This window comes from Microtus pennsylvanicus, chromosome 1 (assembly GCF_037038515.1).
Source record: "Microtus pennsylvanicus isolate mMicPen1 chromosome 1, mMicPen1.hap1, whole genome shotgun sequence".
In the NCBI taxonomy this organism is placed as follows: domain Eukaryota; kingdom Metazoa; phylum Chordata; class Mammalia; order Rodentia; family Cricetidae; genus Microtus; species Microtus pennsylvanicus.
The window spans coordinates 83765258-83834976 of record NC_134579.1 but is presented as its reverse complement, the minus strand read 5'-3'; the positions used below and the strand labels follow the sequence as shown (position 1 = coordinate 83834976).

Here is a 69719-nt window from a genome sequence, read left to right as displayed (position 1 = left end):
TCATTCATTCATTCATAAATTCATTCAAATTTATGCCACAGAAATTTATCTTTATTTGTAAAATTGCTTTTCTCTTAATTTTTTTCAATGCCAAGGAGCATTTGCCTACAGATATCTAAAACTATGTGTTCTTGGTGCACTTAGAGGTCAGAAAAGGACCTCAGATCCCCTGCCACTAAGGTTACAGATGGGTGTGAACTGCCATGGGAGTGCTGGGAACTGAACCCAGGTCCTCTACAAGAGCAGCCAGTGCTCTTACCCACTGAGCCATCTCTGCTGCTCTAGAAATGTGTTCTTGTCAACTGCAGTTAATCCATCTCTAGGTTCTCTCACAGGCAGGAGCCCAGTAGAGATTATTGAATAAATAGTGGAGGGAAGAAAGATTTTTAACTTTATTTTACTTTATTTTTTATTTCCATTACACAAAATTCTTAATGGATTAGAATAAAATAAAATTAAAGTACCATGAAAGACGACAGAAAACCTGTAGGGAAGAACACATGGGGTTAACATGCTATTTTGTTCAGAGCACATTTGAAAATCTTCTAGGTAAAAGACAAAGTGTGAAACACTTGGGAAAATATTCTGTATATCATGGCCACACAATCATGGCGCCACTTAGATGCACATCTTAAAATGTGTTTTCTAGTGTCAGTGAGTTCTTTCCAACTATTCCACATCCCTGAAACCCTGTGCCATTTTCTCAGTGATTTCTTCAGGAATTTTAATTATTATCATTTGTCAGGAGCCAATTTCCTCCTAAAATCATTGCAGGAACCATCACCCTGGGGAGTCTGCAGAGAACCCCACACCCCTAATTGTGTTAGGAATCCTTCTATTGACAGAACCTACCCCACACCCAAATTGGCTGTTAATGGAGAGCTGTTAGCGGAACCCACCCCACATTCCAAACTATCTAGAGAACTAGGTGTGTCATCTCCTAGTTGTGACCTCCTGGCTACATAACCAACGTGAACCACGTGGCAAGAGCCCAGGCCCCTGTGCCCACCCCCAACTCTTTACCCTATATGAGCTGTACCGCATCTCTAATAAACGGAGGCTCTGACAAACTTAGCATAGCCTCATTCCTCTCTCTCAGCTCATATCTTCCAGATAGTGCCTCTCCAGGACCCTGGAATAACTGAACTGCCAGGCAGGTTACAAACCCCTAGACTAAGTAACCCGCCAAGGCAATCAACAATCATTCTCTCATACAGGACATTTTGACCACAATTTCCCCTCCCTCCACTCTGCCCAGTCCTCACCTCCTCTCCCCCAGACCCACTCCTCCTCCATTTCCCTTCAGTAAAAGAGCTAGTTTGCCATGGATATCAACCTAACATGTAAGACTTGGTACAAAGGGCCTCAGGAGCCAGGAGAGGCTCCACTTTGACCAGGTTTTGTTTGGGGATAGATCACCTTCTCTAGGACTGAAAGGACTAATGCACAAGTTGAAAGCTGGCCCAGGGAAGCTGCCAGTGCCCTCCAGCCCACTACTCTTACCATTACCACTAGTACAAAGGATGTCACTTTTCTTCTTCCTTTACGATCGCCATATATTTGGTTTAAAAGTATTCATGAGTTAATTACACAGATTGAGTTCTGACCCTTGCAGGCGCTTGGCTTGGCACCAGAGTCTCAAAGGCAAAGAACAAATAAACACAAAAATTTGGATTTGGGGTTTGGAGGCCCCATTCAAGAACCTGGTATTGAGTAGACCATCAAGTGACTTTCTGGGCTTGTAGCTTCTGACAGGTTGACTGACTGTAAACTGAGGCTGAAGGATAAGAGAAACCATCAGAACTGAAAGAGAAGTTCGGCTCACACTGTCCCAAACCTTAGCATCCATGTTTCCACCTCCAGATTCATTCCTGTAAGGTCATGTGTTCTAGGAGGCTAAACCTACCGGATTTCTTTGTTTCCAACTTATGTCTCTCAGTGCTTCCCAGAGCAAAATCTGATGCCTGGGCAGGAGGGAGATAGGTACTCATACAATTGTACTATCTCCAGTTGAAATCCTGAGCCTGTGCCAGAGTCACAAAACTCAGGGATTGAGGCATTCGTATGTGAGCTCCCAGGATGTATTTGAACAGCCCCTGAGAAGTGTTTGTTTATGTGAGATGCTGGCTACTGTGAGTTGGTGGTGATTCTTTGCACTTGCCTGGCAAATGATTGCATGTTAAAATCCCCTGGTAGCGCATGCTTTTCCCTGGGCCAAATGGAACAGCATAGTTTCTGCTGCAACACCAGGGACTCCCCATGGCTCTTCTTGGTTCTGTCTGAGATACTAACACTTTTTGCATTTCTTCAGGATCCCTTTGATCTCTCTGTCCCTACCTCTATGTTCCCAGCGAATCTTTTTGCCACATTTGAAGGACAAAGAGGAAAACTTTCATGATGTAAGAAGCCTGAAGTAAATTACTGTTGTGATCCAGCTGCCCTCACTCCCCCTGACTGACAGCAGACTTCCTTGTGGTCTGTAATTGACAAGGATGTTTGTGTTCTTTCTGGTTGGTGGGTCTCCACAGAAGCAGTAGAGGTATAAAAGGTGGCTGGGAAAAATAAAGGTTGTTGTTCTTCCAACTTGAAAAGAAGCCTCCTTGCCCCCCCCCTCCCGCCAGTCTTGGCATCCAGGTTGCGTGGGCTGCAGCAAATTACTATTAACTAAATATAAAGCAGTATAGGAACAAACATCTCTGACTAAAGTGAAGAATGAGCACATTGAAGGGACTGTAGAGAGGAAAGCAAAGCTGTGTTTGCTCATTTAAACATGAAATTGAAAATAAAAGCACAAAAATCAACAACAAGATGATCATAACTAACATAATTATTATGTTCGGTTTTCTTTTTATTTATTTTTCTATCACACAAGACATTTTGACTACAGCCTCCCATTCCACCATTCTTAGTCTTTCCCCATCTCCCTTCACCCAGATATATGTTTCTCCATTTCTGTTTACATAGGAACAGACTTCCCAAGGATAGGACCAAACACAGCATATCAAGATGCAATAAGATAAGGCGCAAACTATCATGTTAAGCATGGAAGAGACAAGTTGGAGCAAGAGAGTCCCAAGAGCAGGCAAAAAAAGTCAGCAATACAGCCACTGCCACTTCTAGGAGTCCTACAAATACCCAATCTAAACAACCATGACATATATGTATGCCAAAAACTTAGTGCCAATCCATGGCAGGATTAATGATTGCCACTTTATTCTCTGTGAGTCCTGATGGACCCTGCTCATTTGGTTCTATGTGTAATGTTCTTCTGGTGCCATTGACCCATCCAGATCCTACAATATGATAATAATGCCTTTAAATATCAATAAGCTCAATTCTCTGATCAAAAGAATCTTCCTGAATGAATCAAGTAATATCAGTCACTTTTCTAAAAGCAACATATGTTGACTTTAATGGTAGCCATTATCTTTGAGCAAAATGATGGATAAAATAATCCAACAAGAACAACAGAAACATGACAGAAGTTCCTATGTAATAACTCCAAAGCTAGGCCTGGTGTAGCCTAGCAGGGATTGGTACCAAGCCAGTGGGAATTCTTCCACATTTGTTAATATCTGACTTGTTACATTCACAGTCTATATTATTTTCACTTAAACCTTTAAGTATCAGTGAAAAAGATGCAGCTGGTCCTGAGGATGTGAAGGAGGAGAGGGACCTGTACAAAGCAAGGGTTCTGTTGTCTGCACCCTCTGTAGTACTGCAGACATGGGTTCACAGATGCACCTTTATACACAAATGAAATATACTACTTTTTAATACACTTTAGAATAGAGTAGGATGATGTGGGAGTGTCATATATCAATCTGTTGATTTCATTGGCTAAGCAATAAAGAAACTGCTAGGCCCATTGGATAGGCCCACCCTTAGGTGGGTGGAGTAAACAGAACAGAATGCCGGAAGGAAGAGGAAGTGAGGTCAGACTCCACAGCTCTGCTCTCCGGAGCAGACACTTCAGAGAGAGACGCCATGCTACCTGCTCCAGGGAAGACGCATGCTATGAAGCTCCGACCCAGGATGGACTTAGGCTAGAATCTTCCCGGTAAGACCGGTGCTACACAGATGATAAGAAATGGGCTAGTCCAGGTGCGAGAATTAGCCTAGAAGAGGCTAGATAGGAATGGGCCAGAGCAGTGTTTAAATGAATACAGTGTCTGTGTAATTATTTCGGGTAAAGCTAGCCGGGCAGGGCAGGCGGCTTGGGGTGTTGGGGACGCAGCCCCGCCGCCGCTCTCATATTAGAACAGTAGGAGAAAAACATCAACCAACATACTTAACTTAGTGTTGATTACAATAAACATAATTTAGTTGTCATATCTTCCAGCAAATTATTACATGACTTTTAACATCACAAAAAGTGCCATGTATAAAAGATATTACTTTTCCTTACCTAAAAGAGTTGCATTCCCAATAGACCTTTCTCTGTTTGTCAGTAAATAGCTAGTAGGCAAGTCTACGTTATTGAGAATCCAAATCACTAAGCATCATCAAAAAACAAAACTAAATTCTCAATTTTACTTTATATTATATTCTGCTTAGTTTATAGATAGATTTTATAATGTATGGTGCACATTAACAAATAATTAATTATAAAAATTAGAAATGAATCTGCTTCCTCTGAGAGGAAAAACAAACAATAGTAAATGTTTGGGGAACTGATTGTGACAAAAGGTCATAGAGAGCTACTACACAGAAAGCTGTGAGACAATTAGATAACCATGGTGACAGAAATGAAAAGAAAAAAACCTATGGTAAAGTTCAGTGTAGGAGCAAATCACTCATAAAATGTTAAAGACGGAAGAGAAAGAAATAAGACCAGCCTGCTTAGGGACACCAGCTGGCAAGAAAAACAAAGTCCAAACTGTACTTCAGATTATACAGTGTGAGAGGGTGCTGCATACAAGGGGACTGACTATCTGCATTAAGTACCTCTCTAACATGGTCTAATGTCCACATGAGATAATGAACAACGTATCTGATTACCTTTACCAGATTCCCCCCATACAATAAAATAAGTAAAATGCTACTGTGAGAATACAAACATCATTAAATGAGCCTGTTTTCTACAGAAGAAGACACGTGGTAAAAACAGAATTTGGTGACTGGTGGGGCTTTGTAAGTGCATTGGATTCCACGTCTCCCCTATGTCATTATTTCAGTACATTTTACCAGCTCCTATTTACTAGAATAGAAGAAACAGCAGACAGAGCAATGGTCCATCAAGATCCAGGGAATGCTGAAATATGTTTTCAGATGATAATATGAAATTTAGGCGCAAAGAGACCTCAGAGGAAACAGAAACATGGAGAACTATAGACGAAGTAGCCTGAGAAAAAAGCATATAGATAGAAGAAGATAAATATCAGAACATAATGAAGCCCAGCCTGCTGCTACAAAGAGAGGACCAAGAAGTGAGTGACCAGCCAGACAGCAGGACATTCCCTCTGTAGGCAGTCCATACTAGGGCGAAACCCTGGGCCCCTCCCACACCTGCCTCTGCTTCATTAGCCAGTAGACAGGAGAAGTTCCTGCAAGTAGGCTTCTCCATTATCCCCACCCCGATCATCAGACCCTGTAAGCTACAAATCCCACCCTGCCCCCAAACTGCCATATCCCCCATGCAACCTCAGTGGAAAGGTGAAACACAGCCTGCTACTATACAGAAGCAATCAGGTGAGTGACAGCCACCCAGAAGGACACCAAACTATTTAGGCTCTCCAAACCAGGGCAAATCCCTGGAAGCCTCTGCCACCTACCTCAGTTTTTCTTGCCAGCCAGCAGGACAGTTTTCTACAGGTAGGCTGCACAAATACCCCTGCCACACAGACAGTGACAGTACAGAACAGACAAAGAACAGTTTCCAAGACACAAACAGCCACGGTAAGAATTAGACCAATATGTAAAGTCAATAACGGCATCAACTGAAGGAAGAGATGGGTAGGTGCCAATGCAAGAATTCATCCAACAGCCTAGAAATCAACATGGTAACACCAGAACCCAGTAGCCATACATCAGAAAGACTAAGATCAACCTACCCCAGAAGAAGCAAAATAAAATAATTTTAAACATATCTAAACACAATAAAAGCAATAGACAACAAGCAGATAGTCACATCAAATTAATGGAGAGAATCTCAAAGAGATTCCACTAAAATCAGAAAAAAGACAAAGCTGTCCACTCTTTTTGTTTGTTTGTTTTTTGTTTTTTTTTATTGAGAAAAGGAGAGAAAAAAAACAAGTTTCCACCTCCTCCCAGCCTCCCATTTCCCTCCCCCTCCTCCCACCCTTCTCCCCCTCCCCCCACTCCTTTCCCCCTCCCTCTCCAGTCCAAAGAGCAGTCAGGGTTCCCTGCCCTGTGGTAAGTCCTAGGTCCTCCCCCCTCCGTCCATATCTAGGAAGGTGAACATCCAAACTGGCTAGGCTCCCACAAAGCCAGCACATTAAGTAGGATCAAAACCTCGTGCCATTGTCCTTGGCTTCTCATCAGCCCTCATTGTCCGCCATGTTCAGAGAGTCCAGTTTTATCCCATGCTTTTTCAGTCACAGTCCAGCTGGCCTTGGTGAGCTCCCAATAGATCAGCTCCACTGTCTCAGTGGGTGGGAGCACCCCTCGTGATCCCGACTTCTTTGCTCATGTTCTCCCTCCTTCTGCTCCTCATTGGGACCTTGGGAGCTCAGTCCAGTGCTCCAGTGTGGGTCTCTGTCTCTATCTCCATCCATCACCAGATGAAGGTTCTATGATGATATGCAAGATATTCGTCAGTATTGCTCTAGGATAGGGTCATTTCAGGTTCCCTATCCTCAGCTGCCCAAGGAACTAACTGGGGACCTCGGCTTGGGCACCTGGGAGTCCCACTAGGGTCAGGTCTCTTGCCAAATCTAAACTGGCTCCCTTATCTAAGAATTGTGGTTCCGTGCTCCCCTGTCCAACCTGCCTTTATCCCAATCCTCCTGTTTCCCCAAGGAACCACCTCCTTCCCTTCTAACTTTTCTCTCCCCATCTCCCCTTACCCCCATCCCACCCCACCCCCAAGATCCCAACTATTCAACATAGTTCTTTAAGTTCTGGCTAGAGAAATAATTCAACAATAACAAAAAAAAGAACAAGTGGTTTCAAATTGGAAAGAAAGAAGTCAAACTTTTGTTATTTGCAGATGATATGCTAGTTTACATAAGTGACCCCCAAAACACTACTAGGGAACTTCTACAGCTGATAGATACCTTCAGAAATGTTGCAGGATACAAGATCAACTCAGAAAAATCAGTAGCCCTCCTATATACAAATGATAAAGAAGCTGAGAAAGAAACCAGAGAAACATTACCCTTCATAATAGCCACAAATAACATAAAATATCTTGGGGGTATCACTAAACAAAGAAGTGAAAGACCTATTTGAGTAAGTCTTTGAAGAAATTGAAGAAGATACCAGAAAATGGGAAGATTTCCCATGCTCTTGGATAGTTATGATCAACATAATAAAAATGGCAATCCTACCAAACGCCATCTAGAGATTCAATGCAATCCCCATCAAAATCCCAACACAGTTCAAGTGCTCTGCAATTCAGTTTCCCTGCTACAGTAACCAGTGAGATGACATTTCAGATACAGAGATGACTTCTAGCTCTAATAATACTCAAGGTTTTACATTTTGTATATTACCTACCCAAAAAGACAGAAAATATGTTGTGGGATTCTGTATAAGGGCCAAATTGGGGAAGTTCTCAATGATACATATGTCTTCAAGTCTTGCAGCAGAAGAAGAAAACAGCTCATGAGAAGCCTCTCCTATCTCCACTCAGGAGTGGTGACTGAGCATCATGGAGAAGGGGACAAAGAACAATTTAAACTTTGAAAAGACTACAAAATAACACACTGACCTTTCTATTTTTAACTTGGATACCTACCATTCTGCCAAAAGACAGTTTCTAATGCAGTTTTAAATTGGATACCCATCCGCTCACCCACCAAACTCTAAGAGAATGCTTAGTTTATTGCAAGAAAAAAGTGTACAGAATATTTAAGATGCTGAGTATTTCATAGGAAAGCTGGACGGTGCTGTAAAGAGTCTTTTTAATTGTTTAACACCACCAAATAAATGAAATTAGGAGGATTTCCGGGGACAGAGTTGGGACTGTGATATGATAAACCACATGTCATCTACTCTCTCTGTGGAAAGGCAGGGGTTACGCATTTTAAAATGTCTGGGTAAACTATTTCTTCTCATGACAATTTGTCATAATTCAGTAGCATGTCCTTCCCCTAGAGATAGCGAAATACTTTGAAATGCTACAGCATTACCGAAGTTCTGATGACTCAGATCTGTACTACATAATTCGCACTGAAAAATAGCATTGAAACTACTCTACAAACTAACGTTGAATAAAAAGATGAAGCATTTACAATATCTGTACCATTTTTCTTTTTTATTGTTTTCATTGAGCTATACATTTTTCTCCCTTCCTTTCTTGTACTTTTTTTTATACTTTTTATTCTGTTGGATATTTATAATCAAGCTTTTACTCTAGGGTCTTATTAGAAAAAATAAAAACAGCAACCTTGGTATTTGATGTAAATGTAGTATGCTAAATTCTGAGATAGCCTGAGAAAAAGCTGGAGATATTATTTAATAATAAAAGTAGACAAGGTTTCTCATCTGCCTTGTAGCATTAAGTTAGTTTGTAACACTCAGATTTATTTTTACATGTATGCCTGTGTGTGAATGTTTTCACACATGTATATGCTCTACATGCATGCTTGGTGCTGAGGTCAGAAGGTATTGGGTCCCCTGGAATTTTAGATTCAAAAGGATGTGAGCCCCCTTATTAAGCTGGGAACCAAACCCAAGTGCCCTTAACTACCGAACAATCTCTCTAAACCATAAACTTACACTTCTTAAATTTAGCAGATGAAATGATGTTTTGAGTAACCTATATGAAACAGCCTTATGGAATTTTATCAACTGTTTTGTGACATAAAACAATGGGTGGGACCATTTCAGAGCTTTGAATGAATCCTTCTGACTCTGTTCCCAATATTCCTACTGTAAGTAGATGACAGTGTTGGAGCAGGCCCTTACTCTACAGCTTCCCCTTGTGACATACATGGTTTAGGAGTGAGAGGTTGGAAGGCATCTCCAGAATACAAACTTGCAGCTCAGCAGTTCCCCTCTGCTGTGGGCACCCTTTGCTCATGCATTTCAAAGGCAACTTTCAGTGGTTTGCTATCCCAGGATCACAATGTGCAATTGTGATTGGACACCAGGATAGAACTAATGTAGTGCAGAACGAGGAGTTCCTTTCTTTCCAGATCCCTTCTTCATGACATTCTCTTAAATAGACTGTAACAGAAAGTCTTGGTAGTAAAGACAGGAGTAGGTCAGGCCATCCACATCCAAGGTACTACCCTCCTGTGTAGACGTGTGCAGACCTGCCTGGATGCGAAACCGCTGTGTAACCAAGGCTCCTGGAATGTGCAGAAATCCATCTCTGCCCATGAGTTCTGTAGTCACAGGAGAGCAACCCCACATCTGACTCAAGAAAGGCTGTAAAACCGAGTAGTCGAAAATTGTATTTATTCATAAAAATACTCATTATACTCAATAGGAACTTTAGAAAGGGTAGTCAGTATATACAGGGTAGAGCCTTAGCCAACTATTAAAACAACAAGAATAAATTATTTAAAAACCAACAACAAAATTTAAACCAAAGCACAGAAAAAAATATCCAAACAAATGAAAACCAAACCCAAACCAGAACCCTTGCTCCAATTAAGCTAAAAATAGTCTCTAGCTCTAGATCCAAAAAATCAATCGAGAGCATCTGGCTCCCTAAAGACACCAAAGGTGACCAAACCTCCTCTATAGACCCTTTCTCAGGACTGACGTGCCAGTCCAGGATGTGAAACTGGAGAATCCCCTGACATTTTCTTTATGGACGATCAGTGACTAACACAGGTGGGGGATGCTGTAGTCTCTGTACTGCGTTATCTTCACCAACACTTTCCTGTGACATGGAGTCTCCCTCAGCACTCACAGGAGAGGGAATCCTGTTCTTTTCCCTGTGGTGTGCACAGACTACAGCACGGCATCAGTACAGTCTTTCTCGTGAGAGTCCTCACCACATATGGAGGGCGCAGCCGGCTTACTAAAGACATGGAGAGTAAACTGACAGAGGAAGCCTTGCTCAGCAGCATATCCTCCCCATGCTGCTGTGCGCCACTCAGGGTCCACCTGCTGACCAATGTCGGGATCTGGAGTCATTCTTGGTGGGTCCTCTGAATGTCAGGCTTCTTTCTGATGATTTCCTTTCTCCAGGAATAGTGGGTCGACAGAACATGAATCAGATTGGCGATGGATCCCCTGCAGTAGGTGGAGATTTTCCTCACTGGTTATTTCACAGCTACAAGGAGGGGTCTGCTTCTCAGTAGGTGTTGCTGCTCGAGTGGAGAATGTGTGAAGCTTCCTTCAGCCTCCTCAGTTCTCCAAAGCGGAGCTGTCAGAGAAGGAAAGGCAATCAGATGCATAGGAAGCCTCATTGGACCACAGCCTAGACAAAACCAGGGACTGTCCACACATGGGAAACAAACATCAAGGAAGAAAACCCACCCCATGAATGCCAAGGTTGCAGGGGACAGGAGTCAATGGTGGCTCATTGGCCTGGCACACTAGGGCTCCTGCTGCAGCAGGTCTGTCTGCAGGAGACTCTCATCCTGGACTGTGGCCAGATCATGCTGGAGGTTTTCATTTTAGGGGAGGAAAACGGCTGAAACACAGGTCTGTTAAGGACCTGCCCTGTCAGCTTTTGAGCTCCCAGCAGCTCTACTCAACTGGGAAATCCAGCATTACATTTGAGCTGGGCTCATTCACTCCTTGCTTCTTCAAGGATAAGACAGCACCTGAGTTTCTTTTTTTCTCCACCTTTAAAACTGCTAGAAAGTGAGCTGAGAAATACACACTGTGGTGAACTAGAAAAACAGCCCATTACTCCAATAGTTTAGATACATTCTTTTGAAAAAAACAGCAGTATAGCAATGTCTGGGTCACAGGCCTTGAACAGATGCCAGGAAACTGTGAGCAACCTGGGAAATTAACTGTATGAGGCCCTGAAGAGGAGCAAACACAACACTGCAGTGAAGGCTGGGCTTATTCCTTCAGCACAGAAACTTCCTTGGATTCAACATGTCAAACTCTAAATGTGATTTTAATTCCAGAGAAACCTTCCAGGAAACAGATGCAAACTGCAGAGAACCCATAATCAATAAGAAGGTGCTGTATGCTAATCTGCCCAAGTGTAGGATTTTATCTCTAAAGCTGATACTCCTGGAGGAAAATAAAGTGGCAGGAGGAGACACCGTCTTCCAAAATTAACACTGCCTCTATTAGGTCTGGGACTACCATAGGAAGGATCAATGCACTCAGAACACACGAGAGCACTCAGAATTGAAGAAGTGCACACAATTGAGAAAGATTAAGGATAACACATATTGCTTCCTGTGCAGACATTTCTGTTGACTGAGCCAGCCCAATACTCTCAGATGTTCTTTCCCTGGCTGTGACTGAAAAGTCATGCAAATGTCCAGCAACCCAAATAGGACAGAGATTCAGATACTGGGGAACTACTTGATATAACTCCCTCTTCGTGGCCTGGGATCCTACCTCATCTGGGAGACAGCGAATGGATTCTGCAGCTTTTCTGCCATTTCTATATGTTTGGTGACCAGATCCCTCAGCTTCAGCAGGAATTGTCGTCTTTCCACCAATATATCCTGTTTCTGTTCATTAGAAGATTATGTTCTTAGTGGAGGGTTGAACACTCACATGCACGCACACACACACACACACACACACACACACACACACACTCACTCCTCAACGCACACTTCTGGATATACATGTACAAGAACATACACATTCAGCAAAATAACAAGAATTAATCATTTGATATTTCTCTGTATCAATGGTCTCATTTCCTTAATAAAAATACACAGAATGACAGAATGGATGCAGAAACAGGATCCATTTTTCTTCTGCATACAAGAAACAAACTTCAACATCAATTATAGACATTACCTCTGGGTAAGGAATTGGAAAAAAAAATTTCCAAGCAAATGTACCTAAAAGACAAGCTGGTGTAGCTATTTTAATACCTAACAAAATCGACCTCAAACCAAAATTAATCAAAAGACATGGGGAAGGACACACCACAAAGATAACATTTTAATTTTTTTAAAAAATTTTTTGAGACAGGGTTTTTCCATAGCTTTGGAGCTTGTCCTGGAACTAGCTCTTGTAGGCTAGGCTGGCCTTGAGCACAAGGAGATCTGCCTCCCTCTGTTTTTCAAGAGCTGGATTAAAAGTCTGCACCACCACCACCTGGCCATCATTTCAATTCTTAACATCTATGCCCTAAGTAAATTTTTAAGATAAACATTACTATAGCTTAAAACACATATTGATTTCCACATGCTAATATGGAAATTATTACCAATAATAATCTCAGTCTCACCAATGTGCATGTCATCAGTGTGCAGGTCATGCAGACAAAAATTAATAAACTCTAGATTAACTGAAGTTTTAAACCAAATACACTTAACAGATATTTATCAGACAATTAGAGAATACAACTGTATATCAACAACTAAAGAAAGGAAAGCATATATAAGTTCAGGCAAATTGAAGATCTCTATATTGAATGAAAAGTGGAACAACAAATAAAGAAAGAAAGAAATTAAAGACTTTCTAGAATTCAATGGAAATGAATACATAACCTACGCAAACTTATGGGACACAATGAAAGTAGTGCTAAGAGCACTAAGTGCCTACATTAAAAATGGGAAGATATCATACTTAATAGTAACACCTCAAAGCTATTGAACAAAAGGAAATATGTCCAAAAGGATTAGACCAGAAGAAATAATCAAACTGACAGCTAAACCAATAAAATAGAAATAAAGATAATTGTATAAAAATCAGTGAAAGAAAGAATTGGTTCTTTGAGAAAATCAACAAGATAGATAAACCCTCATCCAAGCTAAATAAAGACAGGCAAAGAATATCCCAATTTATAAAATCAGAAACCGTATGGGGACATAACAACGGATGCCGAGGAAATCCAGAGAATCACAAGGACATACTTTAAATCATATACTTCATCAAACTGGATTATCTATAAGAAACAAATAATTTTCTCAATAGGAATCATTTATCAAAGTTAAATTAAAATCAGATAAGTAAATAAACCTACATTCCTCAGTGAAATAGAAGCCATTGTTAAAAGCCTCCCTCCTCCCCACAAAAAAAAAACCCAGGGTCAAATGGCTATCGCACAGAATTCTACCATACTTTAAAAGAATAGTTAATGGCAATACTCCTCAAATTAGTTTGCAAAATAAAAACAGAAAAAACAGTGCCCAAATCATTTTATGAGGTCGCAGTTACCTTGATACCCAAACCACAGAAAGACTCAACAAAGATACTTACAGGCCAATTTCCCTAATGGACATAGATGAAAAAGTACTCAATAAAATACTTGCAAATAAATCCAAGAATATTTCAAAAAGATCATCTATTATGATCAAGCAGTCTTTAACCTAGAGATGTAGGGATAGTTCAGCATATGAAAATTAGTCAATGTAATCTACCATATAAAATGAAGAAAAAACATATGGTGATCATCTTACTAGATACCAAAAAATCTATGACCCTTTCATGAAGAAAGACCTCAACACACAAACAGACAAGAGAGAATATAAGGAATAGCTGGAACATGCCAGCAAAGGAGATGATTTCTGAAGAGAACACTGGCACTAAGATCAACAATTAATAAAGGACCTCAGGGAACTTAAAGGCAAGGAACACCATGAGTAGGAGAAAATAGAGGTTTAAAGAATGGGAAATGATTTTCATCAACTCGCATCTGACAGAGGGCTAATACCCAAAATATACAAAACATTCAATAGACTAGACATCAACCATCCAATGGCACCCACGTGATGGACTAAACCCACTTAAAAAACCTGAGAAGGCTTAAAAATAATGGAGATAGAGAGTTTAACATAGATTTTTGCTGTTTGTTGGTGGCGTGCTGTAGAGAGATTTCCTGATTCAGCAACAGCAGCAGAAAAAACACTGTGTCATTTCAAAGCGTGGCTTCCTGGGGTTGTGCCGCCAGTGCAAACTCTGGCTTTATGTTAGTGTTCCCGCTTGGGATCGGAAGGAGAGTGCTCTGAGACCTTGACGATGACTCAGAGCTCCCCGCCTGCTCCTGGGCAGAAGGCAGAATCAGGCTTAGGCAGGCGGAAGAGCATGGCGGATTCCTGCCGCCATACAGGGACGTGCTTTCAGACTGCGCAGTGCTCTGCGTGTCAGATTTGGATGTTACTTGGATGAAAAGAATTTCTGTGCTGCACGCTCAGTCTCAGAATTAAAGTGCTGAGTGCCGCTCCTACCTGGTAGCCCCAAGAGGCTTCCTGACTCAGCTTTTGCTGCAAAACCCTGCGGCTCATTAAGAGGTCCTGCCACAAAACACTTAAACAGTGTTAATGAAAAGCTGAACACATGCTTTTCGGTTTTCAGCCGTAGCAGGAAAAAAACTGCGCCATTTAATAATGCCGGCTTTCTGGGCCATCCTGCCAGGGCAAACTCTGACTGTTTGAGACAGGAGGGCCAGCTACCGAGAGAGGACTTGAGTGTTGTCTGTTGTAGCTAGCTGGCTGGCAGGGACCTTGCAGCCAGTACCTCAGCCATGAGGCTGGAAAGCTAAGGAATGGGCTACATCTAGCCCGCAAAGCCACACCTTTAGTCCTACTGAGATTGCTTGGTAAATTAAAGACTCGTGTGGTCAGAAAAAGAGAGATATACAGTAAAGAGAGATTCAAAGACAGAGAAAATTTCTGAATGGTTTAAAGTGTGTTAAAAATACATGCAGACTAAAAGTTAAAATTCTTAAAGTAAACCTCTGTGACTTCAAGGTGTGGTAGCACACGCCTTTAATCCCAGTGCCTAGAAGGCAGAGACAAACAAATCTCTGTGAGTTCAAGGTGTAGTAGCAAACACCTTTAATCCCAATGCCTGGGAGGCAGAGACAGGCGGATCTCTGAGAGTTCAAAGACAGCCTGGTCTACAGATATACGCTCAAAAAGCAAAAAGTTAACCTAGGAATGTCACAGCTTAGATTCTTAAGCGCCTAGTGATTTAAAGGTGCAAATCAAAAGTGCTCCTGGATAGTAAAAAATTGCAGATTCACAATAGGACAGATTCAGACCACTAAATGAGTCACACTGTTGGATGAATGTACGTAGGCTTGAGAGAGAGAGAAGAAAAGGAATATAGAAAATAAAGTTAATGGTTAAAAAAAAAAGGTAAAGTCTTTAAAGAGACAGAGTACAGATAGTTAAGAGATTAAAAGAAATAAAGAAACATAAGCCACGTAAAAAAATGGAAAATTCACAGAGAGTCTGGATTATGTACATTGTGTTTTCTTTAAAATTTTTGACTGTGAAGGAGCTAAATACAGAGAGACATTTCATTATATGGGCTGCCCAGTGGAACCAGAACGGATATCATGAGGGTATGATTTCAGAATTTGGATCTAAGGATATGATACTTTGGAAAAGAGATTCTTCTTTTGTTTTCACAGAGGATGAGACTCTATGGATTTCTTCTATTCCGATTTGGTATGATGGACCACGTCCTCCTGAAGGGTTGCTGTGAACATCTTCAGAAAATTGCTTTGCTCAACTGCCAACTGAGATGACCCTGGCACACAGGTTATACCATGAAAGACCTAATTAACGACGCCCCCATTCATCAGGAAGCAGTTTGGAGAGAAAAAACTGCGCCCATGTTCCCAAATATGGTTTATAAATGTTCTTTTACATTTAAAGGGGGATATGATATAGATATGAATAATTTGCATTAGTATAGATTTTGCTTTATTGATAGAGATTTAAGGTCAATTTTGTTATATGTATAAGTGTTTCTGATTTTGATTAAGGTATTGTGATTGTGTAGTTCATTTAAATATGTACTGTATATTAAGAAATATAGGTTGTTAATGGATAATCATCGATAATAGTAAAGCTTGTAGTCATGTTCATTAGATTTTCTAGATATATAGAGATATATTTTAGATAGACATTCTTCATGTCTTTCAAAGATTACAGAATAGGACATTTAATGTTTTAATAACTGAGGACTTTTCATGACAATGAGACACTCTGCTCCTGGCAGCACCAATCTACTTCAAGAGGAAGATGGACATCGAAGAGGATCCTTATGGAGTTTGATAGCCATTTGGGCAAGAAACTACTCTTGCCTGGACTGTTGCATAAACTGGACACAAAGAACCCGCAGAGAGAGGACTGCTGAACTTGCCTAAAGGTGAGACGGTCTTTTGGGGTTCATGACTCATGAGAGAGTCTGCGAGACATTCTGCAGGACACAGCAGATAGTAACTGAACTGTCCTTGAATTTTCCTGCTTTATGGAAATGTCTGCTGAATACCATGGGCCTGAAGGCTGAAGATGGATGCCCCAACGGTACAGAGGAACTTTGGGTGACTGTCCAGGCAGCGAGATGTCTCTGTCATTTCTAGAGTTTTCTTATTTCTTGTTTACTTAGGTAGTATTATATCCTTCTGGAGTCTTTGATGGAGTTGAAGAATGAATAGATAGTTATAGTTTTCCTTAGTTATGATAAAAGATAAAATAGATATAAATATTGTAACTGTAATTCTTTTTTTTTTTTTTTTTTTTTGGTTTTTCGAGACAGGGTTTCTCTGTAGCTTTGGTGCCCGTCCTGGAACTAGCTCTTGTAGACCAGGCTGACCTCGAACTCCCAGAGATCCGCCTGCCTCTGCCTCCCGAGTGCTGGGATTAAAGGCGTGCGCCACCACTGCCCGGCTGTAACTGTAATTCTTGCTTGATAACTGTTTTGCTATATGTAATTTTACTATGTTAAAGTTAAAGCCTTTCTTTTTTTTGTTTAAACAGAAAAAGGGGAAGTGATGTGGGAGTGTCATATATTAATCTGTTGATTTCATTGGTTAAGCAATAAAGAAACTGCTAGGCCCATTTGATAGGCCCACCCTTAGGTGGGTGGAGTAAACAGAACAGAATGCCGGGAGGAAAGGAAGTGAGGTCAGACTCCACAGCTCTGCTCTCCGGAGCAGACGCCTCAGGAGAGACGCCATGCTACCTGCTCCAGGGAAGACGCACACCATGCCCCAGCTCCGACCCAGGATGGACTTAGGCTAGAATCTTCCCGGTAAGCGCACCTAGGGGCGCTACACAGATGATTAGAAATGGGCTAAATTAATATGTGAGAATTAGCCTAGAAGAGGCTAGATAGGAAGGGGCCAAAGCAGTTTTTAAAAGAATACAGTGTCCGTGTAATTATTTCGGGGCATAAGCTAGCCGGGCAGGCGGCTGGGGTTTTGGGGACACAGTCCTGCGCCGCCGCCCTTATTACTACAGAACACCATGAGTAGGAGAAAATAGAGGTTTAAAGAATGGGAAATGATTTTCATCAACTCGCATCTGACAGAGGGCTAATACCCAAAATATACAAAACATTCAATAGACTAGACATCAACCATCCAAATCGTTCAATTATGAAACGTGGTACAGATAGAAACAGAAAAAAAAAGAAGAATCACAAATAGCTGAGAAACATTTAAAGAAATGATCAACATTCTTACCCTTCAGGGGAATTTGAACCAAAAACTCCTTTGAGATTCCACCTTACACCTGTCAGAATGGCTAAGATCAATGGCACGAATGACAGCTTATGGTGGTGTGGATTTGTAGCAAAGGAAACACTGCTCCATTTCTAGTGGGAGTCCAGAGTTGTCCAGCCTCTATGGCATCAACATGGCGATTCCTCAGAAAAATTGGGAACTGATTTACCTCAAAATCTAGGTACACCGTTCTTGGACATATATCTAAAGGATGCTCTATCCTATCACAAGAACACTTGCTCAAATATCTTCACTCTGGCTTTATTCATAATAACCAGAAACGGGAAACAACATTGATGTCCCTCAATGGAAGAAAGGATAAAGAACGGGCAGTACATTTACATAAGAGAATATTACTTGGCTGTTTGAAAAGTGATATCCAATTGCTATTATAAGCAAATGGGTGGAGCTAGAAAAAAATCATGCTGACAGAGATATCTGAGATCCTGAAAAACACATATTATATATATTTACTTAGAAGTGGGCATCAGTTGTTAAGTAATTGATAATCAAGCCACTTTCTACAACCCAGAAAAGTTAGGTAAAGAGAAGGTCACTAGAGGAAACAGAAGTATTTCCCTGGGAAAAGAAAATAGATTAGATTTTGCCAGTAAACTTTGGTTAGGTGGGGAGGGAATTGAAAGGGATCCTGTAGCGGGGAGGGATGGAGGGAGAGAGTGTGGAGAGTGTTGGAGTTGGGGGGCTCCCAGAGGCTGCTATGGAAAGCTAGTACAGATAAAGCTTCCTGCAATCTATATGGGGGATCCTAGGGAGGAATCCTAGTAGTGGAACATACAGAGTCTGAACTGACCATCTTCTGTAGCCAAGAAAGTCTTCCAGTGCTGAGACTGGATTGCATTCAGTTGAATATTTGGCTGGAGGGGATTCTGTGGAGATCCCTATACAGCTCCGGCTCATGCTAGGACAGAGTGTTGCTCTCTGAAAACTAACAGTGGGGTCCCACTGTTGTGGACAACATCTACACATCATTGAACCTAGAGAGAGCAAGCTGTTGCCTGCATGGAGCCTTCACCCATATGCTCTAGTCTCTTTGGCATGGGAAGGTACTCTGCAGGTCACAGAAAGAGAAACATGACATCAACTGAGCCACAAAAACCTTGACTTACAGTCTGTCCTCCCTGCAAGTTATGCTGGGGTACTGTTGGTGCAGAACTCGAGAGAGTGGCCATACAATGTCTGGCTTAACTTGAGGCTCATGCAAGGTGAGGCATCCATGCCCTATAATCCCTGGATGGCTAAAATCTGGAGAAAAAATCGCTCAGAGATGTAGCACAGACGGAAACATAACTAAAAAAATAAATGCCGGGTGATGGTGGCGCACGCCTTTAATACCAGCACTTGGGAGGCAGAGGTAGGCGGATCTCTGTGAGTTCGAGACCAGCCTGGTGTAGAAGAGCTAGTTCCAAGACAGGTTCCAAAACCACAGAGAAACCCTGTCTCGAAAAACAAACAAAAAAAAAAAAACCAATGAACTGATTACTAATATTCCTATCAATGTTCTGCTATACTCATAGATTGGTGCCTTGCTGGTCCTCATCAGAGAGCTTTTCTCTAGCAGTAGTTGTGTGGAAGTGAGTATCTAAATTCGAACTTTCTATCAGTCCTACCCATTGGAGCTCAGGAAAACTTTCAGAAGAAATGGGGGGGAGTGCGGATTTTAGGCGTAAGCGGGAATGATGGGCTGGAGGGCACTAGGAGAACATGGCCCACTGAATCAAGTAAACAGGGCTCACATAGGCTCACAGAGTTCTGTATGGGGCCTGCATGGGTCTGCACCATGTTCTCTGCATAGATGTTGGTGTTTTGGTGGGACTCTTAATAGTGGGAGTGGGTGTGGGGTGTCTCTGACTCTTTTGTCTGCTCTTGGGATGCCTTTCCTTCTATTGGAAAGCTTTGTCCAGCCTCGGTATGAAGGCCTTTTTCTTGTTTTGTCATGCTTGCCTGTTCTTTTCTGGAAAGAAAACAAAGGGTAGCAGATCTGGAAAAAGAGAGGTTTATAGGAGCTGAGAGAAGTGGCGGTAGAGAAAACTATGGTATGTGAGAATAATTTATTGTCAATAAAAGGAAATGTTCACTCAATACAAAAATGTGAATCGTTGAAGAGTCACAACACTTTAAAACAGAGTTATTAACTGTGTAATCTCTACCCAAAAGGAGAGCTTAAAATTTTCTTCCTCTAAAATATTAACAAGGAGCAGGAATCCCTATGATTCGATGGCATATAATATTTTTCACTTATAGCTGGGATTCATAGGCCATGGCTAGTGGGAAGGAGGTAAAATTGCTTTTCTGTGAAGAGTAAAATTTATGGACAGATCCTTAGTAAGGGTTAGATTCTGCCTCCTGCAGGAAAATCCTCTGCTCCTGGAGGTCTCAAACGCAATGAGAGCTGGAGGGTTGCACCGAGCAGACACCAGCTATAATGGAAGAGATGAATTAAAGGTAATAACTTCATCAGTTCTTTCAGGACAGACATCTTCTCTGTTTGCTGCAGGTATAGCTTACTGTGTGGCATTTATGGGACTCCCAACATAGACTCTTGAATGTTTAAATGAATGAAAGCTATCTTTATGTTGTTATTCGTCTTAAAGCTACCTGTCTACTAATGACAAAGCATCTTAAATTATATTTTCACCGATGCTTTTGAGATGACTATAATTTAGCACCTATGTCTTAAAAACACAAATGTAAGCCGGATGGTGGTGGCGCACGCCACTAATCACAGCACTCGGGAGGCAGAGGGAGGCAGATCTTTGTGAGTTCGAGACCAGCCTAATCTACAAGAGCTAGTTCCAGGACAGGCTCCAAAACTACAGAGAAACCATGTCTCGAAAAAACCAAAAAAAAAAAAAAAAAAAAAAAACCAACAACAAAAAGAAAGCACAAACGTATAATCTACTGACCTTGGACATTTGGGTCAAGCATCAAGTCTTTAAGTATTTAGACTAAGTTTGAGCTTGTGATGCAAACCCTTAATCCTACCTACTCAGAGACTGAGACAGATGGACTGAACATTAAAGTCTGGACTGAACTCCACTGTGAGTTCAAAGCTAATCTTTGGAATGTAGTGTGATCATATCTCAAGACTTTAAAAGGATTTGGTGATATATCTCATTGTTAGAATGTGTAACAAACATGAGCAAAGCCCAGGTTTAATGTTATTTTAATAATTAGATTAGATAACCATGGGAGAACTGCTATTTTCTGAAGGGAAATTAAGGAGGAGTGGACCCGGGGTCCGGGAAACAGGGAGTGAATGACTGGGAGGAGGGAAGGAGGTTGAACTGATGAAACATGAAAAAAGATTAAAAATGTAGACGAGAACCACCCCTTTGACATTTACAAAGGATTTTTTCCTTCAAAGATGTTTCCAGCCATTGATCTCACAGGATGCTAAATCCTGAGAAAGTCTTGGATTAATCACAGAAATCAACAATTGGACAGGATGTTAGTGAGCTACTGGAAAAGTGGGATGATCACCTGTGAGTGTGTGTGTGTGTGTGTGTTTGTGTGTGTGTGTGTGTATTACTACTGATGGTGGAAAGCCTGCCCACATTGCTGCAGCCTACCTTATCCAACTCGTCACATAGCTCACAGAACTTCTCATCGGTCTTTTCATAGAGATTCTTCACCTTCTCACAGGCCACTTGCATTGAAATCTGCTCCCTCCATAGCTTTCGGTTCTCCTCTCTCAACATGCTCACTTTTTTCTTCAACTGAGTTCGCTCACTCAGGAGCTGGTTGTGGAGGATGCTGAAACATCACAAAAACACCATGAGACCTACCTAGCCTCCATCTCCCACATCACCCATGCAAACTTTCATGTCCCCAGACAGCCCTAGACCAGAGCCCACAGTCACCATGCCAGGATACCCTAGTGGCTGTCAAATGTCAGAGAATGGCCAAATTACAGAAAGACTCAGACTGCTTTTGAAAACTGTTACAATAAAAGAAATGCATGTACTTCTGACAGTAGGGTTTGCCTCCTACCACATGTACTTAACTGTCCATGGTATTGGGAAAGCATCAGCAGGTTGAGAGGTAGAAGACAAACATTCTCTGAGGGAGGACAGCAGACCCAATTGAAATATATTCTATCAATGGGTAGAATGGGATCACCTCTGTAAACCCCTACCAGAGCCCCCAAGACCAACAAATGCCTGACACCTTTATCATAGTACAAATAGATTTTCTATCGAGAGGCTCCTGAGCCTGGCAGGACAATGTTGTGATGGGCTCACAGATACTTCAGTCTTAGCAAAACTAGTCCAGTAGGTCCAAGTCAAGAGCATAAGACAGACTGCTTTTTATAGGGAGACAGGCCAAAAGGAAAGTCCTCACTCTGGTTCAAAGACAAAAACATGGCAAAAGCAGTCACTGCCAAGGAATAGAGTCCCAGTGAAGTCAGTCACTCACCTGTCAGAGACAGTTTCCTCAGTCAGCTCCTTGCACTTGTACAAGGCCTCTCTCATCTCCATGGGGAATTTCTGTAGATCCAACATCACTTTCTTATGCTCCATATTCACCATCTCCAACTCAAAATTTAGCCTGTATTAGGGCATAGCCCCAGAGCAAAGAACCCCGTGAATTCTGGACTTAATGATCCTATGATTTCAGGCTGTGCCCTAAACACCCCAGCACAGTCAATGTCACTGATAGCTATGAACGAGGACAACCTGGTGCTGTTTAAACTTGCTGATGTGGCCCCAGACCAGCAATCAGGGGTGCAAAGGGAGTGATCCAGAGCTGCATGAGTTCCATTAATGGGCCTGGAGGAATAGAATAGTTAAGTCCTGGGGAGCCTGTGTCACAAGTCTGATCCCACCAGAAATCTATGATAATGTTGTTCCCGTCTTCAGAACGGGGATTTTTGATCCCAGATTCGTATTGCTACATGGATGTCTAAAGCTCAAAATCAGTGTTAACAGCGAGCAGACCTGACTGAAGGATAGTTATATAAGTTTCCAGTGGATTCCAATGGGCTGCCAAGGTGAGCACACAGGCCAGGAGCACCATCACTGGTCATAGTGGAGTTCCCTGACCCTAAGGGAACTTAGTGGGATCACCTGGAAACTGTGGCACAGAAAGAACCACATGCCACAGACCCCCCAACTGCTAGGACACACACACACACACACAAATACACGGAGGATGCCAAATAAATGTAGGCAGGCAGAATTGTCTCAGAATATAAGAAACCAGACTAGAGAGGAGCAGTGAGGAAGTTCAGACCTCAAGTCACACACTGAGCTGCACCAAGACGACTAGGCCCCTGCAGCTGCTCCCAGGAGCAGCCAGTATTCAAGCACCTGCTGGTTAAGCACAAAGACTCACCATAAACTCACAGCACCGAGCAGCGTCCACAAGCTAACACCTGTCAAGGCCTCATGAAATGTGTGCTGAGAGCTCACAAGTATTGCGCCATCCCCAGATTGATCCAGGCCACAGGCTCTGCTTTTTATTTGGAGGAATCACACAGCCTGTGTCCTGATATCACTCCTTCCCAGGGTTCAGCTTTGCCTCTCAGATGCCCTCAGGATATTTAGTTTAGGCAGAACACTCTGGAGGTGCAGCCTCCAGTGACCTGAGGAATGCTGGGGTTGACTCGGTAGGGTCAAGACAGTTACCCAGGAACTAGACAAAATGGCTACCTGTTGTTCAAATCCTTGTTGGTATAATTAGCCAGAATTCCACGAAGTTCATTCCTTTCTTGGGTCATCATCTGAAGCTGCAGGGTCAGTGTATCCACCTTGTTCATCCGCTGCTCCTGCCCAGTAACAGAGTTTGGGGTTGATGTTTTTCCAGCACTCCCTGCAGGTAGATAAATATTAGTGAATTTATGCAGTAGTATGGCACAGGACCAGGAGAGATCATGTTGAGTTCGAAGAAGAGGCCAAGGAAGAGTGAATGCATGGAACACAGTGAAGGATCAGGACAACTCCTCAAACTGGGAGCCCATAAGCCATGCCTCTGTCTCCACTCACTGTGGCTAGCTATGTGTATCAGCCCCTCCTGCTGCCCCACTGGCCCTGAAAGGCATATGTCACCCAGCCATGCTGCTTTGGAAATTTCAACTCATTTCTGATGTGATACAGAAAATTCCTGGAGTCTCCAGTGCTTAGAGACTCTCAGTCTCTTAGTGTGGCCTGGAATAGAAGTAACTGAATGTCTGAGACCCTGGTGCATAGATAGGGAATTTCCCATGGGATTCTCACAGAACCTAAAGAAATCACTGATGATGAGTTGTAGCAACAACCTACTCTCACACCCCATTAGTCTGTGCCTCCTGCTGGTCTTTGCCACTCAAAATAAAATTAAGGAACTCACAGAACAGCAGCTGTAACCTTGACAACTCCTGGATCTCTGCCAAACTAACTAGCAGCAATCCTTCACTATGGGTCTGCACTTTAGTGATGGGGGAGTGTCATATATCAATCTGTTGATTTCCTTGGTTAAGCAATAAAGAAACTGCTAGGCCCATTGGATAGGCCCACCCTTAGGTGGGTGGAGTAAACAGAACAGAATGCCGGGAGGAAGAGGAAGTGAGGTCAGACTCCGCAGCTCCGCTCTCCGGAGCAGACGCAGGAGAGACGCCATGCTACCTGTTCCAGGGAAGACGCACACCATGCCCCAGCTCCGACCCAGGATGGACTTAGGCTAGAATCTTCCCGGTAAGACCGGTGCTCACAGATTGTTAGAGATGGGTTGATAGGGATATCAGAATTAGCCAGTAAGGGCTAGAGCTAAGGGCCAAGCAGTGTTTAAAAGAATACAGCGTCTGTGTAATTATTTCGGGCCATAAGCTAGCCGGAGCCGGGTGGCTGGGGTTTTGGGGACATAGCCCCGCCGCCGTTCATATTACTACACTTTAGTAACCCAGAGAAGCAATATAGAACCATCTCTTCCAAGATCCCAGCTACTAAACCCCATTTCTGTAAGGTCCAACTCAACCCCCAACCTCCTCCTTCGAAAGTCAGATTCTCTGCCAACCAGTGTGCTCAATCTTGCCATTGTGTCTTCTGGTGAACCCTATATGCACATAATTGATGTGGGAGTGATTTCTTATTAATAAAGAAACTGCCTAGACCCATTTGATAGGCCAACCCTTAGGAAGGCGGAGAAAACAGAACAGAATGCTGGGAGAAAGAAGCTGAATCAGGAGTCGCCATGATTCTCCCACTGCAGGCAGACACAGGTTAAGATCATTCCTGGTAAGCCAGTTCATGGGCTGCACAGATTAATAGAAATGGGTTAGATCGATGTGTAAGAGCTAGCCAATAAGAAACTGACTAAAGGATCAGGCAGTGTTTAAAAGAATACAGTTTCCGTGTAATTATTTCGGGTAAAGCTAGCCATGTGGGCGGCCGGGTGCCGAGGACGCAGACCTGCTGCTCCTATTTCAACACATAATGAGTGCCCCAAGAATGCAACCCTGTAGATTTCAAATAAAGATTCCAACGACTCTTTAGGATACAGCAGAATGTCCAGAGAACGGACTGTTAGGGTCACTGCCAACTGCCATCACTTATCTCATAACCGTCTCTTCCCCAGTTCACCAAAAGACAAGCTGGCTTTTTCAGGTGCCTTCCCTGAGACACAGGGGAAACTCGTCAGCAGCTCTCTGATAGATAGACTCCAATTAATTATAATTTAATACTTCATCATTTATGGAGGTCAAGACTCATTTTCTAAACATTCCCAAGGAATGGCTCTTCACCTCCGAATCAAAAAGATGGGAAGTGAAGGATACTAAGAAATTAGCTCATGTTGATGTGGAATGAAGTTCAGTTTCATGAAGTGAATGAGTACCTCAGGAAATATCCACAAGGCTGTTACAATGTGTGGGGGTGATGGGGATTGTGGGTGACCCGTCAGACCAAAGATGAGTCACATGGGTAATGATGAAAATTTTCGCCAAACTTCAGCAGAGTACATTCCATCCATCATGATGTTAGCAAAGGTGAGATCACCTAGTGACAGGACAGGCTGGAGACACCTAAGGGCATCCACAGGTGAGCCCTCACTCACCAAGAACAGACACTTGCAGGGAGAGTGATGGCTCATTCCTGCACTCAAGTTAAAGTTAAAGTCAAGTTAAAGATGACTGGCTATTGAGATTCAGGAACTCAGAAACCTTAGGGGTCACTGACATGCAGCAATACCCAATGGTTCCTACCCTGCAAGTGGATGTGAGGTAAAATTTGAGATCGTCCAGTTTTGGCTCGAGGATTTTACTCTCCTGTTATTAGTGACCCACAACCAAAAGAAAACCAGTGTGGGTGAAGCTCAGTGCTGTAACTGAAACCTCATTCATCCCTCTCTCCTTCCTTCCCACTCAGAGTCAAAACAGAGGGCCCCTAGCACAGCAGCTGCAGGGTTGACCATTACTGGCTCTCTGCCAATCTAAGCATCAGAAACCCTAAACTCCAGGACTACTCTTTAGTAACAGAGAGAAGCAGGATAGATTCATTACCTCCACGAAGCTCTAAGATCCTCTGAATCACTATGAAAAACCAAGCTGAGGCCCTCCACCATCAAGAAACTCCCCACTCCCTCCCCAGGACTCACTGCGTTTTCCCCAGAACCATTTATGTCTTGATGAGCGACACTGAGGTTGAAGGCCAGCTTCCTTCTGCCTCCCTCTAGTCTCGTTATGTTCTCCCTTCTGTCTCCCAAGGAGCCTGCTCAGTCTTGCCAACATGGCTACGTCCAAAACCAGTAGGCAATGAACAGATGCCCCACAGGCAGTTGGTGTTGCCACAACACTGATGACATCACAGAGAATCAGGGCTCCAGGATACAACAGAATGTCCAGGGAGGGGTCTGCTGCTGTCCATGGTACAGCCATTACCTCTGACTCATCTCCTCACTCCAAAATGACCTTAAACCAAGCACCCATATCAGGAGCCTCTCTGGGGTCAAAAAGGGAAAAGGAAGCTCTTATACAGGTAGTAATAAAAAATTTCCCCTGGAGAATCAGCAGAGCTCACTCAGGCTATAAGGTAGTGAGTGAAGATGTAATTCACTCTTGACGTGTCTGGTTGGAGTCACATGAGGCCAGATGATCCCTCAGATATTTAGAAAAAACAGTCCTAGAAACAATATGATGGTCCAGACCTTGAATCAATATACTGAGGCATGAGCAGTGACAAGTCAGAGGTCTGTCGGGGCTGTGAAGAGGCACCCTAAGTTGGAAACACACAAGCACATGCACACGCATACAGATAGAAGAGGCACACAATCATGGGATAGAATATGATGTACATCACTGCTATGGTCCTTCTATCAGCAAACAAACCCAAATTCCTTGGCCTAGAGCCAGGTGTTATGATATATGTGCTTGTTAATGGCTTTGGGTACAATACCCATGGGGAGATCATGAAAAGGACAGGCATTTGGAGAGGCTTGGGGTTATTAAATCAAAGAGTTTGGTTATAGCCTAACCTCAATTTTCTATTTCTGACAGTTCTTGTAAAGAGGATCCAGCCCATCGTTAGGCTGAAATTCATTTTCTCCAGATCTCTGGACTTTCTCAACAGAAGCACGTTCCTTAGAACTTAGGGCTGATGAGGTCTGTCAGGTGATCTGTGCCATTTCAGATATGGAAGCCCTAAGCAGGTAAATGTGATTAGCAACTTTTTTTCTAAATAGGGTCTTGTAGAAACCAACAAGTTGAGAACCAAACACTTGGCAAAACTGGTATGAAAAAGTTTTATGAACATACAGAGTGGTGCTGTGGTAAAGAAGCAGAAGTGAGAAGTGAGATACAGAGAGAGAGAGAGAGAGAGAGAGAGAGAGAATATGGTTTGCAAATCAATCTGAGACGTGACAAGATCTAGAAAACAAGGTATAATGGATTACCAGCAAATTCCAGCAACTAAGAACAAGGTCTGTGTAGGGGAAACCCAGCCCAAGGGCGTGTGTTAGTCTTGGGCTAATGTTTAGGTATAAATCTGGCTGGTGCGAGCCCCGCCGGTCCCTTTTTGTACTTCTTGTTCATCACTGGATCCCTAGTGTTGTAAGCTATTCCCTCATTAAAGTTTACTATTTCATATTAAGCTAGCCTGGTTATTACGCCACACAGCTTGGCCTTTTCAATAATTACTTGTGAGATATAACACTTCCATGAACACACTTCTCCAACTCAGGAGATATACTTATCCACCCCAGCCAAATATGCACAAAACCATTCTGCATGTTCCTGCCTCTAATCGCACCAGTCTCCCACACAAATAGGCTTCAGTCTCTTCCAAATGACCTGACTGCACCTATGACCCACAATGTTTTCTCTCGACCCACCCATGGAATCTGGAAGGTGCTCAGGAAATGAACTGAGAGATAAGACTTTGCCTACCTGATACTCAAAATGCAGCCTTGAGATTCTCAATCTCTGGATGATAGCCCTAAACCATCCCTCTACAGGAAAGGGAGTCTTGCTGTCAGCTAGTTTTTCTTCTTCCCTTTACATTCTTCAGAAATCTAGGGGACAGCCTCCTCAAGCCTATTCACAGCGGCACATGGTACAGCTTGGCTTCATAACCCTCAAGTCAAACCTCAAGAAGTCAAAAGAAAATTGACAGATTTTACAAACACTCATATGGTTGGAGATGCCGAGGTTATGTATTGTTCACTCTAGCACCTTGCAGGGCCAGAATGTGTTCCCCAGACTAAGTATGTTATCTTCTCTGATATCATCCCAGGACACACAAATCTGGCTGGAAGGAGTCAAGCTTTCTTCCTTTCCACTGCCTCATAAGGCCCATAATATTGTGAGGTAAGTTCAAGTATTATCTCTGCATGGACATTTGCCTATCAAAGAAAACTCATGTACCCAAAACATAACTTCTGCTATCTCTGGTTCCAACAGAGTCTTGTTCTAATTCTGCATTCCTTAGTAAATGCAACTTGTGTCTTCTATTGCTTAAAGCTTCCATAGAAAACTTTGTGGTATTGGCATAAAAACAGAGAAGTCGACCAATGGAATCGTATAGAAGACCTGGATTTTAACACAAAAACCTATGATCACCTCATTTTCGATAAAGGAGCTAAAAGTATACAATGGAAGGAAGAAAGCATCTTCAACAAATGGTCTGGCACAACAGGATGTCAACCTGTAGAACAATGAGGGCTGATGAGAAGCCAAGGACAATGGCAAGGGGTTTTGACCCTACTTCATGTTCTGGCTTCGTGGGAGCCTAGCCAGTTTGGTTGTTCACCTTCCTAGACATGGACGGAGGGGAGCGGACCTTGGACTTTCCACAGGGCAGGGAACCCTGACTGCTCTATGGACTGGAGAGGGAGGGGGAGAGGAGTTTGGGGGAGGGGGAGAAGGGTGGGAGGAGGGGGAGGGAAATGGGAGGCTGGAAGGAAGCGGATACTTTTTTTTCCTTTTCTCATCAAAAAAAAAAGAAAAAAAAGAAAAAAGAAATCTTCTGGGGAGCCTAAAATGCCAAGGCTGCCTGAACGTCCAGTATTTCTTCCACCTAACCTCACATATCAGTCTTAATTAAAAGCAGGACCACTGAGAAACAATTGGATTGGAACTAAATGTGAGGGCTATTTCTGGGATAAATGGCCCAGATTCAAGGGGCTAGAGATGCTGGAAGAAAAATTGTGAGATCTTCACACATACCTAGTTCTCTGACCTATATGGGAAAAAGGAGTCCGTCCTGCCTTCAATGGAAACAATAAAATATGAAAACTGTATATACTCTATCTATCTATCTATCTATCTATCTATCTATCTATCTATCTATCTATCTATCTATCTATCTATCTCCATCCATCTGGGTTTTATTCTCCATATTTTCCCACACAAAAGATTGGTAATTCATCTCTTCTCCCTCACTTGCTTAAATTTAACATTCCTTAAGTCTCTGACTCCGTGACACTAGAAATATTGTGGAAAGGGTCTTAGATATAAAATGTAAGTTGTACTGAAAACAAAATACCCACATCATACAACTTTACAAACACATTATCTTAGTTTGTTTTTTTATATGACAAATGCAATATAGAAATTATGAATTCAAAGAGTCGTTAAATTCAGTTTTTATTGCTTCTCTGCCATGAAGTTCAAAAAACTTTTTCTGACTAAATACATTTTGTAAAGAGGTAAAATCTGTAGAGTTTTGTAAATGGAAATGGAAAGATGTGAATAAAGCCAGAAAATAACAGCATAAATCAGAAGGATTATGGAAGATAAAGAATCAAGATCATATGTGAAACACCTATTTTTGGATTCTATTGATGGAAGTATTAGAGTTCAAAATGGATCAGCACTAGACATTGTTCATTAACCATGAAGCTAATTATCCCAGTATGCTATGACACATTCTTATGGACTCATATACACTGATATGCATAAAAAGTAGATACTGTGCTTACCGTAATTCACGTGATGATTCTACCTTTAGGAACCATCCTTATACTGAAACATAAGTGCTCTGTATGAAAGTTGTGGGGATGGGTAAAGAAGGAGCCCATGAACCTAAGAATATATTTCTAAAGTGTTTGTAGATGGTTTACACAGTATCTGTACAAGCTTGAGAGATTCAGGTGATTTTTAATTATATCTGTTCGCTAGAGATCAATTCAGGGCAGTATCATGTAAGAGGTTAACTGTTACCAGTAGTTTCTTTTATTTTTTTCATAATTGCATGAAAACACGTTTTTACAATATATCTGTATGTGTCTGTGTTTGTCTCTGTCTGTGTGTGTATGTGTGTTGCAACATCTATAAGAAGATTACATAAAATTCACCCCCAATTTCTGACTTACACTTTCTTTCCAACAACTCTTCTATAAAGATATATTACAAGTATTTAGTTCCTTTAGCATTACTCACACAGGAAAACAAAATGATAAGTTTAAACACATTATTAATATACTCACTGTCACCTATAATGCATAGGTGCACTGATGGAGGAAGATCATTGATTAATTAATACAGAAACTGCTTGGCCCTGGTAGGTTAGAACATCGGTGGGTGGAGTAAACAGAACAGAATGCTGGGAGGAAGAGGAAGTGAGGTAAGATGCCTCAGACAGACGCCATGACGCTGCTCTCCAGGGCAGACGTCATGATGCTCCAACCCAGGATGGACATAGGCTAGAATCTTCCTGGTAAGTGCACCTCGAGGTACTACACACATTAATAGAAATGGGCAAAGCAGTGTTTATATGAATACATTTTGAGTGAACAGTGAACAGATTACACACTACTAAACACACACACACGCACACACATACACACACATGCACACAGCACTTGTTACTAGGTGAAAGGAACAAGTTTATTCAAAGCATTAATAACACCTATATAGCGAGGACGACCTTGTATTCTGTATCATGTGAGTTTGTTCACATTACTGTGCAATTTCGATAGAATCAAACTGCAAATTCCCTAATACCTGAAATCAGTAAATTTAGCTAAGCGGCCAGCACAGTGATCCTACAAAGTCTAGACTGGACCTACATCCTCGGCCTCATTTCTCCACATACACCACGTCTTCCCTGGAACACCGGTTTCCTATCCACTTATACAGTTCCATTCTTAGCGCTGAGTGTCAGCTGGAAAAAAACTTTCCCTGAGCAGCCGAACATGGCTGTGCATAACTCGGCACTTTATTATTATTATTTCACCTTCCTTTCTTTAAAGACTCAAAGCATTATGAAATATTCTTCACTTGTCTCCCGTGTCACTCCCATGAACACAGCATCACAACTGAGGTCTTCCCTCCCGTCTTCTGTGGTCTCCTAAGGGTGCCTGGCACACAGGAAGAATACATCTGTAGAATTACTGAAATGCTAAAACTGATGATGACGTACCTTAGCATTACAAAAGCGCTGTGATCACAGGACTGGTGTCAGGTTATAGCCAGGAATGTTCAAGATGTCAAACAGGGCCACTTACCTTCATTATCATCTCAGGAGGAATACAGTGAGTGAGAAGCTCATAGAGCCTCCCGCGGACTTCAAGGAGCCTAAAAAAAAAAGAAAAAAAGAAATTGCCACTTTGTGATAAAAAAAAAAGGAAAAATTTTAATGACCCAGCTGGTACAGGTGGAGTTTCTTACTTGATTTATCACCCAGCTGTAGACAGAAGCTGCCTGACTTGTGCTGTACCAATGAGAGACTGCCCCAGTACACCCACTTCAGTGTCTTCTCAAACAGTCTCATTCTGTAGCCCAACTCGCCTGGGCCTCATGTAGCTCATGCCAGCTTTGAACTGGTAGCACTCTTTCTGCCTCAGCTTCCTAGGATAATCCACCAGGGCCAAGGACCAGTTCAGTTTTTGTAAGTTTTTCCATTCATTTTAACAGTAGCTATTTATAATGAGGGCTCCTCATTGTATCACTCACAATAGTACTGAAGAGAAATTTGACTTCAGGGGCCTAAGAGATGGTTTGAGAGGTAATCTGCTTGTATTACAAATCTAATAACCTGAGTCTGATTGCCAAGAACCCATGGTGAAGGGCCAAAATGATTCCTGGAAGCCGTCCTCTGATCTCTACAGAGACACACTTATGGCTGTGTGCGCTTATGAGCAAGGACACGCGTGTAAACACAGACATGGACACACATACACGCACACACACACACACAAAAATAAGCAGAATAATAAAAATTAAGAAGAAAAAAAAGAAATTAAGAACTTGAAATGTGGAACTTGAGCTCGTTCACACCAGAAACTAAATACACTCACTCTACTAATGAATCAAGTACTCTTTTTATGCAGCTTAGGATTTTATGCTTAAAGTATCTACAGAGAGGCTGTGAAAAGACTGGCCTGTCTCCAGTGAACCACACAAGAGATGAGGTAATGTCAGCATGAAGTATGAACCTAGTCTATAAACTACAGCAGGGACACAAAGCTGACCTTCACCGAAGGGACAGGCAGAGATAACCACAACCAGGATAAGCCAATACGAGTGCAAACCCGAGTCCCTAACTCAGGCTCCCCTCATGGCATTTTCAGGAGGGTGGCACGGAAATGCACATACTGCATGTCAGAACAAGAATAAATAACGATATTCCCTAAACTCAGAAAACAACTGTCTTTGTCTTTCTACAATGCATTACCAAGAAAAAAACAACTGTCCAGGGTTCTGAATAAGCTACTGCAGATGCTCCACTGCAGGTGAATCCAGACAGGGATTTAGAAGTTCTCTCTTAAAAGCACAGGTTCAAACTCCTCTCTCTGTCACACACAGAGTTCAGCACAGCAGCAGCACAAGGTCTCACTAACCACCTGCACTAACTGACAGAAGAATCTCCTGAACCCTAACTCATCAGATAGCTACCTAGAAACACACACTCCTCTCACCACTGTGTTCATCTAAACCACGGACGCTCGGGCTCTCATGGCTGCACTCAAGTCTATTCTGCACCCTAAAAATGATCTGCTCCCCCTAGGGCTCAAGGCGGCTTGCTTCTCAGCTGTGACGGGCAAGGATGAGGCTGCGCTTCAGTGAGGCTGAGGAAATGCCACACTGCAACAGCAGGGGACCTCAAAACTGTCATGTTTATTCAGAGCGATGGAGCCTGTCTTAGTTAAACTGCCATAAAAGAAACAACTAGTGGCTGAGACATTTCAGTCCTGTCCACTACTGAGTAAGAAACCCACAGACGTGAAAGGAAACAACTTTGGAGTGTGGCTCAACGATGCTTTCTAAGTACTTCGTATTTCTCACCACAGATCCTGTCCTTGGGCATGAGCAGTGTCAGTTCTGGACCCATATCGTACAATCTCTTTGATCTCTGCACCAAAGCACAAGTGCCCTTGCAGGACAACAAACAGTATCTCCAAGAGAGAAAATTTGGCTAAGTTAGCTCTCAAGCTGGAAGCTCAGGGTCTCTCTAGCACATTCGGCATCAATGACAAAGCAATTACAACAATGACAATTGTTCTTTCAGCCTAGGCACACTAGGCACTTTATGCTGTGCAATAAAACTAAGCTACTTTCTGTGGTGAAAAAGAGATGAATAAAGTTCAATTTTACATGCTAACATATTGAAGAAAAGCATAAACTATACGCACTAACTACTTAGGTTCACTATATTTCAGGTCTTACATGCAATTTTTTCCCCTTTCAAATGAGGCTCTGTTGCCAGGAGGCCGCTAGTTAGTTCCCTGCCACGTAGCCCTGAAATAATCACACAAAAGATGCATTAATCAATTCACTAGTTGGCCCATTAGCTCTAGCTTCTTACTAGCTAACTCTCACATATTAATTTAACCCATTTCTATTAATCTGTGTATCATCTCGAGGCTGTGACTCACCGGGAAAAGTTCCATCTGGCTCCAGAGGCTACCTAGATTCTCCCCAATCTGCCCTTCTTTCTCCCAGCATTCCATTTAGTTCTCCCCACCTAGTTCTCCTCTGCCCTTCTTTCTCCCAGCATTCCATTTAGTTCTCCCCACCTAGTTCTCCTCTGCCCTTCTTTCTCCCAGCATTCCATTTAGTTCTCCCCACCTAGTTCTCCTCTGCCCTTCTTTCTCCCAGCATTCCATTTAGTTCTCCCCACCTACTTCTCCTCTGCCCTATCAGGCCGGCCAATTTCTTAATTCATTAACCAATAAAAGCAACATATAGACAGAAGGACCTCCCACACTAAAGCTCAGGAATTATTGTAAATGTCGTGTGCCTCCCCCATGCTGTTACCTCTGTGGAGTCTGCTGACTGACAGTAGCATTTGCAGTCTCCCTCAGATACACCTCCCAGTCTGTCTCGGGGATTTCTTGGTCTTCAGTAAAAGGGTATCTATGACACCAGAGAAAATACATTAACCACACATCGTCATGTTCCAGATGCTCCCTGTGTGATGGCCCCACTCACTGCTGCACTCTGCAAGCTTCACACATCAGTAAGGCTTTCCTGAGGTTCCTGCAGGACTTCTCTGCCAGCCTGTGAGCCAGTTCCGAAGGAAGAGCCAGACCCTCCTTCTTGCAGACACTGTATAACACACTGCAAATCTGGAAGACAAATCAACAAGGAGGAAAGCACATGAGCCAATGTCTAATGTCTGTCCGCATCGCTGTGGAGCCTTTCACAGTGCTGCTGCCTCCTACAGGACGCCATGTGCCGCTGCTGTACACAGTCTTCACTGTCTATTATGAGTGAGCGCTGTCTACTGGGAAACTAGTACATGTTATTGACAGCTGTTAAGATGAAAGGGAAAACAGTGCACTGACTCCCACAAAGGAACCAGGGATTCTCACGTTCTCTATGTCCCCTATGCTCCCATTTCCCCTATGACAAACTAAATCAGCTTTAGGTAGAAGACATTAAATACTTCATCAGTCCTTAGGCACTGAATTCATAACACTCATTTGTTAAAAGATAGATGCAACAGAACATGTTTTCTATTTGTATTTACCAGTAAACATATCACTCTGTACACCTACTAATGGCTGACCTTTGGATCTGTCTGCAGCTGCCCTTAAATGGCTGATATGCTTCACCTTGTTTTAGAAAACAAAATTTGAGCTAAGATATTTCTGGAAAGCTTAACATGACTAACGTCATCAATGCTGGGAGCAGGCACACGAACTGCCAGGCACCTACTGCGGATCGGGGGGATCACCTTAGATGTGGAATTGCAACACAAGATCAGCCTGCAGGTGGACATGTACTTCTCCATTGTTCTGTGCAAGGCATGCTGAGCATCCTTTCTGAGTTTGTCCACCTCTGTCAATAATACCACTGGGTCAAAAAGAAACAAACCAGCTACAACTGGAGGGCACTCAAGCATTAAGTTCCCATCTGCCTCTACCGTGTCCTCATTAATAGGTGTGACGTCCTAAATAGATGGCTGATATTCTACTTTCACCTCTGCAAAGGCAGAATCATATTTTTTAAAATGTTATAATCAAACAAGACTAGAAACCCTGGTCAAAAGCCGAGGTCCCCAATTAATTCCTTGGGCAGCTGGGGATAGGGAACCTGAAATGACCCTATCCTAGAGCAATACTGACGAATATCTTGCATATCATCATAGAACCTTCATCTGGTGATGGATGGAGATAGAGACAGAGACCCACACTGGAGCACTGGACTGAGCTCCCAAGGTCCCAATGAGGAGCAGAAGGAGGGAGAACAAGAGCAAAGAAGTTGGGACCACGAGGGGTGCACCCACCCACTGAGACAGCGGAGCTGATGTATTGGGAGCTCACCAAGGCCAGCTGGACTGTGACTGAAAAAGCATGGGATAAAACCGGACTCTCTGAACATGGCGGACAATGAGAGCTGATGAGACGCCAAGGACAATGGCAAGGGGTTTTGATCCTAAGTAATGTGCTGGCTTTGTGGGAGCCTACCCAGTTTGGATGTTCACCTTCCTAGATATGGACAGAGGGGGGAGGACCTAGGACTTACCACAGGGCAGGGAACCCTGACTGCATTTGGACTGGAGAGGGAGGGGGAAAAGAGTGGGGGGAGGGGGAGAAGGGTGGGAAGAGGGGGAGAAGGGAGGGAGGAGGGGAAGGGTAATGGGAGGCTGGGAGGAGGTGGAAACTTGTTTTTTTTTTTTCTCATTTTCTCAATACAAAAAAAGATTAAAAAAAAGAAAAGAAACACTGGTCAAAATGAAGTTAAATTAGGACTTCTTACTTCATCTCAGCTTTTATCATAACAAAGTTGCAAGACAAGGATGTGCTGATCTATGCTATAAACTCAAAGAATTTGTTAATACTTTGGAAATCTCTGATGCAAGAGTCATAGCCAATGGGTACAGTCAACAGGAGAATCTGGGAAGACATACAGGAAAATTGCATCTGGCTGCAATCGAGGACCAGTCAGCCTTAAGAGGTTCAGGAACTGTGAGTGGGCAGGGGGTGAAAAGTCAAACTCCATTCCCATTTCCATAAAAAGACCAAAGACAAAGACACATCATGCCTGAGTGGGAGTCAAAAGAGGAATCCACAACACTTGTCCAAGCTGTGAGAATGTGAAACCACAGACTGCCCACAGGACACACAGGATCACAGCCAGTGTGAATGCAGAAGCCATAAGCAGGAACAGGCCCCACAGGGCCCAATCTGTGGCTGAGAACATGGGACCCTGACACAGTGGGAATGGAGCAAGTAGGTGGTTCTGGAACAAAGGCACTTCCTGCTAAGAGGATGCTCCATGCAGAGCCCAGCAGTGGGAGCAGAGTGAGCAGAACAGGAGAGACAAGGACAAGAATGTAGCGTGGTAGGAAATATGGGTCCCGACTTTCTGAAGAAAAAACACAGAAACACCTAAGCCCCAAACATAGAAAATCCCTCTCTGGCCTCCTGCCTTCAAACACTACAAAAAAACCTATTATTTTTTTATGTTTTGTTAAAGATGGTCAATAGAAAATAATCACATTGAATTCATAGTTCTAAGAAAATATTTACTTTTCACGTAACCATAAATGTAATGGACAAACATGCTAATCTAACTTTGGAGCATGATGACCTGAGTTCACCTCCAGAAACAATGTAAAAAGATGCTCATAAAACTCAGAGCTGGAGAAACAGAGGCAGATGCATCCCTGGAACTCAGCAAAACAAAAAATATACCAAGGAAGGATGGTGGCCCACACTCAGTATCTGATACTTATTCCAGACAGGATTGACTTTTTAGACAGCTTTGTTTATGCTCACCAACACTGAAAGAGTCAAGATAGCTCAACAGAACTCATGCAAGGAACTGCAAACTGTGAGCTCTGCAGAGCGAGCAGACTTCAGTGACAGCACAGGCTGTGGGTCAAGCAACCAGCTTTACTTTAATCTGCTCTGTGGACCAAGCTTCCAAACGTACAGCAATATTTCAAAAAATAACTCTAAGCTGGAGGACAAGGAGTGTAAACTATTTTTTTTGTTTTTGCTAAAAATGTAATTCCTACTACTTTTCTAAAAATATTTAGTAGCAGTTTACCTAGGATTAACTTCAAGGTGGTAGTTACTGGCAACGGTGCTGATTTCAATTTTTTTTAGATGGAGTCTGTGAATGAAACAAGAATCTGCTGAACATTTTCTTACTGGCTATCTTCTTTTTCTCATGTATAACCAATCACCACTAACTACCTGAACAGTCTTCCATGTTAACACAGAAATAAAGGAAAAATATATTCACGTTCCACGGCAAATAATAACATAGAAAGAGGAAATCTCATGCACACCTGTTTTACTCCTCCCGCTCAAAAATGTGTCTCTGCAATCCCTTTTAGACAACTGGTGTGAGATGACGGCCATGTATCAACTTAAAGTATGCATGTTCTGCAGCAAAATACTTTTGTGGATTTTCACTTTGATGACACCGTGAATGTCTGTTTCATCTGATGAACTGATCTATGCATACTACACACACACACACACACACACACACACACACACACACACACACACACACTTTATTTCTTAAGTCATAGGCAGCCAGTGTTGGGGAGGGGTGCATATCTGATCAGTACTAAAAATCCTTGCCAGGGAGACCTGAGACAGCTAACTTCATAAGCACAGGACTGAGTCAGCAACCTGGGCTAGAGTGTGGACCTGGGATGGCGAACTCTACAGGAGCAGGACGGAGCCAGCAACCTAGGCCAGAGCAGACCTGAGACAGTGAACTCCACAGGAGCAGGTACAGCAGAGCAACCAGAGCAAATGCTGAGGGAGTGTGCCAGAGCCAGAGACCTCTACGGGTTCAGGAAATGAGTCTGGGACCTACGAGGAGAAAGGCAGGATTCAGTGACCTCTGCAGGACTGGGAGTAAGTCTGTATCTTCGATGGAGTAAACCTGAACCAGAACACCTGCAGGTCCAGGGGTGAATATGGGACCTCCTAGAAACTGGTCCTGAGCCAGGAACTCTGAGGGTCGGGGTATGAATCTGGGACCTCCAATGTAGTAGGCAGGAACCAGAGACCTCTGCAGGTTCGGGCACTAGTGAATTAAAAGAACATTTGAAAACTTTAGAAGAAAAAGAAGCAAACTGACCTAAGAGAACTAGATGGCAAGAAATAATCAAATTAAGAGCAAAAATAAACAAAATAAAAACAAAGAAAACAATACAACAATCAATAAAACAAAGAGTTGGGCTTACACACGACCCCCCCTCCCCCAAGTCTGGGTTTTTTGCAAGGTCCTTTGCTCAGGAACAGTTTTCTGCTCCTACACTAAGGCTACCAACCCAGAGCAGTGAGTGCCTACCTACGGGGCAGGCCTCAAGGATCCCTGGAAAGGGAGCACGCGCACCTCCAGCTTGTGCGCCAGGGTCTCCTGAGCTCTTCTGGATACCGCCCTGGCTGCTCCGTTCATCCTTTTGTCCCCGGATCATTGGGCTACCAGGCGGCCCTGTTTAGGTGCTGAGGAGTCCCATCTGGACGGGTGAGTGTGTGCTATCCACGGGCGGATTGTCCCGGAAGAGAGAACAACACCCCTCCTTCATCTCCTTCTGTAGGGCTGTCTTTCTTACACACACCCCCCTCCCCAAATCTGGGTTTTCTGCAAGATTCTTTGCTCAGGAACAGTTTTATGCTCCTAGACTAAGGCTACCCACCCAGAGCGGTGAGCGCCTACCTACGGGGCAGTCATCAAGAACCCCCGGAAAGGGAGCACGCTTACCTTCAGCTTGTGCGGCAGGGTGTCCTGTGCTCTTCTGGATACCGCCCTGCCTGCCCCGTTCTGTTCTTCCTTTGTCCCCGGATCATTGGACTACCAGGCGTCCTTGTTTTGGTGCTGAGGAGTTCCATCTGGACGGGAACTGTTCCTGCTTCTACACTGAAGACATACACCCAGAGGGTCAGTCACAGCAAAGACTGGACCAAGACACCAGGCCTCTCCTGGCTTCATTTGAAGGAAGAGATGGGAAGGCGCCAATGCAAGAATTCCTCCAACAACCTGAAAGGCAACATGACATCACCAGAATCCAGGGATCCTGAAATAAGAACAATTGTACACCCTACTCCAGAAGAATTAGAAGAAATCGACTCAAAAGTGAACTATATGAAAATAATAGAAGACCATAAAGAGGAGGTGAAAAACTGCCATAAACAATTAGAGATTACAAACAAAAAGGTAGAGGAAATGAATAAATCGCTCAAAGATACCCAAGAAAACCAAGAGAAACAAGAAAAAGCAATCAAACAGGTAAGGGAAGCGGTTCAAGACTTGAAGAATGAAATGGAAGTAATGAAGAAAACACAAAGCGAGGGAAGGATGGAGATGGAAAATCTGGGTAAACGAACAGGAACTACAGAGACAAGTACTACCAACAGATTACAAGAGATAGAAGAAAGAATGTCAGACACTGAAGATACCATAGAGAAAATAAACACACTGATCAAAGAAAACAGCAAAACCAACAAATTCTCATCACAAAACATAAAGGAAATCAGGGAAACAATAAAAAGACCAAACCTAAGAATAATTGGGATAGAAGAAGGAGAAGAAGTACAGCTCAATGGTCCAGAAAACATATTTAATACAATTATAGAAGAAAACTTTCCCAACCTAAAGAAAGGTATTCCTTTGAAGGTTCAAGAAGCATACAGAAAGCCGTATAATAATCACAACACAAAACATACAGAATAAAGAAAGAATATTAAGAACTGCAAAGGAAAACGGTCAAGTTACATATAAAGGTAAACCTATCAGACTTACAGCTGACTTCTCTATGGAAACCATGAAAGCCAGAAGGTCCTGGATAGATGTACTGCAGAAACTAAGAAACATGGATGCGAGCTCAGACTACTATGCCCAGCCAAGCTTTCGTTCACTATAAATGGAGAAAATAACATTTTCCAGGATAAAAACAAATTTAAACAATACGTAGCCACAAATCCAGCCTTACAGAAAGTAATAGAAGGAAAATCACAAACCAAGGAGTCCAACAATGACCACAATAACAGAAACATCTAGAGACCATTCACCAACACGAATCAAAGAAGGGAAACACACAAACTCTATGACTAAAAATGTGACCGGAGTTAAGAACCACTGGTCATTAATATCACTTAATGTCAATGGACTCAACTCACCTATAAAAAGGCACAGGCTAAGAGACTGGATACGAAAACAGGATCCAACATTCTGCTGTTTACAAGAAACACACCTCAACCACAAAGACAGGCACCTACTCAGAATAAAGGGCTAGGAAAAGGCTTATTAAGCAAATGGACCCAAGAAACAAGCAGGTGAGGCCATACTAATTTCTAACAAAATTGACTTCAAACTTAAATCAATCAGAAAAGATGGAGAGGGACATTTTATACTCATAACAGGAACAGTTCATCAGGATGAAGTCTCAATCCTGAATATCTATGCCCCTATTATAAAAGCACCCACGTAAGTAAAAGAAACATTACTAAAACTCAAGGCTGGCATCAAACCGCACTCACTAATAGTAGGAGACTTCAACACACCTCTCTCACCAATGGACAGGTCAATCAGACAGAAACCTAACAGAGAAATAAGAGAATTAATGGAGGTAATGAAGCAAATGGACTTAACAGACATCGATAGAACATTCCACCCAAATAGGACAGAATATACCTTTTTCTCTGCAGCTCATGGAACCTTCTCGAAAATTGACCACATACTCGGTAACAAAGCAAACTTCCAGTTACAAAAAAAATATTTGTAACCTCCTGCATCTTATCAGATCACCATGGATGAAAGTTAGAATTCAACAACAATGCTACCCCCAGAAAGCCTACAAACTCATGGAAACTGAACAGTCAACTACTGAACCACACCTGGATCAAGGCAGAAATAAAGAAATTAAAGTCTTCCCTGAATTCAATGAAAATAAAGAAACAACCTACTCAAACTTATGGGACACTATGAAAGCAGTCCTAAGAGGAAAGTTCATAGCACTAAGTGCCCACCTAAAGAAAACAGAGAAAGCACACATTGGAGACTTAACAGCCCACCTGAAAGCTCTAGAAAAAAAAGAAGCAGACTCACCTAGGAGGAGTAGAAGACTGGAAATAATCAAACTGAGGGCGGAAATCAACAAAATAGAAACACAGAAAACAATCCAAAGAATCAATGAAACAAAAAGCTGGTTCCTGGAGAAAATCAACAAGATTGACAAACCCCTATCCAAACTAATCAAACGGCAGGGAGAGAATATGCAAATTAATAAGATCAGAAATGAAAAGGGGGACATAACCACAGACAAAGAGGAAATTCAAAGAAGCATCAGATCTTACTACAAAAGCCTGTATGCCACAAAACTGTAAAATGTCAAAGAAATGGACACGTTTTTAGATAAATACCATATACCAAAGTTAAACCAGGAACAGGCGAACAATCTAAATAGACCTGTTAGTCGCGAAGAATTAGAAGCTGTTATCAAAAACCTCCCTACCAATAAAAGCCCAGGACCAGATGGTTTCAATGCGGAATTCTACCAGAACTTCCTAGAAGACCTACTCCCTATACTCCTTAACGTACTTCACAATATAGAAACAGAAGAGTCATTGCCAAATTCCTTTTATGAAGCCACAGTCACTCTGATACCAAAATGGCACAAAGACTCAACCAAGAAAGAGAATTACAGGTCAATCTCACTCATGAACATCAACGCAAAATTCCTCAACAAAATACTGGCAAAACGTATCCAAGAACACATTAGAAAAATTATCCATTATGATCAAGTAGGCTTCATCCCAGAGATGCAGGGCTGGTTCAACATACGAAAATCTATCAATGTAATCCATCATATAAATAAACTGAAATAAAAAACCCATATGATCATTTCATTAGATGCTGAAAAAGCTTTTGACAAAATTCAACATCCCTTTATGATAAAAGTATTGGAGAGATTAGGGATACAAGGGTCATACCTAAATACAATAAAAGCTATTTACAGCAAACCGACAGCTAACATCAACCTAAACGGAGAGAAATGCAAAGCCATCCCACTAAAATCAGGAACATGGCAAGGCTGTCCACTCTCTCCATACCTCTTCAATATAGTGCTTGAAGTTCTAGCAATAGCAATAAGACAACATAAGGTGATTCGAATTGGGAAGGAAGAGGTTGAACTTTCATTATTTGCAGATGATATGATAGTGTACATAAGCGACCACAAAAAACTCCACCAAAGAATTCCTACAGCTGATAAAACCTTTAGTAATGTGGTAGGATAAAAGATCAACTCCAAAAAATCAGTCGCCCTCCTATACACAAAAGATATGGAAGCAGAGAAGGAAATCAGACAAGCATCACCTTTCACGATAGCCACAAACAGCATAAAATATCTTGGGGTAACTCTAACCAAGGAAGTGAAAGATCTATTTAACAAGAACTTTAAGGCATTGAAGAAAGAAATTGAAGAGGATACCAGAAAATGGAAGGCTCTCCCTTGCTCTTGGATTGGGAGGATCAACATAGTAAAAATGGCAATTCTACCAAAGGCAATTTATAAATTCAATGCAATCCCCATTAAGGTCCCATCAAAATTCTTCACAGATCTTGAGATGACAATACTCAACTTTATATGGAAAAACAAAAACCCCAGGATAGCCAAAACGATCTTATATAATAAAGGGACTTCTGGAGGCATTACCATCCCTGACTTCAACTCTATTACAGAGCCACAGTAATGAAAACAGTGTGGTATTGGCATAAAAACAGAGAAGACGACCAATGGAATCGTATAGAAGACCTGGATTTTAACACAAAAACCTATGAACACCTCATTTTCGATAAAGGAGCTAAAAGTATACAATGGAAGGAAGAAAGCATCTTCAACAAATGGTGGGGGCACAACTGCATGTCAACCTGTAAAACAATGAAAATAGACCCATATCTATCACCATGCACAAAACTCAAGTCCAAATGGATCAAAGACCTCAATATCAATCTGAACACACTAAACCTGATAGAAGAGAAAGTGGGAAGTACCCTACAACATATGAGCACAGGCGATCGCTTCCTAGGTATAACCCCAGCAGCACAGACATTAAGGGCAACATTGAATAAATGGGACCTACTAAAACTGAGAAGCAAAGGACACTTTCACTAAGACACAAAGGCAACCTACTGACTGGGAGAAGATCTTCACCAACCGCGCAACAGACAAAGGTCTGATCTCCAAAATATATAGAGAACTCCAGAAAATGGACTTTAAAATGCTAATTAACCCAATTGAAAAATGGGGCACTGATCTGAACAGAGAATTCTCAACAGAAGAAGTTCAAATGGCCAAAAGACACTTAAGGTCATGCTCAACCTCCTTAGCGATCAGGGAAATGCAAATCAAAACAATTTTTGAGATATCATCTTACACCTGTCAGATTGTCTAAAACCAAAAACACCAATGATAGCCTTTGCTGGAGAGGTTGTGGAGGAAGGGGTATCCTTATCCATTGCTGGTGGGAATGCAAACTTGTGCAACCACTTTGGAAAGCAGTTTGGCGGTTTCTCAGGAAATTTGGGATACAACCTACCCCTGGACCCAGCAATACCACTCTTGGGAATATACCCAAGAGATGCCCGATCATATGACAAGGGCATTTGTTCAACTATGTTCATAGCAGTATTATTTGTAATAGCCAGAACCTAGAAACAACCTAGATGCCCTTCAATGGAAGAATGGATGAAGAAAGTGTGGAATATCTACACATTAGAGTACTACGCATGCCGTAAAAAACAATGACTTCTCGAATTTTGCATGCAAATGGATGGAAATAGAAAATACTATCCTGAGTGAGGTAACCCAGATCCAAAAAGATGAACATGGGATGTACTCACTCATAATTGGGTTCTAGCCATAAATAAAGGTCAGTGAGTCTATAATTTGATATCCTAAAGAAGCTAAATAAGAAGGTGAACCCAAAGAAAAACATATAGCTATCCTCCTTGTTATAGGAAGTAGACAAGATTGCCGGGGAAAAAATTGGGAGCTTAGGGGTGGGGTGGGAGGAGGGTAAAGGGACATGGGGAGAGAAAAGTGAGAAGGGGAGGATGGAGAACTTAGGGAAACGGGATGATTGGGATAAAGCAAGGTTGGATAAGGGAGCAGGGAAGCACATATCTTAATTAAGGGAGCCATCTTAGGGTTGGCAAGAGACTTGGACCTAGAGGGGCTTCCAGGTGCCCAAGGTGAGGTCCCCAGTTAGTTCCTGGGGCAGCTGAAGATAGGGAAACTGAAATGACCCTATCCTATAGCCATACTGATGAATATCTTGCATATCACCATAGAACCTTCATCTGGCAATGGAAGGAGATAGAGACAGAGACCCACACTGGAGCACAGGACTGAGCTTCCAATGTCTCAATGAGGAGCAGAAGGAGGGAGAACATGAGCAAAGAAGTCAGGACTACAAGGGGTGCACCCATCCACGGATACAGTGGGGCTGATCTATTGGGAGCTCACCAAGGCCAGCTGGACTGTGACTGAAAAAGCATGGGATAAAACCGGACTCTCTGAAAGTGACGAACAATGAAGGCGGATGCGAAGCCAAGGACAATGGCACAAGGCTTTGTGGGAGCCTAGCCAGTTTGGATGTTTACCTTCCTAGACATGGATGTAGGGGGGCGGACCTTGGACTTTCCACAGGGCAGGGAACCCTGACTGCTCTTCAGACTGGAGAGGGAGGCGGAGAGGAGTGGGGGGAGGGGGAGGGGGAGGGGGAGGGGGGAGGAGTGGGAAGAAGGGGGGAGGTTTGGGAGGCTGGGAGGAGGTGGAAATTTTTTTTTTCAATAAAAAAAAGTAAAAAAAAAAAAGGGTTGGTTCTTCGAGAAAAATAAACACAACAGACAAACCTTTACCCAAACTAACCACAAGCCAGAGAGAAAATATCCAAATTATCAAAATCAGAAATGAAAGGAGGGACATAACAACAGACATGGAGGAAATCCAGAGAATCATTAGGTCATATTTCAAAAACCTGTGTCCGCAAAATTAGAAAACTTAAAGGAAATGGACAACTTACTGGATAAATAATCACTTACCAAAATTAAACCAAGACCAGATAAGCAAATTAAACAGACCTATAACTGCTAAAGAAATTTAAAAACAGTCATCAAAAGTCTCCTAACCAAAAAAGGTCCAGGACCAGATGGTTTCAGCTCAGAATTCTACAAGATTTTCAAAGTAATATTACCAATATGCCACAAATAACTCCACACCATAGAAACAGAAGGAACATTGCAAAGTTCTTTTTATGAGGCCACAATTACCCTGATACGCAAACCACAGAAAGACAATACTAAGAAAGAGAATTACAGACCAAACTCACTCATGAACATTGATGCAAAAATACTCAATAAAATACTGGCAAATCGAATCCAAGAACACATCAGACCCATCATCCACCATATTCAAATCAGCTTCATCCAGGATATGCAGGGATGGTTCAACATACAAAAATCTGTCAACGGAATCCACTACATAAACAAACTGAAAAATAAAAAACACATGGTCATCTCATTTGATGCTGAAATAGCTTTCAAAAAAAATACAAAGGACATACCTAAACATAAAAGGCAATATACAGCAAGAAAACAGCCATCATCAAACTAAATGGAGAGAAACTCCCAACAATCCCACTGAAATCAGGGAAAAGACAAGGTTTTCCAGTCTCTCCATATCTATCCAACATAGTTCTTGAGGTTCTAGCTAGAGTAATAAGACCAAAAAAAAAGAAGATCAAGGGGATACAAACTGGAAAAGAACTCAAACTCTCACTATTTGCTGATAATATGATAGCTTACATAAGTGACCCCAAAAATTCTACCAATGAACTTCTACAACTCATAAACATTTCAGTAATGTAGCAGGATACAAGATTAACTCAAAAAAATCAATAGCCCTCCTTTATACAGATAAATGGGTCGAGAAAGAAATCAGAGAATCAAACATCACCATTCACAATAGCCACATATAGCATAAAATATCTCGGGATAACTCTAAGGAAGACTTGTTAGATAAAAACTTTAAATTTTTGAATAAAGAACTTGAAGAAGACACCATAAAGTGGAAAGATCTTCCCTGTTCTTGGGTAGGTAGAATTAACATAGTAAAAATAGTAATCTTACCAAAAGCAATCTACAGATTAAATACAAAATCCCAGCAAAATTGTTCACAGACCTCGAAAGAACAGTACTCAACTTCATATGGAAAAGCAAAAAACCCAGGAGACCCAAAACAATCCTGTACAATAAAAGAACTTCTGGAGGCATCACAATCCCTGACTTCAAACTCTACTACAAAGCTACAGTACTAAAAACAGCCTGGTGTTGGCATAAAAATAGACAGACAGACCAACAAACCCGAATCGAAGACATGGACATTAATTCACACACCTACAAACACCTGATTTTTGACTAAGAAGCAAAAAATATCAAATGGAAAAAAGAAAGCATACTTAACAAATGGTGCTGGCATAACTGGATATCAACTTATATAAGAATGAAAATAGACCCATATCTATCACCACAAAACCTGCACAAAACTCAAGTCCAAATGTATCAAAGACCTCAACATAAAGCCAGCCACAATGAACCTCATAGAAGAGAAAATGGGTAGTACACTCGAATGCATTGGCACAGGACACCACTTCTTAAATATAACCACAGGAGCACAAACACTGAGAGAAACAATTAATTAAATGGGACCTCCTGAAACTGAAAAGCTTCTGTAAAGCAAAGCACATGGTCAACAAGACAAAACGACAGCCTACAGAATGGGAAAAGATCTTCACTAACCCCACATCAGATAGAGGTCTAAGCTCCAAAATAAACAAAAAGCGCAAGAAATGGGTCATCAAAAGAACAAATAATCTAGTAAAAAAAAAAAATGGAGTATAGACCTAAACTGAGAACTCTCAACAGAAGAATCTAAAATGGCTGAAGGATACTTAAGAAAATGGTCGACATCCTTAGTCATCAGAGAAATGCAAATCAAAACAACTCTGAGATTCCATCTTATACCTGTAAGAATGGCCAAGATCAAAAACACTGATGACAACATATGCTGGAGAGGTTGTGGAGAAAAAAGAACACTCCTGCATTGCTGGTGGGAATGCAAGCTGGTACAGCCCCTTTAGATGTCAGTGTGGGGATTTCTCAGAAAATTAGGAAACAACCTTTCTCAAGACCCAGTAATACCACATTTGGGTATATATCCAAAGGATGCTCAATCATGCCAAAAGGACATATGCTCAACTATGTTCATAGCAGCATTGTTTGTCATAGCCAGAACCTGGGAATAACCTAAATGCCCCTTGACTGAAGAATGGATAAGGAAAATGTGGTACATTGACACAATGGAGTACTACCAGCAGAAAAACATAATGACATCTTGAAATTTGCAGGCAAATGGATCGATCTAGAAAATATCATATTGATTGAGGTAACCCTGGCCCAGAAAGACAAATATATGTACTCACTCATAAATGACTTTTAGATAAACAGCAAGGAAACCCAGATTACAATTCACAATCCTAGAGAATCTAGACAACAATGTGGACCCTAAGAGAGACACAGATGGATCTAATCTACATGGGAAGTAGAAAAAGACAAGATCTCCTGAATAAATTGGAAGCATGGGGACCATACGAGAGGGTTGAAGGGGAAGGAAGAAGCTTGGAGAGGAGCAGAGAAAACTGTATAGCTCGATAAAATAAAAAAGTATTTAAAAAAAAGAAAAAAAAATCCTTGCCAGAAACATCTGCCGAGCCCTGACAAGAGATGCTTACTGTGATAGGTTGAGCTCAAATCTCAATTTTTTCACCACGACACCATAAAGTTCTTGTAGGATACACATAATTCTTGTCTTTTTTCCAGCACCTGATGGCCCATATACTAGGAGGTGAGGAAAGTCACCAAACTGCACCTAGCGAGAAAGAACAAGGCATTTTACTTCGTCGAACCCAGGTGCTCCAGGTTAAACTACTTCTAAAGTACTAAGGTATTTTGTTTACTATCCGACTCCAATAGAAAATTCATCAAACTCTCATGTTTGCTTTCTCTGGGCACTAATTTAATCTAACTTGCACAAACAACACAGAACATGCAAGGCACAACACTAAATGCTTAAAGGCAGGGACTCCCTCAGCAAGCTCTCTGAAGGGCACTTTCAAAAATGAGGGCTGATGGGAATGTGGAACTGATCTCTGTAACTGACACAGATGCTTGTCTTGCCTGGGTTCCCAAAATGATTTTCTTGCTAAGAAGGGGGTACACTGATTCCCTTGCAAGTTCATGTGGGGGATACAGGAAGACTGCACATAAGGGATGCTATGGGAAAGAGTGTGTTATCAAACAGCAATAAGAGAATGACATCAAACTAAAGGGCACTATGGGCATGGGGGCTTGATCCGATGAGAAGATGTAGACTTTAAAAGTAAATTCATTAAGGCGTAGGAATACTATACTAACCCCTGTCCTAAGATTATAAACAAGTAGCCACAGGAATCAATAAAATGTGCCCATACTATGGCTAGGAAACTTAACGTTGAAGCTACTGTAAAAACCGCTGTGCATACACATGAAGTATAATGCTCGATTTTTATATTATTGCACGCATTATAAGAACAACAACAAAAAAGACAACTAAAACATATCTTCCACTTCCCTCCCAATTCTTCCAAAAACTCTCATATGGAGGATAGAGGCACTAGGTAAAATAAGTCCTCGTTTTCAGAAAGGACTTAGCTGTGATTCCGAAGAGGCTAGTAACTACGAACAGGGTGCAGGGCACTGTCCCCTCCATCAGCCCGCCATCTAGCTACCTGCAGCAGGAGACCTATGGGCCGCAGCCCTTCCTACAACCGGGGTTTGCAGCCTCCGCCAGGTCCGCACCCCAAGCTCACGGGACCCCGGGCAGCAGAAGCAGCACTCCGGGGAACTTGTCACTTTGGGTCCCCCTAACCCTGCAGCGCCCCCCTTCTCACTCCCTTATCCTCAGGCTTTTCAGGAAGCAGGGGAACGTGCCGGCCTCCGCAGTCCCGGTCTGCTCACCAGGTTGCTCAGCTGCGCCGCCTGTTCCTCGTGATAGTCCGGCCGGTCGAGGGAGCTGGGCCGGTATTTGTCCACCCAGAGGCTCATGGCAGCTGGAGTCCCACCGGTGCGCCAGCCAGCTAGATGAGTTTCCCGCGAGCTCCAAACAGCGTGTCACTTCCAGCAGCGGACGACTTCCGGATTAGAGACTATGGTACCCGAATGGAGCCTGAAATAGTAACTGGCAAAGCACGCAGCAGCCTCTCCACCCCAGTTCCTAAGCTCCGGTCCAGCAAGGGAAATTCATGGTGCAATCCTCGTCCCTTTATTCTCACCCTCTGTTACATTTTAGAAAACATTCGATGGAATTAAAGACACATCAATGACAGTCTGAGCATCCAATCTGAGTGCTTAGGAAGTTTCCTCCATTTCATGCATCCATTCATTTATAAATACATTGAAATTTTGGCCACGGATTTTTCTTTACTTGTAGAGTTGGTTTTCTCTTATTTTTTTTTTTTTTATGCCAAAGAGCTTTTGCCTACATGCATCTGTGAACTGTGTTCTTGGTGCACTTAGAGGTCAGAAGAGGACCTCAGATCCCCTGCCACTAGGGTTACAGATGGGTGTGAACTGCCATGGGAGTGCTTGGGAACTGAACCCAGGTCCTCTACAAGAGCAGCCAGTGCTCTTACCCACTGAGCCATCTCTGCCGCTGTTACAGTGGGTAACATTCAGTAATGTTGCAGGATATAAGATCAACTCAGAAAAATGAGTAGCCCTCCTATATACAAATGATAAAGAAGCTGAGAAAGAAACCAGAGAAACATTACCCATCATAATAGCCACAAATAACATAAAATATCTTGGGGGTATCACTAAACAAGGAAGTGAAAGACCTATTTGAGTAAGTCTTTGAAGAAATTGAAGAAGATACCAGAAAATGGGAAGATTTCCCATGCTCTTGGATAATTACGATCAGCATAATAAAAATAGCAATCCTACCAAACGCCATCTAGAGATTCAATGCAATCCCCATCAAAATCCCAACACAGTCCAAGTGCTCTGCAATTCAGTTTCCCTGCTACAGTAACCAGTGAGATGACATTTCAGATACAGAGATGACTTCTAGCTCTAATAATACTCAAGGTTTTACATTTTGTATATTACCTACCCAAAAAGACAGAAAATATGTTGTGGGTTCTGTATAAGGGCCAAATTGGGGAAGTCCTCAATGATACATATGTCTTCAAGTCTTGCTGCAGCAGTAGAAAGCAGCTCATGAGAAGCCTCTCCTATCTCCACTCCTGAGCTTCATGGTTAATGAACACTGTCTATTGCTGATACATTTTGAACTCTAATGCTTCCATTAAAAAAATCCAAAAATAGGTATAGTTCTCTCAAAATTTCCATCATGAATGACTGCATTTTGACTCGAAATCGCTTTCAATTGTGCTTTATCCCATTCCACAGCTTCCATCTAAGTAGCAACTCCATCTTTGTGAACCTGGCCAGTGAAACGAAAGTGAAGTTCATGATTAGCTTTATAGAATTCTGATCTACATTTGAGTTCAGCTTTCCTTACCACATTTTTGCTTTGCCTTGGTTGAGCACAACAAATATAACTTCACTGCTGAGCAGACCACTTGAACTCAGCAAGGGAGAAACTCATTTTAATCTCTCTTGTTTTTATGAGTATCTGTGGAACCAAGCCAGGAGCGAATACTCTCTTAATTTCTGTGTTTCTGTAGATGGTGAGTGTGCGTGTAGCAGGTGAATGGTGTCTGTTGATAATTTTAAAGCAAGTTCCTCAAGAAAGAATCCAGGAGCTACAAGGACACATCATTTTCCCTGAGACAGAAGAGAGGGCTGATTCTACAGTAAGTATGTCTCTGCTCAGAGACTATGCTCAATTTCTTCTGCAAAGGTTATATATTTATGTTGCACATCTTTACTTCTCTGTTTCTTATAGTCTAGTCTATGGAGTTTATTTTGACTGACATTTGCTTGCTTGTACTTCTTATGAGAGTTATTAATTTATATTGTTTACACAGTGTGAATTTACCTCCATTTTGTTCTTGCCTGCTCATTTTTTTGGACATATACCCTCAGTTAACTGATGATATTCATCACTGGAAATTCCATTGTGACATAGGAATGTTCTAACTTACGGATGCCCATTTCCTCTATAGACTAGCTCATATCCTCATATAAAGACAGTAAATGCAAATGTATGGCAAGGCTTACATCTGAGGGCTCTGTTTGTTACTGACTTAGAAAAATGCATATTAAATCACCCAAAATGCATTGTTTAGCAAACTCTTTCAGTTATGTAGAATTAGAAATGTCATATTCTTTTTTTCTTTTTTTTTGCTCTTTTAACTTTTTTTTATTGAGAAAAGGAAAAAAAAGTTTCCGCCTCCTCCCAGCCTCCCATTTCCCTCCCCCTCCTCCCAGCCTCCTCTCCCTTCCCCACTCTTTTCCCCCTCCCTGTCCAGTCCAAAGAGCAGTCATGGTTCCCTGCCCTGTGGAAAGTCCAAGATGCACCCCCCTCTGTCCATATCAAGCAAGGTGAACATCCAAACTCTCTAGGCTCCCACAAAGCCAGAACAGTGAGTAGGATCAAAACCCCGTGCCATTGTCCTTGGCTTCTCATCAGCCCTCATTGTTTGCCATGTTCAGAGAGTCTGGTTTTATCCCATGCTTTTTCAGTCACAGTCCAGCTGGACTTGGTGAGCTCCCAATAGATCAGCCCCACTGTCTTAGTGGGTGGGTGCACCCCTCGTGGTCCTGACTTCCTTGCTCATGTTCTCCCTCCTTCTGCTCCTCATTGGGAACTTGGGAGCTCAGTCCAGTACTCTGTCTCTATCTCCTTCCATCACCAGATGAAGGTTCTATGGTGATATGCAAGATATTCATCACTATTGCTATAGGATAGGGTCATTTCAGGTTCCTATCCTCCGCTGCCCCAGGAACTAACTGGGGACATTGCCTTGGGCTCCTGGGAGCCACTCTAGGTTCAAGTCTCTTGCCAACCCTAAGGTAGCTCCCTTAACTAAGGATTGTGCTTCCGTGCTCCCCTATCCAACCTTCCTTTATCCCAATTCTCCTTTTTCCCCAAGGTCCCCCCGTCCTCCCCTTCTCGCTTTTCTCTCCCCATCTCCCATTACCCCCATCCCAACCCACCCCCATGATCCCAATTTTCTCCCTGGCAATTTTGTCTACTTCCCATAGCCAAGAGGATAACTATATATTTTTCCTTTGGTTCACCTTCTTATTTAGCTTCTTTAGGATCACCAATTGTAGACTCCGTGACCCTTATTTATGGCTAGAAACCAATTATGAGTGAGTACATCCCATGTTCATCCTTTTGGGTCTGGGATACCTCACTCAGTATAGTGTTTTCTATTTCCATCCATTTGCATGTAAAATTCGAGAAGTCATTGTTTTTTACCGCAGCGTAGTACTCTAGTGTGTATATATTCCACACTTTCTTCATCCATTCTTCCATTGAAGGGCATCTAGGTTGTTTCCAAGTTCTGGGTATTACAAATAATACTGCTATGAACATAGTTGAAGAAATGCTCTTGTGATATAATAGGGCATCTCTTGCGTATATTCCCAAGAGTGGTATTGCTGTTTCCAGGAGTAGGTCGATCCCGAATTTCCTGAGAAACCAAAACACTGATTTCCACAGTGGTTGCACAAGATTGCATTCCCACCATCAATGGTTGAGGGTACCCCTTCCTCCACAGCCTCTCCAGCAAAGGCTATCATTGGAGTTTTTGATTTTAGCCATTCTGACAGGTGTAAGATGATATCTCAAAATTGTTTGATTGGCATTTCCCTGATTGCTAAGGAGGTTGAGCATGATCTTAAGTGTCTTTTGGCCATTTGAACTTCCTCTTTTGAGAATTCTCTGTTTAGTTCAGTGCCCCATTTTTTAATTGGGTTAATTAGCATTTTAAAATCTAGTTTCTTGAGTTCTCTATATATTTTGGAGATCAGACCTTTGTCATTTGCGGGGTTGGTACCTTCCCAGTGATGGCTCTCCCCGTTGATGACTTTCCTGGCACCCAGATCAGGTCTCCATGCGGGTTGTGCAGATGGAAACAAAGCACCTACTGTGCTTGGTGCAGGCAGGCCATAGAAACAAAGGAACTCCCTCCTGCTTGGCTGCCCCGAGGACTCGGACCCAGTGCCCAGACAGGCTGGGCTGTGTGATGTTATGTGTCAAAAGAGGGCAGTGGGGCCGAAGTGGAGAGGGCTCCGGATGCAAGCTGGGTGGGATAGGAAGAAAGGGGCAGTATGCAGGGAGTACAGGCTCTGCAGAGAGCCCAAGAAGGACAGGGGGTTGAGGAACTTCTGAGTTCCCTGTCCCGGGCTGGCGCCACGGGGTCAGAAACTCACCCGAATGTTGGTTCTTCTGGCACCGAGAGATCAGGTGTCCATGCTGGTTGGGCAGCTTGCAAACAACGCACCTACCCTGCTTGGTGCAGGCAGGCTATAGAAAAAAAGGAACTCCCTCCTGCTTGGGTGCCCCGAGGACTCGGACCCAGTGCCCAGGGTGATGTTATGTGTCAAAAGAGGGCAGTGGGGCCGAAGTGGGGAGGGCTCCGGATGCAAGCTGGGTGGGATAGGAAGAAAGAGGCAGTATGTAGGGAGTAGAGGTCCTGCAGAGAGCCCAAGAAGGACAGGGGGCTGAGGAACCCCTGAGTTCCCTGTCCCGTGCTGGTGCCGCAGGGTCAGAAACTCACCCCCTATATACAGTTTTTATATTTTATTGTTTCCAATGAAGGCAGGACAGACTCCTTTTTCCCATATAGGTCAGAGAACTAGGTATGGGTGAAGAACTCACAATTTTTTTTCCAGCATCTCTAGCCCCTTGAATCTGGGCCATTTATCCCAGAAATAGCCCTCACATTTAGTTCCAATCCAATTGTTTCTCAGTGGTCCTGCTTTTAATTAAGACTGATATGTGAGGTTAGGTGGAAGAAATACTGGCCTTTCAGGCATCCCTGGCATTTTAGGCTCCCCAAAAGATTTCTACAAAAATTCTCCAGGTTTTATGTAGGACACTAGAAAAGGAGCAAAGAACCCTGGATACATTAGGTGATACAGAAAGTTTTGACAAAGCAGGATGAATTCTATCATGGTGATGCAGATTATTGTCATGAGGAGGTAAGAGTTTCTGGTTCAGATATATGTAACATGCTAGATATTCTGAAGATAAATATTAGGCCATTTTTTCAGAGCTGAGGAACAAACCCAAGGTCTTGGGCTTGCTATGCAAGCACTCCAATAGTGAACTAAATAACCAACCCCCATTTTTTATGGACATATTTTGAGAAAAGTAAGGAGGAAACAGAGGATTTAAGATTTACAGTAGTTCCTACGAATGTCTGATGCCATCTCATCGACATTCCTAGAATGTATTGAACTGATCTTGTTTGTGTTTTGGACATATCATAGCACAGAAAGGGGTTTTTAGCATTGAACTCACTAGCCCAAAGACACCCCATTTAATGATCAGTTTGTAATCCTATCAGGAAAGAGGAGATGCAGCAAGTTGATGAAATGAAATGTAGAGGTACCTGCAGTTGAAAGGTTCAGATGAGGTGGTTCACTCCAGAACGCTAATCAAGAAAAGTCAGAATAAGGAAAATTAAATACAGGAGGAACCCTGACAATATGTGAGCAAAGCCTCTATTTGTTAATCTTTACTGATTGTCATTAAATGTCATCATGGGAGTATAGGAAGTAGTACAATGTGTATCCTTCTTTGAGAAATCAAGCCCACACTGTATAGAATATTTTTAGAGGGTGGTAATATTTATTTTATCACAATTTCAGAGGTTATAATCCATAGTCATGCAGGAGAAGAGATATATGACAACATATATCCATTCAAGTATGTTCCCTATGATGTTTCCTCCAACTAGATACATCACCTACTTTATTTTTTATTTTTTATTAAATTTATTTTTAGAACAATCTTTCCTTATTTTATCATAATATCACAGTTCCCGCTCCCTCACCTCTTCCTGCTCTCCCCACCTTCCTTTCACCCCAGCTCCATAAACTCCTCAGAGAGTGTAAGGCTTCCCAGGTGGAGACAAAAAGTCTGACACATCAGTTTAAGGCAGGACTGAGGCCCATCCCACTATATCTAGGCTAAGCAAGATATCCCTCCAAAATGAATGGTCTCCACAATGCCAGTTCAAGTACTAGGAATAATCACAATAAAAATGTAAATCTCTCTGATAATCTGTAAGAGAGGAACTGAGGTAAACTCAAAATCATGTCCCAGATATCTGGCTGATCAGCTTTCAAGCAACAAATGAAATCATGGTTATCTGGAATATCAAGATGTAGATGTAGGTTCAGTTCAGTTTCCAGTGGTCTTTTGTTACATTCAGTTTCTGGCTGTGTGTTTCAGATATTATCATATAAGAAATTATCTCAAACCTTTTTAAGTATACAGAGCAACAGTCAGACTATGATATAGTACTGCCTTGATTATTTTAATTATAGCTCATAAATGTGGGAAAATAATCAGTCAAATTAAGAACATTAATAGTTTCTTCAGATTTCTTGTCAACACTTATTTGTATTATAATGTAAAATTTGATTACCTCTGAAATGCTTGTAGCATATTAGAAAGCTTGAAATAAAACAGTACAGGACTACTGTATCATGAACTCCATAGTCAAGGCAGTCAATAAGGCATGGAAGAGAAAAGTGCTTATACCCCCCCACACACACACACACTACTGAGAAACTGGTGGCAGATGATGACTTTTGGAGGAGGAAGGGTGAGTTTAATTTAAGGTGCTAATGCCAGGTCATTTGAGCAAACTTAGTGATGGCTCTTACACACGAGCATATGGGCATGGAGTGTTACCCTAGGTAGGTTATTTAAAACAAAAATAAGGATGGGGTTAGGAATGTTGGAATTAAGAGAGTGCACCAGGAACCATTGAAAAGGAATAAAGGCAAATATGAACAAAGTCACTGTGTGCGTGGATAAATTCTCAAAGAATTTCAAACCTGTCTCTGTAAAAGGTCATAGCTCAATAACATTAAAATCTGATGTAAAGTTTTATCTTGTGAAAGAAAAGTATGATAAAGTCACTGTCGGTGCAATTTAGATTTTTGATATTGGACTAGAAGCATTTTTTTTGCAGACCCAGATAAGGGGCCTGGCCCAGTTGATTCACTTGTGCTTTTAATTGTCTTCTTTTTTTCCTTTGTTAGGAAGAATTACATACTGCCTCGATTCTTTTTTAGCATTTCCACAAATTCCTATGAATATAGCTTCTGCTCCTGGTGTGGGAAGTCCTTCTGTCTGTGTCGTGCTTTTATTGGTTAATGAATAAAGAAGCCGTTTTGGCCTGTGATAAGACAGAATAAAGGTAGGCAGGCAGAACTAAACTGAATGCTGGTGGAAAGAAGGCTGAGTCAGGGAGAAGCCATGTAGTCCAACTGGAGACAGACACCAGACAGGACCATACTGGTAAGCCACCATCACTTGGCCATATACAGATTAATGGAGATGGGTTAATTTAAGATATAAGAATGAGCCAGAAATACACTTAAGCTATTGGCCAAAGAGTATTACAAATAATATAGTTTCTGAGTGATTATTTTATAGTCTGGGCAGTCAGGACTGAACAAGCAGCCTCCAACAACATCCTCCATCTATTAAAAACACATGGAAAGTCATGTCATGCATAATGATTCATGCCTTAAATTCCAGAACTCGGTAGGTATAGACATGTAGATCTCTGAGAGTTCAAAGTCAACCTAGTCAACATAGTGAAATTTAGGATAGTTTGGCTATCAAGTGAGATTCTGTCTCATTGACAAAACAAAAGCAATAAAATGAAGTTACCCAAAAAGGTGGAGCGTGAATGGTGATTCACACTTGTAATCCCAACATGAGAATGCAAAAGCATTTGGATATTTTTAGGCCAGCACAGTCTACATGGTGAGTTCCAGGACAGCCAGGAATACATATGGAGAGCCTGTCTTACACATCATCAAGAGCAAACATGTTACCAGAAAATGCATAACACATGGACCTACACATTAGAATAGTACATGAGTGTGTCAGGAAAGTTATAATATCCAGGTCAATTAAAAACTCTCTTCACTTTCATTTTACATGTGTGGGTGATTTGCCTGAATGTATGTCTCTGCTGCACATGTTTGCACTGCCCAAAGGGGTCACAAGAGGACATAATATCTTCTGCAACTGGAGTCACAGAGGGCTGTGAGCCCCCATTTGCCTGAGTGTACTGCAACCTGGGTACTCTCCAAGAGCAATCATACAGTAAAAATTTTACTAAAATATCTGAGTAATGTGTCCCAGTGATGCATCATTTGTACTTTGAATTATGCCTTGCAGAATATTCCATGGTCAGTGGTTGCTCTGTACTGTCAGCAGAGGTTATCATTTCTAATGGGAGCAGCATTCATTAACCACCTGATAAGTGAACATTTATACTTTTGTACACGCACTCCAAGTATTTCTGGTTCCTAACTATGTGGAAAGATGTTCATGTATATGTACATGTTACATCATTTATACAAGGTTCACATTTTTATTTGAAATATTGTTGTAATTTAGTTTTAAATGCATAGTTTTGTTTTAAATTCTTCTCTGAGATAATTGTATTCCTGGAAGTATGTCTTAAGTTCAGCCCAAGTTGAGGGCTGCAAGCATCAAGAATGAAGCATTTGCAGACTTAATGGTAAATATGCATATAACCCTTAAGGACCCTTTTGACTGATAGAGGAGTGGGCAGGTAAGTCTGTTAGTGAGATCTCTGAAAGCTTTTTAGAAAATAGAGGTGCAGGAAACAAAAAGACTTGTTGTTTTTAGGGCACATCCCTCAATAATTTTATTTTTATTTTATTTTTTTTTTGTTTGTTTTTCGACACAGGGTTTCTCTGTGGCTTTGGAGCCTGTCCTGGAACTAGCTCTGCAGACCAGGCTGGTCTCGAACTCACAGAGATCCCCCTACCTCTGCCTCCCGAGTGCTGGGATTAAAGGCGTGCGCCACCATCGCACGGCTTTCAATAATTTTAAAGTAAAGTGAATGGATGATGAATGCTATAGTAGTCAATTCTTGATGATTTAGGCAAACTCTCAATGGTGTGTACTATGGGAAAAAGGGAAGCTTTAAGCAAAGAAGACACAAGTTGCATTTGCTAAGGAATGCAGAATTAGAACAAGATTCTGTTGGAACCAGAGATAGCAGAAGTTGTTTTGGGTACATGAGTTTTCTTTGATAGGCAAATGTCCATGCAGAGATAATACGTGAACTTACCTCACAATATTATGGGCCTTATGAGGCTGTGGCAAGGAAGGAAGCTTGGCTCCTTCCAGCCAGATTTGGGTGTCCTGGGATGATATCAGAGAAGATAACATGCTTAGTCTGGGGAACACATTCTGGCCCTGCAAGGTGCTAGAGTGAACAATAGATAACCTCGGCATCTCCAACCATATGAGTGTTTGTGAAATCTGTCAATTTTCTTTTGACAGCTTGAGGTGAGACTTGAGGGTTATGAAGCCAAGCTGTACCATGTGCCACTGTGAATAGGCTTGAGGAGGCTGTCCCCTAGATTTCTGAAGAATGTAAAGGGAAGAAGAAAAACTAGCTGACAGCAAGACTCCCTTTCCTGTAGAGGGATGGTTTAGGGCTATCATCCAGAGATTGAGAATCTCAAGGCCGCATTTTGAGTATCAGGTAGGCAAAGTCTTATCTCTCAGTTCATTTCCTGAGCACCTTCCAGATTCCATGGGTGGGTCGAGAGAAAACATTGTGGGTCATAGGTGCAGTCAGGTCATTTGGAAGAGAGTGAAGCCTATTTGTGTGGGAGACTGGTGAGATTAGAGGCAGGCACATGCAGAATGGTTTTGTGCATATTTGGCTGGGGTGGATAAGAATATCTCCTGATTTGGAGAAGTGTGTTTATGGAAGTGTGATATCTCACAATTATTTATTGCAAAGGCCAAGCTGTGTGGCGTAATAACCAGGCTAGCTTAATATGAAATAGTAAACTTTAATGAGGGAATAGCTTACAACACTAGGGATCCAGTGATGAACAGGAAGTACAAAAAGGGACCAGCGGGGCTCACACCCGCCAGATTTATACCTAACAATTAGCCCAAGGCTAACACACCCCCTTGGGCTGGGTTTCCCCTACACAGGCCTCTTTCTTAGTTGCTGGAATTTGCTGATAATCCATTATACCTTGTTTTCTAGATCTTGTCACATCTCAGATTGATTTGCAAACCATATTCTCTCTCTCTCTCTCTCTCTCTCTCTCTCTCTCTCTCTCTCTCTCTCTCTCTCTCTCACTTCTCCCTTCTGCTTCTTTACCACAGCAACACTCTGTATGTTCATAAAACTTTTCATACCAGTTTTGCCAGATGTTTGGTTCTCAACTTGCTGGTCTCTACAAGACCCTATTTATAAAAAAAGTTGCTAATCACATTCACCTGCTTAGGGCTTCCATATCTGAAATGGCACAGATCACCTGACAGACCTCATCAGCCCTAAGTTCTAAGGAACATGCTTCTGTTGAGAAAGTCCAGAGATCTGGAGAAAATGAATTTCAACCTAACGATGGGCTGGATCCTCTTTACAAGAACTGTCAGAAATAGAAAATTGAGGTTAGGCTATAACCAAACTCTTTGATTTTATAACCCCAAGCCTCTCCAAATGCCTGTCCTTCTCATGATCTCCCAATGGGTATTGTACCGAAAGCCATTAACAAGCACATATATCATAACACCTGGCTCTAGGCCAAGGAATTTGGGTTTGTTTGCTGATAGAAGGACCATAGCAGTGATGTACATCATATTCTATCCCATGATTGTGTGCCTCTTCTATCTGTATGTGTGTGCATGTGCATGTGTGTTTCCAACTTAGGGTGCCTCTTCACAGCCCCGACAGACCTCTTACTTGTCACTGCTCTTGCCTCAGTATATTGATTCAAGGTCTGGACCATCATATTGTTTCTAGGACTGTTTTTTCTAAATATCTGAGGGATCATCTGGCCTCATGTGACTCCAACCAGACACGTCAAGAGTGAATTACATCTCACTCACAACCTTATAGCCTGAGTGAGCTCTGCTGATTCTCCAGGGGAAATTTTTTATTACTACCTGTATAAGAGCTTCCTTCTTCCTTTTTGACCCCAGAGAGGCTCCTGATATGGCTGCTTCGTTTAAGGTCATTTTGGAGTGAGGAGATGAGTCAGAGGTAATGGCTGTACCATTGACAGCAGCAGACCCCTCCCTGGACATTCTGTTGTATCCTGGAGCCCTGATTCTCTGTGATGTCATCAGTGTTGTGGCAACACCAACTGCCTGTGGGGCATCTGTTCATTGCCTACTGGTTTTGGACGTAGCCATGTTGGCAAGACTGAGCAGGCTCCTTGGGAGACAGAAGGGAGAGCGTAACGAGACTAGAGGGAGGCAGAAGGAAGATGGCCTTCAACCTCAGTGTCGCTCATCAAGACATAAATGGTTCTGGGGAAAACGCAGTGAGTCCTGGGGAGGGAGTGGGGAGTTTCTTGATGGTGGAGGGCCTCAGCTTGGTTTTTCATAGTGAGTCAGAGGATCTTAGAGCTTCGTGGAGGTAATGAATCTATCCTGCTTCTCTCTGTTACTAAAGAGTAGACCTGGAGTTTACGTTTCTGATGCTTAGATTGGCAGAGAGCCAGTAATGGTCCACCCTGCAGCTGCTGTGCTAGGGGCCCTCTGTTTTGACTCTGAGTGGGAAGGAAGGAGAGAGGGATGAATGAGGTTTCAGTTACAGCACTGAGCTTCACCCACACTGGATTTCTTTTGATTGGGGGTCACTAATAACAGGGAGAGTAAAATCCTCTGACCAAAGCTGGAGGATCTCAAATTTTACCTCACATCCACTTGCAGGGTAGGAACCATTGGGTATTGCTGCATGTCAGTGACCCCTAAGGTTTCTGAGTTCCTGAATCTCAATAGCCAGTCATCTTTAACTTGACTTTAACTTGAGTGCAGGAATGAGCCATCACTCTCCCTGCAAGTGTCTGTTCTTGGTGAGTGAGGGCTCACCTGTGTATGCCCTTACGTGTCTCCAGCCTGTCCTGTCACTAGGTGATCTCACCTTTGCTAACATCATGATGGATGGAATGTACTCTGCTGAAGTTTGGCGGAAATTTTCATCATTACCCATGTGACTTATCTTTGGTCTGACGGGTCACCAACAATCCCCATCACCCCCACACATTGTAACAGCCTTGTGGATATTTCCTGAGGTACTCATTCACTTCATGAAACTGAACTTCATTCCACATCAACATGAGCTGATTTCTTAGTATCCTTCACTTCCCATCTTTTTGATTAGGAGGTGAAGAGCCATTCCTTGGGAATGTTTAGAAAATGAGTCTTGACCTTCATAAATGATGAAGTATTAAATTACAATTAATTAGAGTCTAGCTATCAGAGAGCTGCTGACGAGCTACCCCTGCGTCTCAGGGAAGGCACCTGGAAAAGCCAGCTTGGCTTTTGGTGAACTTGGGAAGAGACAGTTATGAGATAAGTGATGGCAGTTGGCAGAGACCCTAACAGTCCGTTCTCTGGACATTCTGCTGTATCCTAAAGAGTCGTTGGCATCTTTTTTTTGAAATCAACAGTGTTGTGTTCTTGGGGCACTCATTATGTGTTGAAATAGGAGTGGCGAGTCAGCGTCCCGGGCACCCAGCAGGCCGCACAGCTAGCTTTACCCGAAATAATTACACAGAAACTGTATTATTTTAAACACTTCCTGACCCTTTAGTTTCAGTTTCTTATTGGCTAGCTCTTACATATAGATCTAACCCATTTCTATTAATCTGTGTAGGCCACGAACTGGCTTACCAAGAATGACCTTAACCTGCGTCTGCCTGGAGTGGGAGAATCATGGCGACTCCTGATTCAGCTTCTTTCTCCCAGCATTCTGTTCTGTTTTCTCCGCCTACCTAAGGGTTGGCCTATCAAATGGGTCTAGGCAGTTTTTTTATTAATAAGAAATCACTCCCACATCAATTATGTGCATATAGGGTTCACCAGAAGACACAATGGCAAGATTGAGCACACTGGTTGGCAGAGAGATCTGACTTTCGAAGGAGGAGGTTGTGGGTTGAGTTGGACCTTACAGAAATGGGGTTTAGTAGCTGGGATCTTGGAAGAGATGGTTCTATGTTGCTTCTCTGGGTTACTAAAGTGCAGACCCATAGTGAAGGATTGCTGCTAGTTAGTTTGGCAGAGATACAGGAGTTGTCAAGGTTACAGCTGCTGTTCTGTGAGTTCCTTAATTTTATTTTGAGTGGCAAAGACCAGCAGGAGGCACAGACTAATGGGGTGTGAGAGTAGGTTGTTGCTACAACTCATCATCAGTGATTTCTTTAGGTTCTGTGAGTATCCCATGCGAAATTCCCCATCTATGCACCAGGGTCTCAGACATTCAGTTACTTCTATTCCAGGCCACACTAAGAGACTGAGAGTCTCTAAGCACTGGAGACTCCAGGAATTTTCTGTATCACATCAAAAATGAGTTGATATTTCCAAAGCAGCATGGCTGGGTGACATATGCCTTTCAGGGCCAGTGGGGCAGCAGGAGGGGCTGATACACATAGCTAGCCACAGTGAGTGGAGACAGAGGCATGGCTTTAGGGGCTCCCAGTTTGAGGAGTTTTCCTGATCCTTCACTGTGTTCCATGCATTCACTCTTCCTTGGCCTCTTCTTCGAACTCAACATGATCTCTCCTGGTCCTGTGCCATACATCTGCATAAATTCACTAATATTTATCTACCTGCAGGGAGTGCTGGAAAAACATCAACCCCAAACTCTGTTACTGGGCAGGAGCAGCGGATGAACAAGGTGGATACGCTGACCCTGCAGCTTCAGATGATGACCCAAGAAAGGAATGAACTTCGTGGAATTCTGGCTAATTATACCAACAAGGATTTGAACAACAGGTAGCCATTTTGTCTAGTTCCTGAGGGCATCTGAGAGGCAAAGCTGAACCCTGGGAAGGAGTGGTATCAGGACACAGGCTGTGTGATTCCTCCAAATAAAAAGCAGAGCCTGTGTCCTGGATCAGTCTGGCGATGGGGCAATAGTTGTGAGCTCTCAGCATACATTTCAAGAGGCCTTGACAGGTGTTGGCTTGTGGACGATGCTAGGGGCTGTGAGTTTATGGTGAGTCTTTGTGCTTAACCAGCAAGTGCTTGAGTACTGGCTGCTCCTGGGAGCAGCTGCAGGGGCCTAGTCGTCTTGGTGCATCTCAGTGTGTGACTTGAGGTCTGAACTTCATCACTGCTCCTCTCTAGTCTGGTTTCTTATATTCAGAGACAATTCTGCCTGCCTACATTTATTTGGCATCCTCCGTGTGTGTGTGTGTGTGTCCTAGCAGTTGGGGTCTGTGGCATGTGGTTCTTTCTGTGCCACAGTTTCCAGGTGATCCCACTAAGTTCCCTTAGGGTCAGGGAACTCCACTATGACCAGTGATGGTGCTCCTGGCCCGTGTGCTCACCTTGGCAGCCCATTGGAATCCACTGGAGTCTTATATATCTATCCTTCAGTCAGGTCTGCTCGCTGTTAACACTGATTTTGTGCTTTAGACATCCAAGTAATATTAGGAACCTAGGATCAAAAATCCCCGTTCTGAAGACGGGAACAACATTATCATAGATTTCTGGTGGGATCAGACTTGTGACACAGGCTCCCCAGGACTTAACTATTCTATTCCTCCAGGCCCATTAATGGAACTCATGCAGCTCTGGATCACTCCCTTTGCCCCCCTGATTGCTGGCCTTGGGCCACGTCAGCAAGTTTAAACAGCACCAGGTTGTCCTCGTTCATAGCTATCAGTGACATTGACTGTGCTGGGGTGTTTAGGGCACAGCCTGAAATCATAGGATCATTAAGTCCAGAATTCACGGGGTTCTTTGCTCTGGGGCTGTGCCCTAATACAGGCCAAATTTTGAGTTGGAGATGGTGAATATGGAGCATAAGAAAGTGATGTTGGATCTACAGAAATTCCCCATGGAGATGAGAGAGGCCTTGTACAAGTGCAAGGAGCTGACTGAGGAAACTGTCTCTGACAGGTGAGTGACTAACTTCACTGGGACTCTATTCCTTGGCAGTGACTGCTTTTGCCATATTTTTGCCTTTGAACCAAAGTGAGGACTTTCCTTTTGGCCTGTCTCCCTATAAAAAGCAGTCTGTCTTATGCTCTTGACTTGGACCTACTGGACTAGTTTTGCTAAGACTGAAGTATGTGTGAGCCCATCACAACATTGTCCTGCCAGGCTTAGGAGCCTCTCGATAGAAAATCTATTTGTACCATGATAAATGTGTCAGGCATTTGTGGGTCCTGGGGGCTCTGGTAGGGGATTACAGAGGTGATCCCATTCTACCCATAGATAGAATATATTTCAATTGGGTCTGCTGTCCTCCCTCAGAGAATGTTTGTCTTCTACCTCTCAACCTGCTGATGCTTTCCCAATACCATGGACAGTTAAGTACATGTGGTAGGAGGCAAACCCTGCTCTCAGAAGTACATGCATTTCTTTTATTGTAACAGTTTTCAAAAGCAGTCTGAGTCTTTCTGTAATTTGGCCATTCTCTGACATTTGACAGCCACTAGTGTATCCTGCCATGGTGACTGTGGCTCTGGTCTAGGGCTGTCTGGGGACATGGGAGTTTGCATGGGTGATGTGGGAGATGGAGGCTAGGTAGGTCTCATGGTGTTTTTGTGATGTTTCAGCATCCTCCACAACCAGCTCCTGAATGAGCGAACTCAGTTGAAGAAAAAAGTGAGCATGTTGAGAGAGGAGAACCGAAAGCTATGGAGGGAGCAGATTTCAATGCAAGTGGCCTGTGAGAAGGTGAAGAATCTCTATGAAAAGACCGATGAGAAGTTCTGTGAGCTATGTGATGAGTTGGATAAGGTAGGCCGCAGCAATGTGGGCAGGCTGTCCACCATCAGTAGTAATACACACACACACACACCCTCACACACACGTGATCATCCACCCACTTTTCCAGTATCTCAATACCATCCTGTCCAATTGTTGATTTCTGTGATTATTCCAAGACTTTCTAAGGATTTAGCATCTTGTGAGATCAATGGCTGGAAACAGCTTTGAAGGAAAAAATCCCCATGTAAATGTCAAAGGGGTGGTTCTTGTCTACATTTTTTATCTTCTCTCATGTTTCATCCGTTGAACCTCCTTCCCTCCTCCCAGTCATTCAACCCCTCTTCCCCGGACCCCGGGTCCACTCCTCCTTAATTTCCCTTCAGAAAATAGCAGTTCTCCCATGGTTATTTGATCTAATTATTAAAATAACATTAAACCTGGGCTTTGCTCATGTTTGTTACACATTCTAACAATGAGATATATCACCAAATCCTTTTAAAGGCATGAGATATGATCACACTACATTCCAAAGATTAGCTTTGAACTCACAGTGGAGTTCAGTCCAGACTTTAATGTTCAGTCCATCTATCTCAGTCTCTGAGTAGCTATGATTAAGGGTTTGCATCACAAGCTCAAACTTAGTCTAAATACTTAAATAATTGATGCTTGAACCAAATGTCCAAGGTCAGTAGATTATACGTTTGTGCTTTCTTTTTGTTGTTGTTTTTTTTTTTTTTTTGGTTTTTTCGAGACATGGTTTCTCTGTGGTTTTGGAGCCTGTCCTGGAACTAGCTCTTGTAGATTAGGCTGGTCTCGAACTCACAGAGATCCGCCTGCCTCTGCCTCCCGAGTGCTTCCAAAGGTCCTGAGTTCAATTCCCAGCAACCACATGGTGGCTCACAACCATCTGTAATGGGGTCTGGTGCCCTCTTCTGGCCTGCAGGCATACACACAGAATATCGTATACATAATAAATAAATTAAAAAAAAACTTCAGTTAATCCAGAGTTTATTAATTTTTGTCTGCATGACCTGCGCACTGATGACATTCACATTGTTGAGACTGAGATTATTGTTGGTAATAATTTCCATATTAGCATGTGGAAATCAATATGTGTTTTAAGCTATAGAAGCTATAGTAATGTTTATCTTAAAAATTTACTTAGGGCATACATGTTAAGAATTGAAATGATGGCCAGGTGGTGGTGGTGCAGACTTTTAATCCCAGCTCTTGAAAAACAGAGGGAAGCAGATCTCCTTGTGCTCAAGGCCAGCCTAGTCAACAAGAGCTAGTTCCAGGACAAGCTCCAAAGCTATGGAAAAACACTGTCTCGAAAAATTTTAAAAAAAAATTAAAATGTTATGTTTGTGGTGTGTTCTTCCCCATGTCTTTTGATTAATTTTGGTTTGAGGTCGATTTTGTTAGGTATTAAAATAGCTACACCAGCTTGTCTTTTAGGTACATTTGCTTGGAAGATTTTTTTTTACAATTCTTTACCCAGAGGTAATATCTATAATTGATGTTGAAGTTTGTTTCTTGTATGCAGAAGAAAAAGGGATCCTGTTTCTGCATCCATTCTGTCATTCTGTGTATTTTTATTAAGGAAATGAGACCATTGATACAGAGAAATATCAAATGATTAATTCTTGTTATTTTGCCGAATGTGTATGTTCTTGTACATGTATATCCAGAAGTGTGCGTTGAGGAGTGAGTGTGTGTGTGTGTGTGTGTGTGCATGTGAGTGTTCAACCCTCCACTAAGAACATAATCTTCTAATGAACAGAAACAGGATATATTGGTGGAAAGACGACAATTCCTGCTGAAGCTGAGGGATCTGGTCACCAAACATATAGAAATGGCTGAAAAGCTGCAGAATCCCTTCGCTGTCTCCCAGATGAGGTAGGATCCCAGGCCACGAAGAGGGAGTTATATCAAGTAGTTCCCCAGTACCTGAATCTCTGTCCTATTTGGGTTCCTGGCCATTTGCATGACTTTTCAGTCAAAGCCAGGGAAAGAACATCTGAGCGTATTGGGCTGGCTCAGTCAACAGAAATGTCTGCACAGGAAGCAATATGTGTTATCCTTAATCTTTCTCAATTGTGTGCACTTCTTCAATTCTGAGTGCTCTCGTGTGTTCTGAGTGCATTGATCCTTCCTATGGTAGTCCCAGACCTAATAGAGGCAGTGTTATTTGTGGAAGACGGTGTCTCCTCCTGCCACTTTATTTTCCTCCAGGAGTATCAGCTTTAGAAATAAAATCCTACACTTGGGCAGATTAGCATACAGCACCTTCTTATTGATTATGGGTTCTCTGCAGTTTGCATCTGTTTCCTGTAAGGTTTCTCTGGAATTAAAATCACATTTAGAGTTTGACATGTTGAATCCAAGGAAGTTTCTGTGCTGAAGGAATAAGCCCAGCCTTCACTGCAGTGTTGTGTTTGTTCCTCTTCAGGGCCTCATACAGTTAATTTCCCAGGTTGCTCACAGTTTCCTGGCATCTGTTCAAGGCCTGTGACCCAGACATTGCTATACTGCTGTTTTTTTCAAAAGAATGTATCTAAACTATTGGAGTAATGGGCTGTTTTTCTAGTTCACCACAGTGTGTATTTCTCAGCTCACTTTCTAGCAGTTTTAAAGGTGGAGAAAAAAAGAAACTCAGGTGCTGTCTTATCCTTGAAGAAGCAAGGAGTGAATGAGCCCAGCTCAAATGTAATGCTGGATTTCCCAGTTGAGTAGAGCTGGTGAGAGCTCAAAAGCTGACAGGGCAGGTCCTTAACAGACCTGTGTTTCAGCCATTTCCTCCCCTAAGATGAAAACCTCCAGCATGATCTGGCCACAGTCCAGGATGAGAGCCTCCTGCAGACAGACCTGCTGCAGCTGGAGCCCTGAGTGTGCCAGGCCAATGAGCCACCATTGACTCCTGTCCCCTGCAACCTTGGCATTCATGGGGTGGGTTTTCTTCCTTGATGTTTGTTTCCCATGTGTGGACAGTCCCTGGTTATGTCTAGGCTGTGGTCCAATGAGGCTTCCTATGCATCTGATTGCCTTTCCTTCTCTGACAGCTCCGCTTTGGAGAACTGAGGAGGCTGAAGGAAGCTTCACACATTCTCCACTCGAGCAGCAACACCTACTGAGAAGCAGACCCCTCCTTGTAGCTGTGAAATAACCAGTTAGGAAAATCTCCACCTACTGCAGGGGATCCATCGCCAATCTGATTCATGTTCTATTGACCCACTATTCCTGGAGAAAGGAAATCATCAGAAAGAAGCCTGACATTCAGAGGACCCACCAAGAATGACTCCAGACCCCGACATTGGTCAGCAGGTGGACCCTGAGTGGCACACAGCAGCATGGGGAGGATATGCTGCTGAGCAAGGCTTCCTCTGTCAGTTTACTCTCCATGTCTTTAGTAAGCCGGCTGCGCCCTCCATATGTGGTGAGGACTCTCACGAGAAAGACTGTACTGATGCCGTGCTGTAGTCTGTGCACACCACAGGGAAAAGAACAGGATTCCCTCTCCTGTGAGTGCTGAGGGAGACTCCATGTCACAGGAAAGTGTTGGTGAAGATAACGCAGTACAGAGACTACAGCATCCCTCACCTGTGTTAGTCATTGATCATCCATAAAGAAAATGTCAGGGGATTCTCCAGTTTCACATCCTGGACTGGCACGTCAGTCCTGAGAAAGGGTCTATAGAGGAGGTTTGGTCACCTTTGGTGTCTTTAGGGAGCCAGATGCTCTCGATTGATTTTTTGGATCTAGAGCTAGAGACTATTTTTAGCTTAATTGGAGCAAGGGTTCTGGTTTGGGTTGGTTTTCATTTGTTTGGATATTTTTTTCTGTGCTTTGGTTTAAATTTTGTTGTTTGTTTTTAAATAATTTATTCTTGTTGTTTTAATAGTTGGCTAAGGCTCTACCCTGTATATACTGACTAACCTTTCTAAAGTTCCGATTTAGTATAATGAGTATTTTTATGAATAAAATCAATTTTCGACTACTCGGTTTTACAGCCTTTCTTGAGTCAGATGTGGGGTTGCTCTCTTGTGACTACAGAACTCCTGGGC

The 69719-nt window shown here is 42.5% G+C and overlaps 1 protein-coding gene across 2 annotated transcripts; it reads right to left on the bottom strand.

Annotated features, from left to right (window-relative positions):
- Window positions 1-9568: 9568 nt before the first annotated feature.
- Window positions 9569-49898, bottom strand: LOC142849334 (disks large homolog 5-like). 2 transcript variants are annotated; one of them, XM_075971295.1, is made up of 11 exons: window positions 49716-49898; window positions 48452-48588; window positions 39363-39518; window positions 34614-34750; window positions 34440-34538; window positions 31688-31757; window positions 23425-23584; window positions 22190-22321; window positions 21343-21526; window positions 11671-11786; window positions 9569-10507 (listed from the first exon to the last, which is right to left on the bottom strand). In XM_075971295.1, exons 7-11 carry the CDS (start codon window positions 23529-23531, stop codon window positions 10489-10491), a joined length of 558 nt encoding a protein of 185 aa, XP_075827410.1. In that variant the 5' UTR covers window positions 23532-23584; window positions 31688-31757; window positions 34440-34538; window positions 34614-34750; window positions 39363-39518; window positions 48452-48588; window positions 49716-49898; the 3' UTR covers window positions 9569-10488. The 2 variants fall into 2 exon arrangements, with proteins under 2 accessions (XP_075827410.1, XP_075827417.1); XM_075971302.1 differs by lacking the exons at window positions 39363-39518; window positions 48452-48588; window positions 49716-49898 and adding an exon at window positions 35299-35480.
- Window positions 49899-69719: the final 19821 nt, after the last annotated feature.

Excerpts from the sequence above, each read along its gene's own strand:
- LOC142849334 (XM_075971295.1), bottom strand. The coding sequence starts at position 23,531 with ATGAACAAGGTGGATACACTGACCCTGCAGCTTCAGATGATGACCCAA. Across the intron at positions 21,527-22,189 it reads GAGGAAACTGTCTCTGACAG|CATCCTCCACAACCAGCTCC; the intron begins GTGAGTGACTGA and ends GTGATGTTTCAG. Across the intron at positions 11,787-21,342 it reads TATGTGACGAGTTGGATAAG|AAACAGGATATATTGGTGGA; the intron begins GTAGGCTGCAGC and ends TCTAATGAACAG.